Raw genomic sequence first — 66,151 nt, 5'->3', positions numbered from 1 at the left:
AGCATTTACTCTCCCTTTCAAGTGCCATGGCCAAAGCATGATGGGAAATATAAATCCCAGCCCAGTTTCACTTAACTTAAGTTTGTCTAAATTAAAAGAAGTGTTCATACAACTCAAAACAATGAAACACGTTTACACGTCATCAGATTGTATTTTACATTAACAGAACTTAAAATTAAATACATTTTTGATTATAAAGTCATGATAGTATATCGAATCAATAGGCATACTTTGTGTGTCATCCAAGCTCAATAAAATAACAATTACAAGTAAAAAGTCTAACAGCATTTCAGAACTTGATTTTTTATTTCACAACAATATATATATTTAAGTAATGACTAAAGGTCCCCTGAATTAGTTTTTAGAGTGTACGACTTACGGTTTGGTCTGCCTGATCACTTTTAGAGGAGAATGCGGATCCTTTGAAAATGTATCAATTATAATAGGTTTCAACAGTATGCTCTTGAACCCCTAATTATTGTGCGTCCCTACACATATGGAGTTCTTTCACAGATAATATCACAAATCCCTCATCTTCATGGCTTCAGGTCTCTTGCGTGCGATTCTGTTCCATTGATGTTTACAGCTTTTTGACAGAGATGGGGGCACATGTTAACTCTCTGAAATCAAGTATTCTTATTTTTTTACTAGTCAAAACCTATGCTGATTAGCACTTTGTAAATGTTCTGCATCTAACGAGAATAATTTACTATCACACCAAGCAGTATGATGTCGATAAGGATACTGACTCGGTTTGGGTAGTGAGAGGCCTCTATTTTCGGGGCTCGCATTGAGCTACGCTTGCGTGAACAGAAGGGGCTACTACATTTTTTGATTCATTTCCGTCTGAGGCCACTTCACATCCCCACCACTCAAATAGGAATGACCGTAGCATGCACATGATTTGATCCAACTGCGTGCAGTCAGTGAATGCCAGCTTGACTTATGTTCTCTTGAATTGTTCTGCTCAGCTATTTATATTTAACCTGCTTACAATTCATGCTTGTATATATGTGTGTATATATGCGTCTGTACATATTTGTACCGCTTCCAATTACATCTGGTAATCTGAATCTCATTGATGGACAAGAACAGTGTGCGTAATGCAACTCTTGACTGTTAACACTGCAGTGCTTTCACAAATTTTCACACTCTTGAGTATTTTTATTAGTAAGTATTTTGAAATCAGCCCTCTCAACGTACTACAATAAGTCCGCGGCCATTTGTTTTGTATGCCGTTTGTGCTTTGCCGAAACTTTGACTTTACAAGCATGTTTACACATTGATTACAGATCATCTATGCTGCATAATATAATTCTGAAAGAAATGTTTCAAAAACACCAGCTGAGTCAAATTCTCTGGGTTACAAGTTCTACCTGCTGTTCTATTGTTTTGTAATTAAAAATAAATCAGTATTTGTGTTTATTAAACATTCCCTTACAAATTCAACAGCATTTTGGTGAAAGCACCCGTGCTAGTCAAGATTCCTCTGTGACATGAATTGATTTGAGAGGCATTATGATAACTCTTGTTGCTATATAATCTTGATTTTGTGCAGATTTGCCTGTGCATGCCTTAATGAATTGCTTTGGAACAATAATATGTGATGTACACTGTATCTGAACCGAAGCGTTTGATAGATCTTGCAGTATTGATCCTTATTCTACTCTGTATACTGGAACTGATTATGCATCAATGAGTCCAGTGAATAAACTGTCCCTCATTATGCCACTCCTCTGTCTTTATAAACCCATTTGAGACTCAGTGTGCCTTCTGTTGGATCACATCCCTCTCCACTGTCTTTGCACCCTCTATACTGCATATATGTCTCCAGGACGTTACAGTTTCCAGGGCAACGGTTGGTAGGCGAGGAGGACAGTGAGGGACTGGGGTGCAGCAGGATATAGGGAGAAAGAGAGTGTGCGCTCGGTCTTCACTGGTGTGTTTAAAAATCTATCTCATTTGAATTTTATAGCAGCATGCATTATTAAAAGGCTCTGGAGGAGTGGAGACGGTGTGTGTGTGAGCGAGTCAGGTTGATGGGAGCTGCGGAGACGGATTGGTTTAAAGTTGAGGCTTTGAAATGGAGACAGTGAAAAAGGTTTATTTTTGTGCATCAGACAGTAAGAGGAGGGGCCGATCAATGCACGCTTTCTGAAAAGAAGAAATGGCACAGACACTAAAGATGCATTGCCTAAGGACATTTTAGCCAACATGCTTGCATATGTAATGATGTTTTGTGTAACATAGTGAGCTTAATCAGAAAATCAGGTAATATGTTGAAAAGTGAATCATAATGCAGTCAAACAGATGGGAGGGTGGGCCAGGGGCAGCAAAAAAAGAGAGAGAAGAGTTTCTGCAACAATTACAGCTGAAACATCATTATTTTTGAAGATATATAGACCAAATTGTTAGAAATCAGAATGTGGTTCAAGGGAAATACACTAGACTGATAACTCATTTTCAGATTAATGAAAAGAAGTGAAAACAATATAGGAAAGTTGGATGGATGAAGTGGCAGTAAGGTAACTTTATTTAAAGGTAGGGTAGGCAATTTTTTATAAACACTTTTTGTTATACTGGTTGAAACTCTCTTCACATCCTGATAGCAATCAATGATAGAAGTGGTCTAAATATTAAAACATGTACATATATCTTCTGTGGAAGTCGCAGGACCAAAAAATGTTTGTCCAATCATTGCATTCGGTCTGATTATGGCTGCACGATTTATCGCACGATGCGAAAAATAACATTAGAATTGCGCTTAAACGCGATTCTTAGCGCGATTATGAAATCGCAAAGGCTGTGATTATTTTTTTACGCACATCTTGTCAATGAAGTATGGCTCCAACTGCTAATCCATCGGAAAGCACTGTGAGTTTGAGTCGCTTATAATGTACATTTGAAAAAGCAACACGCGTCATAGATCTTTCCAGACATGAGAAGCACTTATTAACATCTTGTCCAACAAAAGACAACATTTAATAACATGTTTTTTTCATAATGACAGTTAATCATACTTCTGTCAGATGATGTGGCTTCTTACACAAAATAAGGCAGTCGTGTGTTTATTAGTCATGTTTAATCAATCAAAGCATTTCAATCTTCTGTTTATTCTGCTACAGTGATATGATGCCCATAGGGATTTCCTGGAGTGTGATAAAATTTGCGATATATCGTGCAGCCCTAGGTCCGATGTCTTACCTGTCTGTCAACGTATGTATTTCCATACCTCTGAGCACCTGCTCGCGCAGACATCACATGTCATCCGTGCGATCCATAAGGCTGTGCGGAGTTGTAGACAGACAGTCACCGAGTGACACAAACAAACAGCAACCGCCTTTTACAGTTCCTCCTGAACCAAAGAGATGCTCTACATGGAATTGTTCACGTCCTCAGACATTTCTGTGTCAACACTATCAATGCCGAAATGAATCTGCAGCAGTCAGGAGATACAAGTAAGCACTCTGTAAGTTGTTTACATTAATTATTATTGTAATGTGCTTTGAGACATGAGGTAATTTAACGCTGTATCTCGTCTCGTGATGCTTTGCAGAATCTGCTGTGTGTGTTTATGTGTTTTGGAGGAGGCGTGGCTTTGGACGGTGGGATCTTTCAAAGCTAGCTTGCTATTGCTAGCATCTCCGAAATTGCCTACCCTACCTTTAAATTTTTTTGTACATTGGTCTGATTCACATATTACATACTTGTCCAATCTGTCATATGTGCATGAAATTCAGTACCATTCAAAAGTTTGGGGTCAGTAAGATTTTTGGGAAAGAAATTAATACACTCTAAAAAATGCTGGGTTAAAAACAACCCAAGTTGGGTTGAAAATGGACAAACCCAGCAATTGGGTTGTTTTAACCCAGCGGTAGGGTTAAATGTTTGCCCAACCTGCTGGGTAGTTTTACTTAACTCAACTATATTGTTTAAAAATGACTGATTGTTTAATTAAAATGAACCCAAAATATGTTGAAAATGAACATTTATTAATGTTCAATGAATAATTATTAAACAAACATTTATTAAACTGCTTATTAATAAATTTATATTAATAAACTATTAAATTTATATTAATAAAATATTAAAGCTTATTAATAAACATTCACCTTTTGTCTATTACTGTTGTCTCTAATTGCATCTGGTTTTTAATTTCCCAACTATTTTGGGTTCATTTTAAGCTAGCTATATAGCAATTTTAAACAATAGTTGGTTTAAATAAAACTAACCAGCAGGTTGGGCAAACATTTAACCCAACCGCTGGGTTAAAACAACCCAATCGCTGGGTTTGTCCATTTTCAACCCAACTTGGGTTGTTTTTAACCCAGCATTTTTTAGAGTGTACTTTTATTCAGTAAGCAAGGGTGCAGTAAATTGACCAAAAGCGACAGTAAAGACATTTATATTGTTACAAAACATTTATAAAACAATAATTGCTGTTCTTTTGAACTTTCTCAAAGAATCCTGAAAAAATGTATCACTGTTTCCACAAAATAAGCAGCACAACTGTTTTCAACATTGATAATAATAATAAATGTTTAATATTGATTTCTGGAGGATCATGTGACACTGAAGACTCACTGAAGAAATTCAGCTTTGACATCACAGGAATAAATTACATTTTAAAATATATTAAAATAGAAAACAGTTATTTTAAATTGTAGTTATATTTCACTGTTTTTAATTTTTTTTATAAGATTAAATTCAGCCTTGGTGACTTCTTTCAAGAACATTACAAACACTTAATGAATGACCCCAATCTTTTGAATGATATGTGAATTACCAGCAATTTCATTATTTCACCTGACAGAGCCTACATATACAGCTTGAGATTGGCTAAATGGATCTCTGCTGCTAAGACTTAAATTACCATTTTTAATTTGAATATACCCAATGCAGATAAACTAGTGCCTTACTTCCAAATACGTCGTCATAGATGGACTGAACAGACTGAGAGAGAGCAGTGAAGGTTAAATGTCACAAAAGAAAAGAGAGAAGTGGAGACGACAAGATGGAGTGCACACTTAACCTTGTGGGATTTAATTACCCAATCTAATCAAATAACGAAATCTGCTAAATCTGATCTAAGTGGGAGAGGTTGTATCTCTGTCTGTTTGGCAAGCTTTAGGCCTTTTGTTTGACTGTGATGGTAATAGCACTTGAGAACTTGGTAAGGATGGAAGTAATCCACAGACTCCCAACTCTCATTAAACCTTCTGATGCATGTTCATTCAAGTGGAGGTCCTTGAAAGCCTCTTTCTTTTTAAACTATGATGTTACATGCAAACCACCGCTTTTACACAAGTCTATATGTAATTGCATTTAATATTATTACCTATTTAACATAAATTCAACACAACAGACAGAAGTGATGATTCACCAAGTCCCTTTTGCTATGGTCAGATGGTCAGAAGACTTTTTTAAAAGTATGAATATTAAATATTTTATATATAAATATTTGTATCAGATTCCATGACGCTCAAGGCCTGATGTCATTGTGAAGCTCAGGACCTCTTGAATAAAAACAAAAAAGACAGAGACTTGTGTGTCCTTGTGAGCCAGAGCCAGACGACAAACTCTTTCACAGGCAGACATGTTAGATAAGGTCTACTGGGCTCAGAGCTTAATTAATACCTCAGATGAAAAGATGTGATTACATGCAGGGCAATCAGCCATCTTATGATTAAAGGCTAAGCCATTAAATGGACAGAAACCTCAGGTCCTCTGAGACAGATGAAGTTTGCCTATAATTACACTAATGTGTTACTCGAAGGCTTAACTAAGTAAGCAATATTGCAATATTCATGAAAGTTTACAGTGTAGCTGCTCAGACATGAATATATTCAAATTTCAGCCCTGTAGCTTTTTGGGAAGGCTTCTCAAAAAAGTAAAAGCATGGGTGCTTATGTATTTAATTACCTTTTGCAACCTTGAAAAACGACAGCATTTTCAGAAGATTGGATGGGATTGTGTTAGCTGCTGCAAAACATGATATCACAAAACAGCGCCTCCCTATGGCTGCCTTCAGAACACTAATTTAGCGATTTTTTTTTTTGTTTTGTTTTTTTTGCTTGCACCTAGTCAATAGGTAACAATATAATTATTTAAGGGACTACAATAATACATACATTTAAGCATTATTATCTACTTGACTATTTTTTAATGATTGTTGTTAATTTAGTTTCTGGGGCCAGTTGCATAAACACAGTCACACAGAACTCGTCAGACAGTTAGTCAAGGGTCATTTAGTTTTAAACATCTATGAAAACAGGATAAAATATAGCTGCAAGCAGCTATGATCGAGCACAAGCCCGGGCGCCACAAGCACCCCAGTGACTTGTATGGAAGTAAAATAATGCCAAATGTTTTTGAAATAAAAAGCTTGTTGAATTGCACTATTTGAAAAAAAAATGCATTACATTAGCTGTACTTGCATTTAGATGCACTGTATTTTTAAGGCTTGCATTTTTATGGGCTGAAATTCAACATGGTCGTATATTTAGGCTGTGAATATTTCAATTAAAAATATTTCACACACATTTTCATTATTAAAAATTCAATAATTCATATTCACCTTTTAGATTTCACTTCCAAAATATTCATTCTGTTTAAAAATACAACCTATAAAATTCAACTAGCAATTTTCAGTCCATTTTATTTCGCTTTACAAATTCGCTTCCACAAATTCAGTGGCTCAAATTCGGCAGAAAATTCAACATTTCACATCCGGGAACTGCAGGAAGAGCAGTAGAGTGCCGATGCATCATCTCTATCTGCTGTTAGTCTGCTTCACCAGCAGGTGCCGCTAGCGGCTGTTTAAGACGAGATCACGGCTAGTAAGTCATCATTCATTCATAAAAACAGATTTACAGAAATGGAGCAAGCGGTAAGTGAATGTGTGATGATTATCAGGGCCAGTATAAATGCAGAAAAGCTGATAAAGACACAAAAACTGCATTTATGTTTAATTCAGTGTATTTACGCTTACTTTCCCAGTGTAGCTACAGCTTTCTGTACAGTGAACAAGATAACGTTATTGCCCGATGCTGGTGTACAGATCAAACGTTAAATCTGAGATATACATATATTTCTCTCTGTTGTTTAGTTTCCTTAACTTTATATCGCAGCGCTGTGTTGTAATACTAGGGCTTCCCTCATCCGTCATAGCTGCCATCAGGACATATAAACTCTTAACACAGCTTAATGGACTCGTACAGTGATATAAAAGACCAAACTCGCACCTCATTTGTGATGTAGGTTAGACTATATAGGCTCCAAGAAAGCAGATACTGGCATTAAGTTGATTTGACGCTGAACGTTTGATTATGATACTCGCAAATTTAGGGACCGTCTCTAAAGTTACGACATTCTGTATTCACGTTTCTACCTTCAATAGCATTTAAAGAGAATGACTTAGTCACAAAACCAACTGTAAATTGTTCATCTAGGTGTCAGGTATAATGCAAACCTTTTAGATTTTTGATGTTTATTAAAATAAAAGGTAACACTTTATATTAAATAGTTGATATGAACGAACAATGAACTGCACTTCTACAGCACTTACTAATCTTTGTTAATGTTAATTCCAGCATTTACTAATACATTATTAAAATCAAGAGTTGTATTTGTCAACTTTAGTTAATGCACAGTGAAGTAACATGAACAATGAACTGCTGTATTTTTATTAACGTTAACAAAGATTAACAAATACAACAACAAATGTGTTGCTCATGGATAGTTCACATTAGTTAATACATTATGAACCTTACTGTAAAGTGTTTCCAAATAATCTGTCAAGTAATATGTAAATATTGCTAGCTATGTATTTCACTACTGTATTGGATCATACAAAAAAATGCCATAATTTAAAGCTCAATAGCATTTGATGAGAATGATCAGTAGGGGTTCAATCTTCAGCTGGCTGGCGGTAGCAGCCACTGACAGGTCACGTGACCTGGTGGCAGCTGCCAGTCTGATTCTGGCAGGTCACATGACCTGCCATTGGCGCTGGTGGCAGCTGCCAGTCTGATTATGGGAGGTCTGTCAGAGGTTCTGGTGGCTGGCAGAGTATAACACGTTCCCTATATCTCTGTCGCTGCATGGAAATACATAATTGTATTATTAATAATATAACATTATGACTCTATTCTTTTGTATAATTCACGTTTTAGATGGGTTTATCTCAATTAAAGCAGTAAAATGACCGTGATCTCAACTGGTGGAAAATGACGCTCAGCCCAGCCAGCCACTGCTGAGACGCGAGTATAACGCGTTCTCTAATCAGTCTCGCTGCATGAAAATACATAATTTTATTATTATTAATATCATATTATGACTCTATTCTTTTGTATAATTCACGTTTTAGATGGGTTTATCTCAATTAAAGCAGTGAAATGACCGTGATCTCAACTGGTGGAAAATGACGCTCAGCCCAGCCAGCCACTGCTGAGACGCGAGTATAACGCGTTCTCTAATCACTTTCGCTGCATGGAAATACATAATTTTATTATTATTAATATCATATTATGACTCTATTCTTTTGTATAATTCACGTTTTAGATGGGTTTATCTCAATTAAAGCAGTGAAATGACCGTGATCTCAACTGGTGGAAAATGACGCTCAGCCCAGCCAGCCACTGCTGAGACGCGAGTATAACGCGTTCTCTAATCAGTCTCGCTGCATGAAAATACATAATTTTATTATTATTAATATCATATTATGACTCTATTCTTTTGTATGGTGGACGTTTTAGATGGGTTTATCTCAATTAAAGCAGTAAAATGACCGTGATCTCAACTGGTGGAAAATGACGCTCAGCCCAGCCAGCCACTGCTGAGACGCGAGTATAACGCGCTCTCTAATCACTCTCGCTGCATGGAAATACATAATTTTATTATTATTAATATCATATTATGACTCTATTCTTATGTATGGTTGACGTTTTAGATGGGTTTATCTCAATTAAAGCAGTGAAATGACCGTGATCTCAACTGGTGGAAAATGACGCATAGCCCAGCCAGCCACTGCTGAGACGCGAGTATAACGCGCTCTCTAATCACTTTCGCTGCATGAAAATACATAATTTTATTATTATTAATATCATATTATGACTCTATTCTTATGTATGGTTGACGTTTTAGATGGGTTTATCTCAATTAAAGCAGTGAAATGACCGTGATCTCAACTGGTGGAAAATGACGCATAGCCCAGCCAGCCACTGCTGAGACGCGAGTATAACGCGCTCTCTAATCACTCTCGCTGCATGGAAATACATAATTTTATTATTATTAATATCATATTATGACTCTATTCTTTTGTATGGTGGACGTTTTAGATGGGTAAATCTCAATTAAAGCAGTGAAATGACCGTGATCTCAACTGGTGGAAAATGACGCTCAGCCCAGCCAGCCACTGCTGAGACGCGAGTATAACGCGTTCTCTAATCACTCTCGCTGCATGGAAATACATAATTTTATTATTATTAATATCATATTATGACTCTATTCTTTTGTATGGTGGACGTTTTAGATGGGTTTATCTCAATTAAAGCAGTAAAATGACCGTGATCTCAACTGGTGGAAAATGACGCATAGCCCAGCCAGCCACTGCTGAGACGCGAGTATAACGCGCTCTCTAATCACTCTCGCTGCATGAAAATACATAATTTTATTATTATTAATATAATATTATGACTCTATTCTTTTGTATGGTGGACGTTTTAGATTATCTCAATTAAAGCAGTAAAATGACCGTGATCTCAACTGGTGGAAAATGACGCTCAGCCCAGCCAGCCACTGCTGAGACGCGAGTATAACGCGCTCTCTAATCACTCTCGCTGCATGGAAATACATAATTTTATTATTATTAATATCATATTATGACTCTATTCTTTTGTATGGTGGACGTTTTAGATGGGTTTATCTCAATTAAAGCAGTGAAATGACCGTGATCTCAACTGGTGGAAAATGACGCATAGCCCAGCCAGCCACTGCTGAGACGCGAGTATAACGCGTTCTCTAATCACTTTCGCTGCATGGAAATACATAATTTTATTATTATTAATATCATATTATGACTCTATTCTTTTGTATGGTGGACGTTTTAGATGGGTAAATCTCAATTAAAGCAGTGAAATGACCGTGATCTCAACTGGTGGAAAATGACGCTCAGCCCAGCCAGCCACTGCTGAGACGCGAGTATAACGCGCTCTCTAATCACTCTCCCTGCATGAAAATACATAATTTTATTATTATTAATATCATATTATGACTCTATTATTTTGTATGGTGGACGTTTTAGATGGGTTTATCTCAATTAAAGCAGTGAAATGACCGTGATTTCAACTGGTGGAAAATGACGCATAGCCCAGCAGCCACTGCTGAGACGCGAGTATAACGCGTTCTCTAATCACTTTCGCTGCATGAAAATACATAATTTTATCATTATTAATATAATATTATGACTCTATTCTTTTGTATGGTGGACGTTTTAGATGGGTTTATCTCAATTAAAGCAGTAAAATGACCGTGATCTCAACTGGTGGAAAATGAGGCATAGCCCAGCCAGCCACTGCTGAGACGCGAGTATAACGCGCTCTGTAATCACTCTCGCTGCATGAAAATACATAATTTTATCATTATTAATATCATATTATGACTATATTGTTTTGTATGGTGGACGTTTTAGATGGGTTGATCTCAATTAAAGCAGTAAAATGACCGTGATCTCAACTGGTTGCTATATGCTTCGCTGGACGCTCAACCATCCAGCCACTGTTGCCTGTCATTCCAAAGAAATCATTCTAATTTGTATGCATACTGCTAATAGTTGTGACGATTTTATGTTTTGTAATAACACGAGTTATGCAATAATATATAGCATAAAAATGGCAATTAAAACGTGAATTATTCTAATAATACGGCCCTTTCTCAACATTAATCCTAAATCTGGATACAATCATTTTAGCGGCTGTGGGGAAGTTTAGGTCTCATTTCTTGACTTCATTTTAAAAAGGTGTGTTTGATGTAAATATTTAGATACATTGACTTTGTTCATTTCTTTTAAGGTCACGGGCAGCATAAGCAACATGACCACCTGTAAATATGTTCACCTTCTGAGAAAACTTGTTTCACAAATATGTTTCACATATTTACAATATTTGGAGGGGATTTGCATGTTTAAAAAGTTGTTGTTGAGTGTTAGCTTGTAAGTAAGTGTAAGATAAAAAATTTGTGGAATGCAGCAACTTTGATTTACCTAATTATTCATGCCTCCTTTTTTAATGTTAAAAATAATAAAATACATGTTTACATTTTTTAATGCTAATGTAAACAACAGGCGTTTGGGCAACATTTATTTGTCCATTTCTCATTAATTATATATATATATATATATATATATATATATATATATGGGAGGATGTACAGTTTGTACAGTATAAATAAAAATCACGAGTCCCAGTGCATGTGTGTATGAAATATGATACTCAAAAGTATGTGCATGTTTTTGTTGTTGAGCATCATATTTATACATCAGGCTTTTATAGCTAAATTTTTTGAAAATCAATCATAATATAATGTTCCCCGAAAGCATGCTGTGTTATATTTGACACTTACATTAACACGAAAAAAGTAGTTTATTAGTAATAGTAATTTTTAGCATTAAAAATTGTGTATAAATATGAATAATCAAGTTGCTTCAGTACAGTACATTTTTGCCTTACACATAGGCCTACTTCATATGTAGGCTATGTACTGTCAATCAGAGGACAGAAAGCATTAAGTAGATTGTATATATATTTGAGGTAAACCCATCTGAAACGCCAACCATACAACAGAATATAGTCATAAGATTAGCTGTATTAATAATAATAAAATTATGTATTTCCATGCAGCGAGAGTGATTAGAGAGCGCGTTATACTCGCGTCTCAGCAGTGGCTGGCTGGGCTGAGCGTCATTTTCCACCAGTTGAGATCACGGTCATTTGACTGCTTTAATTGAGATAAACCCATCTAAAACGTCCACCATACAAAAGAATAGAGTCATAATATGATATTAATAATAATAAAATTATGTATTTTCATGCAGGGAGAGTGATTAGAGAGCGCGTTATACTCGCGTCTCAGCAGTGGCTGGCTGGGCTGAGCGTCATTTTCCACCAGTTGAGATCACGGTCATTTTACTGCTTTAATTGAGAAAAACCCATCTAAAACATCCACCATACAAAAGAATAGAGTCATAATATGATATTAATAATAATAAAATTATGTATTTTCATGCAGCGAAAGTGATTAGAGAACGCGTTATACTCGCGTCTCAGCAGTGGCTGGCTGGGCTGAGCGTCATTTTCCACCAGTTGAGATCACGGTCATTTTACTGCTTTAATTGAGATAATCTAAAACGTCCACCATACAAAAGAATAGAGTCATAATATGATATTAATAATAATAAAATTATGTATTTCCATGCAGCGAGAGTGATTAGAGAGCGCGTTATACTCGCGTCTCAGCAGTGGCTGGCTGGGCTGAGCGTCATTTTCCACCAGTTGAGATCGCGGTCATTTTACTGCTTTAATTGAGATAAACCCATCTAAAACGTGAATTATACAAAAGAATAGAGTCATAAGATTATATTAATAATAATACAATTATGTATTTCCATGCAACGATAGAAATAAGGAACGCGTTACACTCTGCCAGCCACCGCTGACAGACCTGCCAGAATCAAGACTGGCAGCTGCCACCTGCGCCACTGGCAGGTCACGTGACCTGCCAGAATCAGACTGGCAGCTGCCACCAGGTCATGTGACCTGTCAGTGGCTGCTGCCGCCAGCCAGTTGAAGATTGAACCCCCACTCAGAATGATTTACAATCACCAAAACTACCTGTGAAGTGTTCATCTATAGGTGCCAGGTCGAAGAGTGATGCACCCTTCTCTCTCTCTCTCTCTCTCTCTCTCTCTCTCTCTCACACACACACACACACACACACACACATATTCAAACACACTCAACTCAAAGTACATGCACATATACTTTTTCTTTTTTTTACACATTCATCACACAATTAGTTCTACTTAGTTAATTTTATTTCTAAATTTAATTTAAAATTTGTATAAGCAGGATAATCTATGATCAGGTAAAATAAAAAATGAACAAAGTAAAAAAAAATTGTGTGATGAACGTGTAAAAAAAAAGAAAAAAAAAAAAAGAAATAGTATATATGCATGTACTTTGAGTGGGGTGTGTTTGAATATGTATATGTGCATGTGTGTCTACAAGAGTTTGGTAGAAGGTAGAAACGTGAATACAGAATGTCGTAACTTTAGAGACGGTCCCTAAATTTGCGAATATCATAATCAAACGTTCAGCGTCAAATCAACTTTATGCCAGTATCTGCTTTCTTGGAGCCTATATAGTCTAACCTACATCACAAATGAGGTGCGAGTTTGGTCTTTTATATCACTGTACGAGTCCATTAAGCTGTGTTAAGAGTTTATATGTCCTGATGGCAGCTATGACGGATGAGGGAAGCCCTAGTATTACAACACAGCGCTGCGATACAAAGTTAAGGAAACTAAACAACAGAGAGAAATATATGTCTATCTCAGATTTAACGTTTGATCTGTACACCAGCATCGGGCAATAACGTTATCTTGTTCACTGGAGAGAAAGCTGTAGCTACACAGGGAAAGTAAGCGTAAAGACACTGAATTAAACATAAATGCAGTTTTTGTGTCTTTATCAGCTTTTCTGCATTTATACTGGCCCTGATAATCATCACACATTCACTTACCGCTTGCTCTAATTCTGTAAATCCGTTTTTATGAATGAATGACTTACTAGCGTTGCTTTGGTCTTCCTAAACAGCCGCTAGCGGCACCTGCTGGTGAAGCAGACTAACAGCAGATAGAGATGATGCATCGGCACTCTACTGCTCTTCCTGCAGTTCCCGGATGTGAAATGTTGAATTTTCTGCCGAATTTGAGCCACTTAATTTGTGGAAGCGAATTTGTAAAGTGAAATAAAATGGACTGAAAATTGCTAGTCGAATTTTATAGGTTGTATTTTTAAACAGAATAAATATCTTGGAAGTGAAATTTGAAATGTGAATATGAATTATTTAATTTTTAATAATGAAAATGTGTGTGAAATATTTTTAATTGAAATATTCACAGCTTAAATATACGACTGTGTTGAATTTCATCCCATAAAAATGCAAGCCTTAAAAATACAGTGCATCTAAATGCAAGTACAGCTAATGTAATGCATTTTTTTTTTCAGTTAGAGCAATTCAACAAGCTTTTTATTTCAAAAACATTTGGCATTAATTTACTTCCATAGACTTTAGGACTACTTCAAAGTTATCTGAATGTGCCACATCTTAGATTTTTATTAGCCTAATTATTAAATTAAACTAATTATTTAAAACTATGTTGTCAGTGCAGATGAACTGGTTGCCTTTATTTTGTTAAATTGATAGAAAAAGATAAGTCCTGGCAGATTTCTTATCCGTGAATGCAGGCAAAAGCACACAGGAATGAATGGGTTACACTATAAAGCATCAAGAGAGTAAAATAGACACATGCACACACATAAACCTACATCATACACATGTCATTTTACAAATATTTTTGTCCTCATAAACCATATTTACAAACACACACACACGTTTGGTTCACTATCCTTGTAGGGACTCTCCATAGACGTAATGGTTTTTATATTGTACAAACTGCATATACTCTTCCCTACACTAACCCCATAAACCCACCATCACAGAAAACCTTCAGCATTTTAACATTTTCAACAAAAAAAAAAACATAATTTAGTATGTTTATTAATCTGTTTCCCCACAATGTAGGTGATCTCAGGTTTTACTATGCACACACACACACACACACACACACACACACATGTTTGTTTTTGTGAATTGTGGGGACTTTCCATAGACTTCAATGCATTTTACACTGAACAAACTGTACATTCCGCTGGCTGGTCCCCACGATGTAGGTGAACTCAGGTTTATATTACATCATGGGGACATTTGGTCCCCACAATGTAATATAAACAAAAGCACACACACACACAGACACACACACACACACACACACACACACACACACACACACACACACACACACACACACACTAATGTCTAAATAATTATCCAAATGTAATACGTACTAAAAGTATTTCTGTCTGAAAATACTGCAGCAAGGGACTGCACAACCCTATTAAAAATAGATCTATACTGCCATTTAGTGGTTATGAATTTGATTTAGTTTCTTTTAGTCAATCAGAGAGCATTAATCTTCCTATTTTTTATCATATTTTTACATATAATTGAAAAATGAGAATAAAATGTGTTTTTTTCTAATATTTGTAGTATTGTTAGATGCAAATGGTGTTTAATTTAGAAGTGAATATTGTTTAATGATATTAATTGATCTCAAAATACAAAATACTGAAGAAAAAAAAAAGGATTGAACTGAAAACATAGTAGGCCTACATGCATTTTACATTCATACAGCCTCCATCAACAAGATGAGACACTTCCAGTTTCCCTTTTTTATCTTACTTTAATCCCTCAATAGTCACATCCATGTGATCAGCATCTTACATCGAACATACAGTTGAAGTTTAATCAAAATCAGACTGAAAATCAGATTATAACACTTCCTGTTTCCCCTTTCTTGCCATAAGTTAATTTCCTCAACATGGCCAAACCTTTCAAGATATCAAAAATCCACTAGCAATTTAACATCCTCATTGTCTTGGCTTCATGCTGACCGAGTTTGGTGGCGATCGGATAAATTTCCTACGAGGAGTTTTTCAAATTCCAAATTTCAAATTATGTATTTACACTAGGGAAGTATTCGATTTCAGATGCAGTGCATGTGTTTTTCAAACAATTCATAATAGCTGACTTCCTGTTGGGCTGGTGTATAATTATGAGCACAACAATTGTTCAGCTTGATGAGATCTATAAGTGTATGAAGTTTGGTTATGTGAAAAGGGTTGGAAAACAATAGGGTCGTGTGCCCCCTTGAGCTTGGGCCCTGATAAGCGTGAGGGAGTGCAGTACATGATTAGCAAACTGTACCTATAGTGGTTTAATGTTGTTGCTAGATAACGGTGTATTGATGAACATGTTTCAGATGATGTCCAGTCATAAGGGTCACTTGACACTAAACATACAAATATCTCAAAACAATAAATTGACTAATTACAATAATAATCTTCACTCATTGATTTCCTTTCAAATATACAAACAGATTAAATTAGTATTGCAAAATATTTTGAAGATTTAATATCATCCAGAAATGTAAATATGCCTGCTCGTGCACGCTACAGTACAGTAGGTGGCAGTAATACCCATCTAGAGTCTGCGTACAGCTGTTGAAACGACAGGAGAAGAAGCAAGTGTAGTGAGTTGCTTTTATTCGCGTGTTTTATCGAATTAGTTTTCTTTTTCTACTTCGGTAAAATGTCAAGACTAGATAAGTTACATTCTAACCTGATGAAGCGAATGTCAATTGTCATTCGTGAGATTTGGGTGGAGGTGGAAGCGACGGTGAAGGACTATCAGAAGGAAGCAGCCCAAACACGATCAGAAAATGCGAAGCTGAAACAACAGCTGAGGGATGTGCTGAGGAGGAATCAGGCACATTTAAACGGTAAATTCACGCTTAAACGCCCATGTTGGGTGCATTTTCCCATCAACTGCAGTTTAATAGTAAAACGGACTGACACAGAAGCGTAGACGTTATTTATTTTCCACCAAGTTTCTGTCTCACCTCACTGGACTAACGTTAGTTTTTTCTGTCGTGTCCAGCAATTGCAATCATACAGCATTATCATTGTCTGTTGAATTGATATTCAATTTATTTGTAGAAAGTTAATAACATTTTTATATTAAGAAAAAGAAAGAAAGATGAAGGAGAGAAAGAGGACAGTGGCTAGAGCTGCAGGGCCATTCGGAAAAATGGTGTGAAAACTTGAACAGTCCACCATAATAATTCATCGTTTTTACAGATTATTTTTTAATTTATTTATTAATTAAGTTATATAATGTCCTTTTGTGGACGTGGATTTATCAACACAGGTAAAAATATAAAAATTTGCAAACCATTATAATTCTATTTAGGCTTTTATTCAAATGTTTAATTATGATGATATTGTATTTTGATTGCTTGATACGACAAGACCAGTGAGGTGAGAGAGTGGAAAAGAAATTTCATCTATGTTTATTAATGAATAATGAATAGAGTAATGAAAAAACACAAATCAGGTATGTACAGGTATATGTTCTGAACATATGCACTACAGTTCAAATATTCAGGGTTATTCATTTAAAAAAAAAAAAAAATATTTTAAAAATAGAAATAGTTTTATTCAGTGACTATTAATACATTTGAAATGATGCAAAATATATATATTTCAAATAAATGCTGTTCTTTTAAACTTTATTCATCAAAAATCCTGAAAAACCTATCATTGTTTATACAAAAAAACTATAATGTTTCTTGAGCAACAAATCAGCATATTAGAATGATTACTGAAGCATCATGTGACGCTGAGTAATCATGCTGAATATTCAGCTTTGCCCTTACAGGAATAAATTACATTTTAAAATATATTAAAATATAAAACAGTTATTGTAAGCTGTAATAATACTTAACACGATTATATTTTTACTCTATTTTTAATCAAATAAAGACCGCTGTGGTGAGCATAAGAGACTTAAAGGGTTAGTTCATCCAAAAATGAAAATTCTGTCATTAATTACTCACCCTCATGTTGTTCCACACCCGTAAGACCTTTGTTCATCTTCAGAACACAAATTAAGATATTTTTGATGAAATCCGATGGCTCAGTGAGGCCTCCATTGACAGCAAGATAATTAACACTTTCAATGCCCAGAAAGATACTAAAAACATATTTAAAACAGTTCATGTGACTACAGTGGTTCAATCTTAATGTTATGAACCGACGAGAATACTTTTTGTGCACCAAAATAACGACTTTATTCAACAATATCTAGTGATGGGCGATTTCAAAACACTGCTTCATGAAGCTTCGAAGCTTTACAAATCTTTTGTTTTGAATCAGTAGTTCAGAGTGTGTGTCAAACTGCCAAAGTCACGTGAACTATTGAAATTTCGAAACACTTGTGACGTAATGAAGCCTCGTTTACTGAAATCACGTGACTTTGGCAGTTTGATATATGCTCCGAACCACTGATTCGAAACAAAAGATTTGTAAAGCTTCGAAGCTTCATGAAGCAATGTTTTGAACTCGCCCATCACTAGATATTGTTGAATAAAGTCGTTTTTTAGTTTTTTTTTGGTGCACAAAAAGTATTTTCATAACTTCATAACATTAAGGTTGAACCACTGTAGTCACATGAAATGTTTTAAATACGTCTTTAGCACCTTTCTGGGCATTGAAAGTGTTAATTGCTGGCAATGTAGGCCTCAATGAGTCATCGGATTTCATCAACAATATCTTAATTTGTGTTCTGAAGATGAACAAAGGTCTTATGGGTGTGGAACAACATGAGGGTGAGTAATAATGACACAATTTTAATTTTTGGGTGAACTAACGCTTTAAAAACATGGAAAAAATCTTATGACCCCAAACTTTTGATTTACCAAGAAAAATTCTTTGTGTGTGCAAGAACAATAAGGCAAAAAGGCTCTTTCTGATTCTGATTAAATGGTTGTATAGACAAGCCACACCTTGTTTTTTTTTTTTTTTTTGAGTCTTCTAAACTAATTTCTGATTTCCATTCAATTTCAAATAACAGTTATAATTTTGGTGAGATAAATGTATAACTTGTAAGTCTCTTGTAAGTCGCTTTGGATAAAAGCATCTGCCAAATGAATAAATGTAAATGTATAACAATTCATAAAATTTGGCAATGATGGAGAACAGCTTTGCTTTTAAATTGTTAAATTGACAACCAAATAAACAAATAAATTCAAATGATTTGGTACATGAACTGTGATCTCATTGAAACAATGAAAATATGATGACACAAAAGTGCTTGTTATCTTGATTAAAGGAACAATGTGTTACTTGAATGCTTGTTAAGTGAAATGTATTTCCTCGATAGCGCTTTTAACTCTGACACCAAGCCGAGAGTCAAACAGGTTTCAATATCAAACAGGTTTCAGTGGGATAAAACGTTCAGCCATTACAAATATTTAGTTCCATCCACACCCAAAAAGGTCACTCTGTATATCCTTAGGTTGCTTAGACCTGATATATACTTATGTCGCATTTGATGAATATAATGACTCTAGCTTCTTTTAAAATGACCAATACTGCAACTAATAATAATAAGTACTATCATCCTTTCTTGCTTTCACCATACAGGACAAGTCCACTATATCTCACCTGATGAAGTCTCACCTACAGAATTACCATCACGTGGGTACAGGTCCCCAGTCGAATCAGAAGACCTGGAGGATCAGCAAACGGAGGCCGATGACCAGAGTCAAGATTCACCAAGTGAACAGAAGCCACGCATACTAGATGTCACTTCAGTCTGTAAGACCGAGGCAGAGGACAGGGAGCTAGCGCATCAAAAAAATGCAGGCGAACAACGACTCTTTCCTCAGTTCGACAGCTCGAGTACAGATGAGACGTGGGATGTGACCTCGCCCACCGTTTCGACACCGAGGATCAAGATTGAGCCCGAGGACACCATCATCACAATAACATCTTCAGTTACTACTACCCCTGCCCATGCCGGTCCGTATCAGGACACAGAAGCCGCACACCAGCTGAGAACAGCCAGCGACGCGTTGAGAAGACCGCAGCGAAAGGATCGCCTTCGTACACGGTTCACCAGGAGAGCATCAGCAAAAGATCAGGATCAAGATGGGCAATACAAGTGTAATAAATGTGGAAGGCAGTTGAAGGACTTTGCAAAGCTGCAGCTCCACAAGAAATTGCACGATAGGTCCTTCATCTGTCACTGGTGCGGCAGAAACTTCTCCAAGTTTGACTACCTTCGGATGCATATGCGCACACACACCGGAGAACGGCCTTACCGCTGCAACTGGTGCTCAAAGACCTTCAGCCAGAGCGGGAACATGAGGAGACATGAGCGCACGTGCCAGAGATTCAATGAAGAACCAGCAGCGCATACGCTAGAAGACGACCAACAGCTGTCCGCCGAGTGACGAGTGCATCATTGTTGCCGGATCGCTGCAGGCACACCTCGAGAAAGAACCTGTTATTGTCATAGAGAGCTTGATTTCCATTAGATATATTGGGATATTTATTTTATCAAGTATGTTAGAAGCTTCCATGTTACATAAAAATACAGAAGGCCGATATGCTGTTTGACTAACATTTCTATGACCTTTCCAGTCAATATGTCTCCAGTGCTTCACTTTTCCCCTTTGAGGAAGACCACTTTGTGTTTTGTACCATGAGTTACCATACTTCCAGACTGATGTTGACTTTTATAAATACTCCACAGAGAGCAGTATCCTTCCTGAAATATTTTTAGGCAGTGCATAACTATACAAATGTATATGTATAACTAGAAAGGAATGACTTTTATTATTTTACCATTATTTTTCCAGGCCTAAACATCATGATTTTTAAATTCCAGGTTTTCGGTGACTGCGGGAATCACTGAGAGGACAAGTTAAATATAAAATAGTACATAAGGATATGAATCGGTGTGGTAGAATGAACCTTAACATTTACTTACTGCAGAATTGTCAGAAGAAAATCATGTGATTTGAAAAGATAATGATTGTCAAACAGGTGTAAATGAGGAACTTTGTCGTATGTAACAACAGACACTTGAATAAACTAGATGAAATTTAATTTGACATCAGTTATTGTATCCGAGGAAATTTTAATGTGGCCATTGTGAGGATACTGTGTGTGTGTGTGTGTGTGTGTGTGTGTGTGTGTGTGTGCATAACTAGGGATACACGATTAATGTTGCCTTATCATTTTACATTTTTTACATTCTTGTCATTTAACACACATTGTTTACCCAAACATGTCAGTTCCAGCACTGAATCACCAGTTACTAACACTGAATTAAATGCATTTATAATGATTATTTTACTGGTAGTATAATTATAATGTAATTATGTCATACTGCATTTAGCATTCTTAGTGTGTTAGAGTATTCAACTCTATTGTACTGTATTTGTATTGTTTATTCAGTTCATCTTTCATTGTCTTGTCTTTCTGTCCCTGTGTTGTAGGCTATACCCCAGATTTCTCCCAGGCTCAATGGGTCCATTAATGTAAATTTCCTGTAAACAGTTAATCATGTAGATACCATAGTTACTAGAGTAATTGCTACTATTGTAAAACTGTATTAAATTAATGTTGTTCAAACAGTGTAAGAAGCTTTCAGAATATGTCTGTTAATTAATTTTTGACTGCAGTAATGACTAATACAAAGTCACCACAGATTTATAGCAGTAACAATAATTCCAGTTACTACAGCCATGTTCAAAAGTTGAGTCTGCTGCCTCAGTTTTTATGATGAGTTTGCATATACTCCAGAATGTTATTGTTACAGCTTTGGTTGTTAGCAAATGCACGACGAGGAAGATGAAGGAATAACAGTCTTTAATAAATCCACAGGCAAGGAAATCCACAAATGGCAAACACGAAACACAATCATACAATGAACGATACCGGACAATACTGAACTGAAAACACAAGACTTAAAGGGTTAGTTCACCCAAAAATGAAAATTCTGTCATTTATTACTCACCCTCGTGTCGTTTCACACCCATAAGACCTTCGTTCATCTTCGGAACACAAATTAAGATATTTTAGTTGAAATCCCATGGCTCCGTGAGGCCTGCATAGGGAGCAATGACACTTCCTCTTTCAAGGTCCATAAACGTACTAAAAACATATTTAAATCAGTTCATGTGAGTACAGTGGTTCAATATTAATATTACAGGGAGTGCAGAATTATTAGGCAAGTTGATTTTCTGATCATATTTTTTTCCAAGTACATGTTACCAATTCCAATCCACATCAATCTAAAAACAATATTAATGGTTTTTATTAAGATTGATGTGGATTGGAATTGGTAAAATGTGCTTGGAAAAAAAATATGATCAGAAAATCAACTTGCCTAATAATTCTGCACTCCCTGTATAAAGCACCGAGAATATTTTTGGTACGCCAAAAAAAATAAATAAAATAACGACTTATTTAGTGATGGCCGATTTCAAAACACTGCTTCATGAAGCATCGGAGCATTATGAATCAGTGTATCGAATCTTCTGTTCGGAGCGCCAGAGTCACGTGATTTCAGCCATTGGCAGTTTGAAACGAGGTCTGAATCATGATTCGATACACTGATTCATTTATGCTCCTAATCTTCAAGAAGCAGTGTTTTGAAATCGGCCATTACTAAATAAGTTGTTTTGTTTTTGGCACACCAAAAATATTCTCGTCTCTTTATAATATTAATATTGAACCACTGTACTCACATAAACCGATTTAAATATGTTTTTAGTACCTTTATGGATCTTGAGAGAGGAAGTGTCATTGCTCCCTATGGAGGCCTCATGGAGCCATCAGATTTCAACTAAAATATCTTAATTTGTGTTCCAAAGATTAACGAAGGTCTTACGGGTGTGGAACAACATGAGAGTGAGTAATAAATGACAGAATTTTCATTTTTGGGTGAACTAACCCTTTAAATACACAGACAAACGAGGTGGGTAATTGAACACAGCTGGTAGAGATAATGAAGTTGATCAGTAACTAAGGTGACAAGACTAGTGGTGGGAAATGGTGCAACACGGAAGTCCAAACAGGGTGAAGAGTGATCAGATGAATTGCACCTTAATCAACCATTTATTGGATCATCAGGAACTTCAAGGAGAGAGGTTTAATTGTTGTGAAGAAGGCTTCAGGGCACCCAAGAATGTCCAGCAAGCAACAGGACTGTCTCCTAGCCTCAGGATTGGGGCACCACCAGTGCAGAGCTTGCTCAGGAATGGCAGTAGGCAGGTATGAGTGCATCTGCATGCACAGTGAGGTAAAGACTTGGAGGATGGCCTGGTGTCAAGAAGGGCCTCAAAGAAGCCACTTCTCTTCAGGAAAAACACCAGGACAGACTGATCTTCTGCAAAAGGTACAGGGATTGGACTGCTGAGGACTGGGGTAAAGTCATTTTCTCTGATGAATCCCCTTTCTGATTCCACCTTGTTTGGGGCATCCAGAAAAAAGCTTGTTTGGAGAAGAAAAGGTGAGCGCTACCATCAGTCCTGTGTCATGCCAACAGTAAAGCATCCTGAGATCATTGATGTGTGCTTCTTAGCCAAGGGAGTGGGCTCACTCAAAATTTTTTGCCTAAGAACACAAGCCATGAATAAAGAATGGTACAAAAACATCCTCAGAGAGCAACTTTTCCCAACCATCCAAGAACAGTGACGAACAATGCCTTTTCCAGCATGATGGAGCACCTTGCCATAAGGCAAAAGTGTTAACTAAGTGGCTCGGGGAACAAAACATCAAAATTTTGGGTCAATAGCCAGGAAACTCCCCAGACATTAATCCCATTGAGAACTTGTGGTGAATCCTCAAGAGGTGGGTGGACAAACAAACCCCCCCCACAAATTCTGACAAACTCCAAGCATTGATTATGCAAGAATGGGCTGCCATCAGTCAGGATGTGGCCCAGAAGTTAATTGACAGCATGCCAGGGTGAATTGCAGAGGTCTTGAAAAAGAAGGGTCAACACTGCAAATATTGACTCTTTGCATAAACTTGATGTAATTGTCAATAAACACTTTGACACTTATGAAATGCTTGGAATTATACTTCAGTAGGCTATACCATAGTAAAATCTGACAAAAAGATCTAAAAACACTAAAGCATAAGACTTTGTGAAAATTAATATTTGTGTCATCCTCAAAACTTTTGGCCACGGCTGTACGGTCTTTAAGTGGAAACTGGTTATCATGATGGTTTATTTTTGCAGAGCTGTCATCAGTGTGTGTCAGCCCATACACATTGTCTCAGGTTGGGCCTTGTGATGATGGGACCCCACTAAGCCTCTCTATGTTATACAGATTTTTTTCTTTAAAAAAAAAAAAAAAGTCTGCTAAATTATATTTGTGAAGGTCATTTTTGGGGCACAATCTGTGGAGGTTTGTTTTGCGCAGTGGCAACACCAGCACAGCTATCTATATTATCTAAAATACTTTAAAGAAAACACTAATGTTTACTGTAGATGTATTTAAAAAGGAAGAAAAATACATAATGACTTGTCATTACTGCCACCAAAACCAATCGTTATGTTAAAATAATAGCTTTAAAATCGTAGTGTTGCTATTGACGGGGGTTTTCAAACTTTTTGATGCCAAGGACCTAAATATATTTCCTTTGTGAGGGACCCCTATATATGTATAAATAAATGTATACAGTAAGTCATTAGAAAAATGCAATAATGTCAAATTCTCTTACTTATTTTATTATATAATAAAATATAATAACCTATTTTGAAACTGATGCAAAAACTTGAGAAAATGAGATCCAGGCAGTCCAGCAATGATTTTGTCAGAGATTAAATTTGAATAAAGAATAAAAAATGCATTAATTAAAAAAATATAGAGACAAATTCATTAAGTAATTAATAGTTAATAAAATCTAGACTATTGTAAAATCCAGAGTATTGTATCTACAGTGGCATGTAAAAGTATGTGAACATCTTGCAGAATCTGTGAAAATGAGAATTATTTTAATAAAATAAGAGGGATAGTAAAAAATGCATGTTATTTTTTGTTTAGTACTGCCCTGAGTAAGATATTTTACATAAAAGATGTTTGCATTTAGTTCACAAGACAAAACAATAGCTGAATTTATTAAAATAACCCCATTCATAAGTATGTGAACCATTGATTCTCAATACTGTGTTTCCTTCTGAAGCATCAGTGAATGTTTGAACCTTTTTTAATAGTTGAGTTTGAGTCCCTCAATTGTCCTCAGTATGAAAAGATGAATCTCAAAATCATACAGCCACTGCTGTAAAGGGTTCAAATATGCAAAAATGCTTAAACTGATTAATCTGCAGGACCTAGAGGATTTTTCTGAAGAACAGAGCTCAGTTTAACTGCTCAGGACAAACAAGAGACTCATGAACAACCATCACAAAACAAACATACAGTCGTGGATCAACAGGTAACCACACACAGTATTGATAATCAATGGTTCACATACTTATGAATGGGGTTATTTTAATACATTCAGCTATTGTTTTGTCTTGTGAACTAAATGCAAACATCTTTTATGTAAAATATCTTACTCAGGACAGTACTAAACAAAAAAAAATAACATGTACTTTTTATTATCCCTCTTATTTTATTAAAATAATTCTCATTTTCACAAATTCTGCACGGGGTTCACATACTTTTTCATGCCACTGTATGAAATCACAAGTAATACTGATAAATCATAAGCCATAAATAATTAACATAAAATATGAATAAAATGCATGAATATGAATATTGACCATTTTGGATCCACCAATAACAACATTTCTCTCTGAACTCTTTCGTGCACCCCTTTGAGGTCCTCAGACACAGTTCCAAAAACACTGACCTCCTCACAACGTGATTTGTCACCAAGTTCATCTACAGACTCTTCTTGTACTCTCAATACTTAGCTGTTTGAAAACCGTGCTTATTCTTGTATATAAAAAGAACAACGTTTACTACGGTTTTGTGTTGACTTCCTTTCGGCCAGGTTTGCTCCCTTTCCCTCCATTAATAATTTGCACTGTGGCTTTTTTCTCTGCAGGATCAGATGAACGGTAACGTTAGGATTTCTCCTGTGCAGTAGGTGGCAGTCAGTTGTTTCCTGCTACCTTTCTTCGGAGGCGAAAGGCAAACTGTTCAGGCTACGGGGATAGTTAGCCGTTTCACTGTTTTTTCTTTGCTGCTGAATTGCAAAGATAAAACAATCATAATGACGAAGCTGCAGCTTCTGCACCGCGCGCTGAACGAGCGTCTGATGGCTGCGGTGGAGCAGATCATGGAGATGGTCGGCGGTACGGTGCTGGAGTACGAGGAAGAGACGATCCGGGCACGGAAAGAAAATGAGGTTCTGAGACGGAGGCTCCGATGGATGGAGGGGGCAAATCCAGCGGACTGGCCAGGTAGGACGACAGGCCGGGATTAATGCAGTTCTGTAGTTTTAATGTAGATGTGACACGGAAACAAGTACGTGGTTGCTAGTTGCTACATAGTTTGGTGCTCTTCAGCCTATGTACTACCGTGGACTTTATTTTGGTGAGAGCATCTGCGTGCATTCAACTTGTAATCTTACAGCAATGCATGATCATTATTCACGAAGTGTAAATATTTGCCACCAGAACCATAAAAGATTGCTTTCAGCTGCATTAGGCAGAAGTAAACGTTTTTTTTTTGGATGTTGTTTTCGCTCCAAAATGTTCAGGGGGCCCTGCAGAACAGAGCTGCCCCCTCTAGAGACCACAGGAAAACATCTCCAGTCTCAAAAAAAAAAAAAAAAAAAAAAAATATTTATTATATAATACTATTTACTAAAATTTCCTTTTGGTTTAAATCAGCACATTTCACCTACAGCTACTTAGCTTCATACGTTGAAAACAGAAATCGCACTTGATCTCATCAAATGGTCGCTGTTTGGTTTCTTTAAATTCTCAGGCCCATCAGAACCCATTACGCTTTCCACCCCAGACGAGTCCAATCCATCTCGGCAAGATGAGTCTGCCGTCAACTCTGGATTGGGACAAGAGTCAGAAGCACTTGTAATCAAAACAGAGACTACTGATCACCCCCTGTACAGCGGCACCACATTACCTCAAAGTGTTGATCAGGGATCTGACGTTGCTGGGACAAGCACTGGTATTGCCTATAGCTTTGCTGGTGGTATGACCTGGGACTCTTCCCAAAGTTACATGGCCCCTCTGGACTTTGATCCAACTTCAGGTAACAGCAGGGTCAGGCACTGGAGAGGGCGGAACAGAAGGCAGAGGATGTCCTTTGCCTGTCCAGACTGTGGTAAGGTCTTTGGAAGGGAACAGAGGCTGATGATTCATATGCGCATCCATTCAACTGAGAGGCCGTATAAGTACCGCCGGCGCAAGGCGTTCTTCTACGGCGACAATAAGAAGAAGAGGAAACTGCATGGCCTCTCTCAGGTAAACATTAGCATGGTTAAAATCAATGTGACCTCAAAATGGTCCCTTTTAATGCACATTTTTGGACTTATTGTGGTGCATGTTATACAGAAGCATTCTGTTATGAAATCAAGCCCCACGCTTCATTTTTACACATTGAATATATGGATTTACTTTGAAGTATATCATTTTAAGTAGTAAAATATCTTGCAAATGGCATTTGGCATTGACTTTAAAGGGTTAGTTCACCCAAAAATGAAATTTCTGTCATTAATTACTCACCCTCATGTCATTCCACACCCATTCATTCATCTTCAGAACACAAATTAAGATATTTTTGATGAAATCCGAGTGTTTTTTTTGGTCCTTCATAGAAAGCAATGTAATTGCTACACTCAAGGTCCAGAAAAGTAGTAAAAACTTTGTTAAAATAGTGACTGCAGTGGTTCAACCTTAATGTTATGAATTGACGAGAATACTTTTTGTGTGCAAAAACAAAAATAACCACTTTATTTAACAACTTTCTTCTCTCCCCTGTCTGTCTCCTATGCTGTTTACTTTGTATAGATAGTGCAGTGCTTCCGTGTTTATGTCTGAACGCCGACTCATTATTGACAGAGGCTGTTCACGTGAGCAGCACAATGCATGCGTGTGATGCTGACGCAGGAGCCGGCCAATAATTAGTCGGCGTTCTGACACAGAACCTGGAAGCGCTGAACATAAACAGCGTAGGAGAATGACACAGAAGAGAAAATATTGTTAATTAAAGTCATTATTTTGTTTTGTTTAGCGCACAAAAAGTATTCTCGTCACTTCATAAAATTAAGTTTGAACCACTGCAGTCACTTCGACTGTTTTAACAATGTCTTGAGTACCTTTTTGGACTGTGAAATCAGTGGTTAAATTGCAGTCTATGGATGAGTCAGATACCTCTCGGATTTCATCAAAAATATCTTGATTTGTGTTCTGAAGATTAATGAAGGTCTTACGGGTGTGGAACGACATGAGGGTGAGTAATTAATGACAGAATTTAGATTTTTGGGTGAACTAACAGGACCATATCGGATATACTATCTTATAAGCATTTTATTATTAGATATCTATATCAGCCGACATATTTAATTGTACATGCTCATTTCCCCTATAATTACATTTACTTATTTATCTTTTAATTCTCACATAAAGTTCATCTTTAAACAAACTAATTTCATAACACCGTTAAATGTAATTTTAGCAAATACAAAAATGAATCTCCACTTTTAATGCTGTGCGTTATTAAATTAATTTAGTTCATTTTAGTTTTTAGTGTTTTATCTTGAAATAATTTTTTGACAAAAATAGTATGTAATTTTAATATCAGATTTTATTTAATATAGAATTTTAAAATATCTTAATATACAGGAAACCAATTTTTTTTTTAATGTTCTGTAATTGTAAAATGAAGCGGTACTAATATGGTAGATTAGTCATATGCCATAATGTTTTCTCTCATACGCAGCTATCAAGAGAAATTGTGGATGATCTGTCGGATTGCTCTGAGCAGACCAACAGGAGTAGCGCATCACCCGAACGACTTGCAATTACTTCACGAGACCAAGAAGAAGAGCCAGGTGGCCTGTCTACTGAGAGTGACCACACTAGCAGTGAAAAAGAACCAGAAAACAGAACTACCGCCCATCAACACAAGAAAAAAAAAGGAGAAAAACCGATGCCGTGTCATTGCCCTCATTGCCCTGATCGGGAGTTCGCTCGGCCCTGTCAGCTAGCCATGCACATGAAGACCCACACGGCTCTCGTGAACCATCCCAGCCAAGCACAAACAGAAACTGATGAGATGATGGATGCGAAGATGAAATCACACAAGGTATTGCACTTTATGTTCTTTAGTGTAAGATATAGAGTGTGTAGATATGAATACATAGAGATTTTCTTTCCTTCACACATAAGCCATATCAAGGATGCAAACAAATATGAGAGGAAAATGAATCAGCCATTGAAAAAGCCATCAGTCTATCACTATTCTGAATATTTAGGGTAATGTGTGATTACAGCTTTGGGCTTTGTAAACCTTGTGTGACTGATCACTGACATTTAAAACTGCTGTAAAATGTGTTATTTGATACAATGAGAACTACAATAAAACTCCCATCACACACCGCACATTTCGAAGTAGTGGTTGACCAAAATGGTTTTTCAATGACCGATGCTGATACCTAGAAAGTAGGGTGGCTGATATTCAGTGATAGAAAATGTGCACAAACTTGCTGAATTAAAAAGAAAACTTGTTTTACACAGCATTTACTTAAAATGCACATATACACACACAAATTTAAAAATTGGTTGTTGACTATACATTGACAAAGCAGGTAGTATTTGTGGGGAAATAAGCACTTCGGCATTGGTTAATGGCCGATGCCTGTTATCTCAAAATAGCTAAATACTGGCTGATAGATTTGACTGGTCAATATATCCATTTCTGCTATTATGAAGTGAGGAGTTCATCGATTTTTCTTGTCTGAAATTGGCAACAAAGTGTATGCAAAAATGACCTCTCCATAGTAGTTCAATGAATCCTAAGATAGTAAGCACTTATCCTAGGATGAACTGAACACATTTGTACAGCTACAGCCAATCAACGAAGAGAACAAGAAAGCAACTACTGAAGCGGATGCAGTTTAAACGGTGAGTCTGAGGCCAAAAACGACAGTTATGAAAACAAGAGCTGGTATGTGGCTCGAAACACATGCTGTTCATTCAGACACATCTGCGTCTGCTATGTTACCTGAGAAGATGTTATTTGATCTTGGATAGCACCAACATTTTTTTTTTATAAGTTGAATGCAGCCTTTGTGCATAAGATTAACCTGGGAATATCAGCTATAGCTAGGTAATCTATGTTCGTTTTCAGTCAGATCATGTTGAGCTGAATTGAACAAGGAAAATGTAATTATATAATTTTTATCAGCTGCTGCTACTTCATTGCTAGTAGTCTACCACATAAAAAAGATGGAAATACTGAGGGAGGTTTTTATATACTGAAGTTAAATTATCAGTACAGGCTAGCCTGTATTTGCAGTTTGTAGAAATAAACAGGTAAGGACCCTCACCTAGGCTCTCAGAAAACACAGGTTCCTCCAGTAATGGCAGATATTTTTTTTTTTTTTATAATAACAAGTTCATAACTTTAATTTAGGTCATTGCATAACTTGATTACATCATACTATGCTTAAAAGACCATTAATGAGAAAATGGTTATGAATTGTTAATGAAAAAAATGTTTTACAGTTTTTGAAAACCCTGGTTTTAAAGCATTAAAACTAGTATTACCAGCTGAAGAAAATACTGTTGCAAAGTTTTATCATTAAATTCTTGTTGTTACTATTAAGTCAATTATTATTAAATGTTTGCATTGTTTATTTTATAGGTCTGCTTTCACTCCTGTCATTAAAGCAATATCTACAGCTGAATGCATATGTTTTATGATATACGTATCACAGCAAAGCTTATGTTTTTCTCATTGCTTCACAGGTGGCATTTTTATCAAAACGCTGTTTTAGCAAGGTTTGGGACTACTTCTCAAAAGATGCATATGGTGAAGTCTTCTGCCATCAGTGTTCAGCCAGAGTTAGCCAGGGGTCCAGCAAGGCTTCTCAGAAGAACACCTCTAATTTGTGGTCTCATCTAAGAATAAACCATCAACATGCCTATTTAGAGGCGAAAGGGTATAGCCGACCAGTCAATTTTCTGATCAATTCAACTCCGATTAAATTAGAGCATTTTGAGCCAGAAGAACGCTTTACAGAAGGAGAAAGTGGGATAATGAAGGTCTTGATACCAGAAGAACGCTTTACAGAAGGAGAAAGTGGGATAATGAAGGTCTTGATACCAGAAGAACGCTTTGCAGAAGGAGAAAGTGGGATAATGAAGGTCTTGAAACCAGAAGAACCGTCCAATGGAAATTTGTAAATATGAATATACAAAACAGAAAATCCACAACCTTTTTTATGTTTATATGTATATAAAAATAAAAAATTACAACTGTCTTTTCTTTTTTTCCCTTTTTTTACAAATGTACAATTTGTGTATATATATACAGTGCAGTTATAATGCAGTGGTTTTAATAAAATTTGTTCGAAATGAATTGTTTTTCAGTCATTTGAGTCATTTCTGTGGGTGGTTTACTATACTCATTTATTTTTCATTGAAATGCCATGCATGACATCTTGGGGGAAAATGTACTGTAGATTTGAAATGCTCCTTGTAGTCCTACAGTCCTACAGAGTTTGATACTTTCAAGTTCATTGTTGAAGACGATGTAGAAATATGCTGTTAACCTTGTATGACTTCTGTTAAAACATATAGACATTTATTAATTTACTTTTACATCCAGGCCATATTACACTTGGAGCTCACTGCATATGTTCTTGCTTCTCTCATTGTCAATTGGACTTGCATTTCTTTCAGAAGCAAAGAAAAAATGCTGCAGAGAAGACGGCCAAAGTTGCTGGCAAACGTGAGTTCCGTTGTCGAAAGTGTGACAGAGTCTTCGCTTATAAAGCCAGGTTGCGTTTCCACATGAAGTCCCATAAGACTGAAAAGGCTTTATTATGCAAATCTCTTAAGATGGCAGTCCAGACTGAGGTACCTGCTCACACAATGGATAATATTCATCTGGATATATGTATATCATTTCAATGAATGTTTTCCTAAGTTTTGATATTTATATTTCTCATAGCCACGTAAAGAAGAAACTATGGAGGTAGTACCCGAAACTACAGAAGTACAGAATTTGCAAGAGCTAAAGAAAACATATGCCTGCCCACATTGTGATAAAGTGTTTATCCGTGAAGGATGGCTGGAGCCGCACATTCGCACTCAACACAGGAAAGTTGACAACTGCAGGACAAGATCGCAATTGCCTTACTCCCAGGTTGGTTTTCAGATTTGTAAATATCTAGATGTTACTATATACTTTCTAAGACAGTTTTATAACTTTTATTTCTGTATAATAACCCACACTTCTTTGTACTCATTTATAAGCAATTGCGTAAGCACAGAATTGAGAAACGGAGAGTCACTGAGGAGTCTAAACAAAAAAATGAAGAATCAAAAAAGGTCATATCTAAACCAAGTCAATCAAGTGATGAGTCGCATCTAGTTGTTGCTGGTTATACACAGGTTGGTTTTCAGATTTGTGATTGAATATGAAGATGTTCTTACATACTTTCTAAGACACTGATCATTTTTGAACTTTTATTACTGTATAATAACCCACATTTTTTTATTGATTGATAAGCATTTACGTAAGCGCAAAACTGAGAATCAGGGAGTCACTGAGGAGTCTAAACAAAAAAATGAAGAATCAAAAAGGGTCAGAGATAAACCAAGTCAATCAAGAGACGAGTCCAATCTAGTTGTTGCTGGTTGTACCCAGGTTGGTTTTCAGATTTGTAATTGAATATGAAGATGTTACTATAAACTTGCTGAGACACTAATCATTTTTGAACTTTTATTTCTGTATAATATTAATAACTCGCACTCCTTTTTTATTGATTGGTAAGCAATTGCGTAAGCGCGCAACTGAGAAACAGGGAGTCGCTGAGGAGTCTAAACAAAAAAATGAAGAATCAAAAAAGGTCAACGATACACCAAGTCCATCAACTGATGAATCCAACCTGGTTGCTGATGTGCCAAAAAACACTACAGATGAGGCAGAACAAAGCGCAGATCTTCCTACAAGGGGCCCAGAAGAATCTAAGTGTGCTCCTGAGCAATCAAAGGAGGACGCTTCAGACTCTTTCCGAGACACATCATTTACTACAAAACTGAAGAGGATGTTTCCCTGCAAAGTATGTGGCAAAGAGTTTGTTCGGGAAAAGAAGTTAAAGAAGCACTCAAGGAAACACATAGGACGTAGGTTGCAGGATGAAAAGAAAAGGAAAAGAGAGCAAGCTCTAAGGGAAGATGAGATTTTGGAACATGCAGGAATGATAAGGGAGGAGAAGGACGACAATGACAAGACGTCAACAAGTAATCACAACCTAAATACGGTATGTGTCTTTTACAAAAACCTGAAGAATGATCCAAATCCGTTTTTAAATGTCATAGTTTTAAATCCCTCAAGCATATCAGATATGCATTTTTTGTCTAATGCCTAAGGATCCTTAAAATCTTTAGCAATCAATGGAATCGGAAGACATTCAGAACATTCAGGAACCTAATAAGCACCTGCAAGGCTGATAATGTCTTTCTGAAGGAACTCTTATTTTCCTATTTTAGAAATAATAGATTACCCCCTGCACAAATATGTATTGAAATGATTTTTTTTTTTTTTTCGTACCCCTTCAACAGACACCTCAAGGATCCCCAAACAAAGAGTTGTTACGGAAAGCCAAAACCAGAGGTCAAGGGCCACTACCCTGCCCATTTTGTGGCAAAGTTTTTGCTTGGGAAATGCGGCTAATGATGCATATGCAGATTCATTGTGGTGAGAAACCATACTCCTATCGGCAGCGCCAGACACGTTTTTATGGTGACCTGAAAAGGGGCCAACTCCAGAAAATCCATAATCAGGAGGTAGGAGAGACTATGCGATTAATCATTTTGACTGCTAGAGGAATTGTTTGTGCAATGAATCCTAAGTCATGTTGACCCAAAGGGCTGATGTTCAAGTCATTATGAGAGTGGTTGATTGTCCGTTTCCCCCAATACAGCCTCCGGGGAACAACAGTGACAAGTCTGAAGAATCTGTGGGTGAAGAAATGGTGAATGAGGACGGATCTGCACATCTGAGCAGCGATACAACCCATGCAGCGTCTGGAGCTCTCACAAGCAGTTCTAAGGCCACTGTACTGGAGGACTGCACTGACGGCTTTGGCCTTCTACCTCAGACCGTGATTGAGCAGCCAATCACCTGCAATAAGAGTAATCAAAGTACCAAACCAGAGTTATTCAGTGACGTCTTGAGCCACTTCAATTTGCAGCCAAGGATTGTTCTACAGCCAATTACGTCTGAATGCAAGTACTGGAGCTCAGTATCTGGAGGCTTAAAGTCAGGTCGTTCTGAAAGAAGTGGCTGTGATCATAAACAAACCTCAGTATTGGCAGATGATGTGGAAAATGAAATGGTAGATGCTGCTGAAGATGAAATTGTTGGTTCCAATCTTTGCATAATGCCAGTGGAAAGCTCTGGAGATGGCATCCAGAACAAGTCTGAAATATGCCACAGTGTTGTTCCTGAGACTGAAATAGTCTCTGTAGAGGTTGGATCTCCACAATGTTATTCTCAATCAGAAGTAGAGCTTGATAAGTTTTGGGGCCCACCAGCTGATGAATCCTCTGAGTTAAATAACAAAGAGAGTCAGCAAAAAGAGGACCATGACTGTTATTTTCTTGGCGTTTCAGAGAAAACAGCCATAGATAAGTTACCGCTGATATTAATTGATGATGAACTAGAGCAGTTAAATGCAAGAACTGCTGCTGAACATTCTCCGTCTGAATGTGGAAGAACGAAGTGTGATTCGAAGTGTGATTGTAATAGCATTTCTGCTATGAAATTAACTGTCATGCCACAGACTAGCGGTTTAGAGTCTTTGTTCAAGGAAACTAGTTCTGGTTCCATGCAGAAGAAAACTGACTCAGAATTAGTTTGTGTCGTCCTCTCAGATGTTGAAGACAATGTTGATGAAGATGTGTTGAATCCAAAGAAAACTGCCTCAGTGCCTAGAATTCAAACCGAACAGTTAGATGTGTGCAACAAACCTGGTGAAAATCCTTCCAGCGACTCCAGTTTTTCAGCTCCAGATGCAACTGAATCCATCATCAAGACCGAGTCCACATATATTCATGCCAAATCTGTTGACTGTGCCTCAAAACATACTAATGTTGAGGTTGCAACAAGTGAAAGAAATGATCAGAGTATCTCAAATGATCCACTCACCACAGACCAGATTGCTTCTATCACCATCAATCAAACAGAGGACAACCCCATGAGTTCGATGGAGGAGATGTCATGTCAAACATCTGATATGGTATTTGTTAATCAGGCATCTCAGACAGAAGTTAATGCTGATATGAAACCACTAGACATGGAGATTGTCGATGATGATGAGAGAAAAAATATGAATCTGGGTGTGAACAGCCAGGTATGCAATAGCAGCAGATTGGAAAGTACAATAGAGACTCAGAAGTAAATCCACTCTTAATCAATCTGTGGAAATGTAAATGGATATGTAAATACATGAACAGAGAAATCTTACTTTCTATTTAATTATACTGTTTTCTTTAAAATGTTCCTTAATGTCAGATGTCAGAATCTGGTCTGGATGATTCAACTGACAACTCTGAAATCTCAGGGAAGAATGAACCTTCTGTACAAAATGTGAAAACCAATGCGTTATTTGTGGAAAGTTCTGAAGAATTCGCAGTGCTCTCAAACACTTCCACAACCCGTCAAACCTCTGACAGTAGTGGTAAGACTGCACAAAAGAAGTAAAGGAAGCACTACATTGTCGGTTTTGTGGGAAGGCATGAAGAAAGATAGAACTGTGATCACACAAGAGAAGCTGAAGTGGTAAAAGCTTTAAGTCTTGACAAAGACTAAAGGAAAGTTATTGAATACTTTCACCATTAAAAAGAAAACCAAGCAGATTTGTGATCAGGAACACTCAAGCCCTTCTAATCTTGCCTCTTGCCAGAGTGCTGCCCCAAAAACAATTATCCAAAAGTGGAGGGGCCTCTTGTCTCTAAAATTGACAGCAGCACAGCTCAAAATGATCTTACAAGGAAGGGTACCAGATCAGCCATCAAATAAGACTACCAGATCAGCCGTCTAAAAGAAGAGTCAAAGAAAAATTGTCCCAAGTTCTCATTCACAGGTTGTTTTTTTTTATTGAATAGTATCTTGTTGTTGTTGCTTTTGATTTTCTGCAATATATTTTGCATGTAACAAAAATTAAAAGTCTTTTAGTGTTAATATGCAAAGACTGACCATACAATGCATTTTGAATTAGGGGTGTAACGTACCTCAGTTTTGAAGTCATGGTTCGAAAACTAAACTTTTATTATTATTATTATTATTATTATTATTATTATTATTAAACAGTGGTTTATTGAACAAATTGTGTCTTTCTTTAAATTCATTCAATTATAATTAAAATTTTCTTTAGGATAAAAACATCTATCTCTGCTAATGCTGTAAACTATATAGGGAGCCCTTACTTGCATATTACTATAATATCAAAGGTTACAATTAACAACAGCCCAAACTATTAAATTCAGTTGCCATTTATTTATTTTTATATATAATAATTTACACTCAAATAATAAAAAAATGCACATAATGCAGTTTTTGCAAAAACTTATCTAATTGTAAAATTGTTTGTCCAATTCAGTGACTGTCATATCTTGTTTTAAACATACACTGCCCTCCAAAAGTTTGGAAAAAACCCCTGGTAAAGTGTGGTCTTGGACGATATCAGCATAAATCCTTTCATCATTTTCTGGTGCAAACATATTCAAGTAACTTAACATTATCATTGAAGACCAACAATAATAATTTTCATTTTGATTACATAATAATGGCAATATATACATGTCAAAGTCAGACATGCCCCTTTGCCAGCTGTGATGCCTGGTTACTGGTTTAAACTTGGCCCAGGTTTGTGAAACATTTTGGGTCAGCATACCTTAATAGCTTCAACCATTGATTGCCAGTTAAGTTTAGAATACAATGAACCAAATAGAACCCAGTTTAGGTCAGATAGCTGCTAATGGCAGATATTTTGAGGAATCGAAAATTTAATATTTTTCTATGTATAAACTTTATGTAATAAAATATGTTTTTGCAGTTTGTGTTCTTCCTTATCAGTGCAAAAGTATCACAATTTAAAAAGGATTCATGCCAATTAGGGCTGGGTGATATATCGCATGCGATTGTCACGCGCATTTCGTCAGTAAAGCTGGTTCCCCGATTACCGCTAAATCGCCATCCCCTGCTTTCAAATGGAGCGGCATTTAATAGACAGAGCCGTAGTTCACTGACAAGCTACGCAATATTTCCGTTCATTATCGCAGATGAATCGCCTTCGATAATGAACGCGATATTGCGTAGCTTGTCAGTGATCTACGGCTCTGTCTATTAAATGCCGCTCCATTTGAAAGAGTGTGGAGTGTGGATCGCCTGTGACTGACTGTATTCGTCGTCTTGCTGTATGCACCGAACCGTGACGTCCGTACCGTACGGTTTGGGACGAATACATGTACTGTTACACCCCTAATTTTAAATTACTTTATTCAATTTCTGAATGCATTTATTAATTATTGCTTCTTTGCATCAACAGGGTCCTGAAGGCCAAAGCAATTCCATGGAAGACTTGTTGAAGATACATCACTGCTATTACTGTAAGCAACCACATTATAGAATGATGGATCATCTTCAGTCAGTTCATCCTAATGAGCCAGAGGTGGCAAACGCTCTCACCTTTGACAAGAGCTCACAAGAAAGGAAACATCTCTTGAACCTCCTTCAAACTAAGGGAAATGTTTTACACAGCACAAGTGTGGTTCAAAGTAGTAAACAAGATTTAAAAACATTTATGAGCTTTGCACCAGACTGCTCATTTGATGATAGTGTTTATTGCATCTACTGTTTAGGGTTATTTAACAAGAAGTATTTTGCTACGCATTTAGAGCAGTGCAAGGGCAAATCAACTGACAGCGCTGAGGCTAGCTGTGGTGAAATTCTTCTCAATGCTGGGCCTGTTCTTCCAACTCCCACACTTACTTCCCCCTGGAGTCCGGAAGAGATTGATGCAAATCTAGAACCATCGGGTTTTCATTGGCTAAATACCACCTATGGAACAGAGCAGCTAAATTTGGATAATGAACAAGGAAGTTCTTCCCATCAAGATGTCACATGCAGTGTAGGGCAACCAGATGTCTCAAGTCCAAATGAGGGGGTTAGAAATAAAGGGCACACAGAGGGTGATAATTTACAATTCAGACATTCTCTTAAAAATGAAGTCCGCTATGATTCTATGTCGGGTAGTTTTCCGTATCAAAGCACTGGTCAAGAATCAACAGACTGTAAGAAGGAAGAAATAAGTCTCCCAAAGTGTGATGCTGATCAAGAAAGGACAGTGACGGCAACATCAGACACCTGCTCCATCAAAGCTCACCCAGAATACAACATTCTCAGAAATATGTTTGATGATTTCAGTCCACCTCACAGCAACCGAACTGTGTCTAATGACAGTGTGAAAGCCAAAACCCATGGAAAAGGAAGGAAGAGGATGAGGAAGAGGCGCTCACGTATCCAAAATGAGGTAAATACCATTGTTGAATGTCACATTCTGAAATTTGTTCTTCAGGACTCCCTATTATTAGATTATTTACATTTAAAGGATATTATAAATATATTTAAAGCTGTTTTTTGGTTTAATACTGGAATGTAAAAACTTCCAGGGGCCCGTTGCACTAGCTGGATGTAAAAAAGTTGGGTTCAAGCTCTACTCTGGACTCTGCTACATTCAGCCTTACCATAAATATTTGCTCCTGTTGCACCAACTAAAACTACATCCAGGCAGAACTACACCCAGCATAGACAATGTGTCCACACTGACACATTCTACTGCAATGCTAGCCAAGATGCAATATACGCTATAGTTACAAACTTAAATTTGCTAACAATGAAGAACTGAATTTTCTCATGACATCAAAACAAAATATAGCTGCGAGCAGCGATGGCGGGCCCAAGCCCGGTGGCACCGCCACCCCGGTGGCTTCAGGGCAACTGTGCACAGCGGGCAATAGGCACTTAAAACGGTTAAACATCAAAGGACTATGTCAAATTCACTCCACATTTACTGCACTACAAGGTGCCGCTATAGAGCCCCTCCTCCCTGCCCATTTTCAAAGGATTACATGTGCCAAGTTTTAACATTATTCTGATGAATTTTGAAGCAAATCAGGTAAAAATAAGAGGGTGATCTCAATGTATGCTGAAAGTGACACATTTTCTGCTTCCAGTTGGTGGCGCTATGACTTTGAATCACAATTCTCAAATCCATGTGATCAGCCTTGTACAACGAAGACTGAGCCAAAGTTTCATCAAAATCAATTAATGTATGCAGAAGTTATAACACTTTGTTTCCCTTTTCTTGCCATAAATTCGTTGCCTCGCCACGGCCAAACCGTTTGAGATATCCAAAATCCGTTTGCAATTAAACAACTTCAATGTGTTCGCAACAAGTTAAAAAAAGCTTGGTGTAAATTGGATAAACCCTGTAGGAGTAGTAGTATAAAATTCATAGCCTGTTTTTTCAAAAAATTAACATTCAAACCAAAATAGCTGACTTCCTGTTGGTCGGAGCTAATGAATGTAAATTAGAAAATTGTCCGGCTTGATGAGAATAATATGTGTACCGAGTTTGGTGACTGTAGGAAAAACGAACCCCCACTTTTGTCAAAAGGTGGCGCTACTGAGCCCCTCCACCACGCCCATTTCTATGGCTTTGTCCATGTCTACTGGTTGACAATATTGATGTGTGTGTCGAGTTTCATGCAATTTGAAGCATGTTAAGAGCCTCAAAAACACTCAAGAATATTATTACAGTTTGACCTGTTGCCATGGCAACAATATTTCAAATATCAAAAATCCTGTCATAGGTCTACATCTGCTGTGTATTGACATTACACTGATGAAGTTTGAAGCAAATCAGGTAAAAATAAGAGGGTGATCTCAAAACATTTCAAAAAGTGATACACTTCCTGCTGCCAGTTGGTGGCGCTATAACTTTGACTCACAATAGTCACATCCATGTGATCAGACTCCTATAACGAACACACTCGTGAAGTTTCATAAAGATCAATATATGTATTAAGACGTTATAACACATTTCCTGTTTCCTTTTTCTCGCCATAAATTCGTTGCCTCGCCACGGCCAAACCGTTCGAGATATCAAAAATCCCCTGGCAATTTTTAATCATCAGTGTCTTGACTTCATGCTGACCGAGTTTGGTGGCGATCGGATTAATCGTCTAGGAGGAGTATATCAAATTCCAGAGCATGCGTTTTTCAAACAACCCTTAATAGCTGACTTCCTGTTGGCGTGGCGATTAACTTAGAGCGCGAAAGTTGTTCGGCCCGATGAGGTCTATATGTGTACCGAGTTTCATACTAATACGTGCAAGCATGTTTAATATATGGACCAAATTTTCAGACTTTTTTCAAGGGGGCGCTGTCGAGCCCCCCTGCCACGCCCGGGTACCAGCCTCTCCGGCGTCCTAATGGCCGCGGATTCCAATGTGTGTGCCAATTTTCAAGAGTTTTTGAGCATGTTAAGGCCCCCAAAAAGCCCCGGAAGACGGAAGAAAAAAAAAAAAAAAAAAAAAAAAAAAAAAAAAATAATAATAATCCTTAGAAGAACAAGAGGGCCCTGCGCGAATTTTCGCTTGGGCCCTAATGAAGCCACTGCGCCATCTAATTCCAATGAGTAAACGTTACCTAATGAGTCAGTGTTTATCCGAAGTCTCTCTGTATATTCTTACAAGGCAGATACATGTAAATGGTTATTAAATGTCCTAAGCACATAAAAAGTTATTTATACGTCGGGAAATGTCCCTGCTAAAACTGAGCGAGCTGCATACAGGATCAAGGCAAATGTCGAAGTGCTCATTCTGAAATCTGAATACAGATTTATCCTTTTTTTAAGGTATGCACATACAACTTAATTTATCTTATCAATTAAGTTGTTTAATTATGTTATGTGTCAGATAATATTGTTTTTATTAGTAGCCTACAGTAACTTAAAGGATAAGTTAACTTTCAAATGAAGATTACCCAAAGCTTTACTCACCCTCAAGCCACCCTATGTGTATACATTTTTTCTTCTTTCTGATGAACACAATCAGAGTTATATTAATAAATATCCTGAATCCTGACGCATCCAAGCATTATAATGGCAGTTAATGGGGCCAAGTTGTAAGTTGAACACGGAAGGACGTAGCATTAGCACTTTGAACTGCGAGAGGCATTACACTTTTTTCGTGACTTGAATACGGAAGGCGGTCTGGCGGAAGCTAGATATTTTACTTTATAATTTGTTAAATATGGATATTTTTCTTACACAAATGCATTGCTTCGCTTCAGAAGGCCTTTATTAACCCCCGGAGTTGTGTGGAATATGTTTATGATGGATGGATGGATGCACTTTCTTGAGTTTAATACTTGTTGGTCCTGTTCACTGCCATTATAAAGCTTGGATGCATCAGGATATTTCTTAATATAACTCTGATTGTGTTCATCACCAGAAATAAGAAAGATATATTCATCTAGGATGGCCTGAAGGTGAGAAAATCCTGTGGTAATTTTCATTTTAAAGTGAACTAATCCTTTATGATTTGCTTGCTTATAATGCTGTAAATTGCTGTGAACTGTCAGTCAGTCCCTACTGAGATTACCTTAACTCTACTTCCTCTTGTCTGAATGTAAATTTATTGTGAATGAAATGTCTATAGCAGTACTTTCGATGAACTAAGTCTAAGCAGTGGTGTTCTGTTTTTTTCCTCTCATTTGTATAGTCACTGATTATGGATGATGACTTGCTAGGTGAAGGAGAGATGCCTAGTTCAAAAATACATGTCTGCCAGCACTGCAGGGCAACTTTATGCAACTCCTACACACTGCGCAGACATGAATACACTCACACAGGTCAGTGTGCAAAACATTGCAACTCAATGCAAGCTAGTCACAGACAAGAGCCAGGATAATTATTTATGCTCATTCTCATGCCTCTGTTTTTTAATTTCCACACAGGTGAGAGGCCATTCTGGTGTCATCACTGTAATGTGGGATTCATCCAGAAGAATCGCCTTTTAAAGCACACATTTGCATACCATGGTGAATTTATTAGTTGTTGTTTTGTTTACTATATTTTATTTTACTTGCATCAGGGTTTCTGAAAAGGTCTTAAAAAGTCTTAATTTGCCCTTACACAAGTCAAGGCCTTAAAAAAGATCTAGAAAGTCTTAAATTCGTAAAGTTTTGGCTGTAAATGTTGCATGCATTGCAAAAGTATTTTTGATCTCATTTCCAATACAAATATCTAAACATCTTTAAATCAAGATACATTTGCTTGAGATGCAAATGTAAAATGAAATCTTGAAAAATTGAACAAAATTAAGTGAGTTTATGCTTAAAACAAAAACAAGTATCTGTCAATGAGTTATGAAAACTTCCTTTTAAATTACATTGATTTTTTTTTCTTGTTTTTCTTGTTTTAATCATAAACTCACTTCATTTTGATGAATTTCACAGAAAACAAGAATTCATATGTTATGTTATTTTTGTATATCCAGTAAATACACCTTGATTTAAGAATCTTTTATCAATCTAACATACAGGGGGTACGGAAAGTATTCAGACCCCTTAAATTTTTCAGTCTTTGTTATATTGCAGCCATTTGCTAAAATCATTTAAGTTCATTTTTTTTCCTCATTAATGTACACACAGCACCCCATATTGACAGAAAAACACAGAATTGTTGACATTTTTGCAGATTTATTAAAAAAGAAAAACTGAAATATCACATGGTCCTAAGTATTCAGACTCTTTGCTGTGACACTCATATATTTAACTCAGGTGCTGTTCATTTCTTCTGATCATCCTTGAGATGGTTCTACACCTTCATTTGAGTCCAGCTGTGTTTGTTTATACTGATTGGACTTGATTAGGAAAGCCACACACCTGTCTATATAAGACCTTACAGCTCACAGTGCATGTCAGAGCAAATGAGAATCATGAGGTCCGAATACTTTCCGTACCCACTGTATAAACGAGCGCAGATCTGAGTGCACAAATCATCTTACGACAGGGTTCAAGTGTGATTTATAAAACATTTATATATTGCCAATCCCATTGTATGAATGATCGGATGCTAATAAATGTGGCGGCTGAAAACAATTATTTAAATATCACACCCATATAAATGTATGTTTTAGAAGCCTCGCCCCTAGAGTTTGCAACATGGAGAAAGGTAACCTGGCCAAGAAGAGGAAGTAATCTCATGAAAGAGAAATTGATCTTACACCAAAAACGCCTCAAAATTGCTAAAACTTCTGCATTCGACTTGAAACGTGATGTGAGATTTGATTGTAGCCACCGCTCACATCCGTATTGATAAATGGCAAGTTTTTCATAGAAACCTGGAAATAAGGGCCATTGTGTTTCTCCCTATACATTTAAATTTAGAGAACATATTGACATATTGTGTTCCCTTCAATTTATTCCTTACTTTTTATTTACTTTTGTCTTTAAAAAAAAGTCTTAAATTTACCTTCATAAAACCTGCAGAAACCCATGTAATTCATCAAAATGAGAGGTTTGTGTGAGCTGTTCATGGTTTTTTTTTTTTTTTTCATGTCTTCAAGGGGACACGTCAATTAACACAGACCAGGAAAAACCGAAAAGGCCGAAGAGAAGAATACAAAGTGGAGAGACATCAGTGAAGGATAAAGCTAGCCTTGAGGTAAAGTGATTTTTTTCCCCCAAAAAAACAAGAAGCTTTATTCTTATAAGAGAACAGAGTTGACATTATTTTTTTTTATTGACAGCCATCAGCAAAGAGCCCTGTTAATGATGAAACTGAGGAAAATGTTGCAGCCACAAAGCAAGGTACTTGTTCATAAATCCCAAAAAAGCATCAAAAGACCCAACCATAGCAGGGTTCCCACGGGTCATTATAAAGAAATTGAATCTCCTGATTTTAAGGCCATTAAAATGTCTTAAAAATTTCATCTAATATATCATCTAATTGTTAATGACAAGATTCCAGAAAATATAGACATTATTTCTGTAAATATCGTATACCCCTAGAGTACAGTACTAATTATTGTATCTTCAGGTCTTAAAAAGATCTTAAAAAGCCTTGAATTTGCAAGTATTTTTTGCTCATTCTTTAAAGCTTATAACTTTTTTTTTATATATATATATATAACGCTTTTGTTTCAGACACAGAGGTGAGAGAGTTCCACTGGGAAGAAGCAGGACACAGCAAAGTCAAAGACACAAATTGCTAGAAGTTATCGTTTACATCTTAGTGTTGTTTTTTTATAAGTTACAACATATGTTTTATTTGTTTTGTAAATATGTTTTACAGTGTTTTACGAAGTTGACTGAATCTGATAATGTTAAATACTTTTATGGAATGGTTCATTTTGGCCTGTTATATTATACAGATCATAGCATAAGTTTATTAACTCCAGATTGAGAATAAAAACAAAGGATAGAGAAAACTAAGGGTGTATTGGTGTATTTTTTGTTTGTGTGTGTGTGTGTCACACTAGATAAGACCCTTATTCCTCGTCTGGTGTCGTTTAAAGCCCTTTGAAGCTGCACTGAACTGTAATTTTGACCTTCAACCGTTTGGAGACCATTAAAGTCCACTATAAGGAAAAAAAATCCTGGAATGTTTTCATCAAAAACAATTTCTTTTCGACCGAAGAAAGAAAGACATGAACATCTTGGATGACATGGGGGTGAGTAAATTATCAGGAAATTTAATTTAAAAGTGGACTAATCCTTTAACGTTGTAACAAGGACAATCAACCCATTCTCAGCGGCAAGAAGCCTCCAAGTGACATTTATTTCACACCTCTTAATAATGTTCTTGGTCTTTCACAGCCATCTGTTGTTTACTGGAAAACCCCTGACTTAGATGCTTCTACAAAAGCAGTTTTTTTTTTCTGTGTAATCACAGTCATGTAGGCAATGAGGCCTCAAAACACTTCTGGCTTTTCTAGTAAGCAAACTAATTCTACAATTGTTTTCTATAGGATATATAAAATATTTCATCACTCCCGGTCAGTAGTGGTGAGAATTTACCAACAGTGGCCCGAGAAGGGACAAACCACAAACCAGCAACAGGGTGTTAGGCGCCCAAGGCTCATCGATGCACAAGGGCAATGAAGGCTGCTGGGAAACCCTAAGTCCAGCCATTCATGTGGACATATCTTTGACATGTGCCACCTGCCTAAACATTGTTGCAGACCAGGAACACCCCTTCATGACAACGGTGTTTCCTGGTGGAAGTGGCCTCCAGAATAATACAGCAGAATAATGCTCCCTACCAAACTGCACACATTGTTTGAGGAACATAATGAAGAGTTTAAGGTGTTGCCCAGGCCAGATACCACAGGACACCTGTATAGTCTATGCCTTGGTATGTCAGCGCTGGCAGAAAGCGGAGGACCAACAGCATATTAGACAGGCGGTCATGTTTTTGCTCATCGGTGTAAATAATATGAATGATGACGTTATTTGGCCTATAGCTGTACAGTAAAAGCTGTACTGCCTCCTCCTGTCCTGTGAAGGGTGCTAGAGACACTTCAGTTAGCACAGCAACCTTATGTGTTGGTGGTTTGATTTTAAAGGGGGAACTTTCACGCGCTCGTCTCTGCTGTTATCGCTACCTGTATTGTCTGTATTTATCATTTAAATACAGCTATCTTAATATAGTAAAATGACTAAACTTGATCGTCTGAATACTTTCATGACCGAGCGCTTGATGGCTGCTGTGAAGGAGATCATCTTCACTGTCGGCAGAACGGTTCGGGAGTATGAGGAGGAAACGGAGCGAATCAGGAGCGAAAACGAGCGACTGAAAGAAATGTTACGAGACTCTGGGTGCTTCAGTGAACGCGCAAATGCTGGTAAGACGATTAAACTCCATAAAATGTCACGGTGAATGTTTTTCCCTCTATGTTTAAAAGAGTTAATGACCATTGATCTATCATAACATTTTAACTGGATCTGGAGTGTGGCTTTCATCAGAAAATCCTGGATTTGTTGTCATTTTGTGTGCGTGTTTTGGTTGCGGTCACGAGTCGTAGCCACGAGATTATTCATAAATGAAACTATTCTTGATTACATGTAATTCGAGGATGTGTGAATAATATTATGAAGGATATAGTATGTATGTATATAGGCCTAATCGTTTTTTTTTTAACTTAACTTATGCTAGTGTAATACTGAATGTTGACAACTTATCTTTTATTAAACATTCGAATTTAAAATGTATCTTTATATCTTTCCGAAAAACGGACCAAAAATGTTAGTCAATCACTGTGCACTTGCCCTACATTGTTTTCTTTTTCGATAACCCATGACATACAGATGTGTCACAATATGGAAGAAGAGATATCTTAATATGTTTATTATGGCTATTATATTAAAAAGGTGAAGACTGGAGTGCACCTTTTTTAATTGGAAATCAACACAGGAACAACATCTGTGCATCTTTAAAGGCACAATATGTAAATTTTCGCCGCTAGAGGTCGCTTATTCAAAACAAAGGATGATGCCTTGATTTTGTGGAATAGGTTGTTTCCAATCACGTGGTTCTGGTGACGCTTGAAATACCGGTGGAGGGCAAGCAGTGAAAATTAGAATGGAAGAGATGGAGCAAAGTCCTTTCTGTGCTGGTTTAGAAAGGTATAAACAGAAAATCACAACATATGTTGGACGTGATCTTTATGTTATGAAGATGAGCTACTTTCCCACTGAATTGAAAGACTTTCCTGCCATCGAGGAGATAGATATAGAGAATGCAAAGCTGGCGTCACGCCGCGTTCAGTTCTAGTCTGGGTTTGTTTACATAGCGCTGCCTTTCTACTAGTTAAGTTATGGCAGTATTTTTGATTTTCTGTCACGATTGTGAAAAATGTCGCCATTGTAGGTCATTTATGCTGAATCGAGAATTGCAACAGGAGCTCACATCATCGTTCAAAGAAAAAACTGGACAGTGTAATACAATCGTTGCCTTTTAATACGTGTAAAAACACACTAAGGGAAGCAGGTTGAGGAGGTGACGGGAAGACGGCGTATATCAAATCTAATAATGTCACTGATTTAACCCACTCGCTATCACTCAGTAAAATAATCACATAGTTGAATGTTTTTGAAAGTGTTGTCTTTGTTGCTGAATCGACTTCTGTCAGCTTGTTAAACAATTATTTATTTATTTGGACATTTTCTACCATATGATGGCTGAAGCAGCAGCATGTGACACTGTTCTCATGGTAACCAGATCAACATTGTGAACAGAATACTACAAAACTGAAGTGAAAACACCAAATTATAATTAAATAAGATACAATATCTTCTCCTCCCTGCAAACAATACCATAAAGAATGTGGATATTTAACCAAGTCAAAAACAAATAAGGTAAGCAGGTATCCATTTCAGTATCAGCAGATGCAAAACGCTAATGAAGGCGACAACCTTTAAAGTTAGAAAACTGTATAAGTTATAAAAAACGGTATAAGTTGTGTAAACGATATAAACACCTTCTGGGTTCTCTATTTTATCGATTTGAGCAACCGCAAACGACCCAAACATACGAATTTTGAGTTTGATAGGATTCCTATATAGAAAATACACTCCCTGCCCTCCAGACTCATTCGCGCTGCTGCTGTGACGTCATGTGCAAACAACCTATTGACCCTTCGCTAAGACACGCCTGAAAACCGCCACAGGCCAATAGTGGTTTAGCAACCGTAACTAGGCGCGGGAGGTCTGTCAAGTTTTCGAGCGAGGGAAACATGCCGAAGCGTTGTGCGTAGGGATTCTGTAAATCTGATACCCGGTATCCTAAAAGTTTGGATGGGGTGGTGGAATTTTTTTTCCTTCCTGAAACCTAAAACCCAAGGGGAGAAATGCCGGTGTTCTGACAATTTGTGCTACCCTGTCAGATTTTGCTACCTCCCATTGAAACAGTAGGTAACGTTAGCAAAATCTGACAGCGAAACGGATTGTGCGTCCAGCGCAATATTAACGTGGTTTATGGCTTTATTAACATCTACACCTACCCCAACCCTAAACCTACCCTTATAATAATCCAAGTACAGTAGTGGTAGCACAATATGATATAGCGTTAATCATTAGAACAAGTATAAATCGATAGCGAAAAATGTTACCCATCAGATTGTGCTTTATCAATGTCTACTACACCTACCCCAACCCTAAACCTACCCTTACAATAATGCACATACAGTAATTTTGTGTTATTTATCATGACAACAATTATGTAATATTGATGTGCGCACATGCAGTAAGCCCGGGTAGGACAATCTGACGGGTATATTAGCTAGCTAGCTAACTCAGCACATCATTGCTTGGAAATAATGACGGTTCTTTGTTCATAATACATATATTTGAATGTAAAATAAAACGATTAAAGGCAAGACTGAGTAGCCTGGCACACTAAAAATATAAGCGGGAGAATGTTATCACTGCAAAGTAGTCAGGCTAACGTCTTGTGTTTATTCCACAAGACTTATGGATAAGCTGTTTGATTTATAATTATTAGGTTATTTTCACAAATTTCACTTAAACTGCTGTGAATGAACAAAGCTGTTCCTCAATTTGTGTGTTTCCCATTTGAATGGTCAGTGTATGAGGCAGCTGCTGCTTGCGCTTGGAGCTTTAGCTTCAATTTTGATCAAATTATTTTCTAATCGGTTGCATATTATGTCGTGGATAAATCCCTCGAATGCATACTGCAGTCCCTTTTGTCTTGCTCTGTTCGCCAAAAATGACTAATTATCTCCTTGGAAATGTCTGACACCGGTGCATATATACTGTAGTAGACTTGCCAGGCACGAAAGCTTGACAGGCGTAGCAACAGTAACTAAGGAGGGCGGGGCTTAGTGAAGGGTCCATCATGGGAGGTGTTGTCTTCAGGTCTACAGCTGGTGGAAAAGAATTGGAATGTGACTCGGGCTCAAATCATGTTCATGAATGAGATTATTAACATTAATGTAAAATGAAGCAGAGCAGGGTCGAGTGCTGTGAGAGTTGAACGAGGCCGCTGGAGCAATTGCTAATGAGAGACGAGCGCAACACATGGCTTGAGAGCCGGGGAACTTTTATTATCATATTAGGTAAATTTGCGTGTTGAAAGTTGTTACAATGCTACTCTGTGTTTGCCCGGTGGCTTCTATGAGACACTTAATGCAGTAAGGTAGATTGATATTAGGCATGGTAAAACATGGTACTCACCATAAATCAAGAAAAAGAGATTTAATCAATAAGACTTACTGTGTTGAGCTTCATAACATTGATTAGTTTTCTGTCAATGAATGTATCCAAACAGTTGCTCACCTGTCTAATAAAACACATAATATATTAAAGCGTCTTTGGTGTTTGCATGGTTTCTACAAAATAAAACCGGAAACCGAGGGTCCGTGTCCTGGTTAAAATAGCTTATTCCTCTGAATTTAAACATTCTTGGAAACATTTAGGATAATGTAAGTACACAAGTCAACAAAATATATAACATTGTTCTAGTGGTTTTTGGATATTTTAATCTTACACATTGTGCCTTTAAGTCATCAAGGTGTGTTTAATACAATATCCATCAGTTATTGGAGCTGTAGTCACATTACAGGTTCACATGGATCTTTTTCATTTTATGTTTCTTTAAGCTCCTGTGCAGTCTTATCAGCCCATCTCCCCTGTGCAACCTGGATGGATCTGCAGCCAGAATGAGGAGCCACAAACCTTTGATGAGATCCAACAGGACCGATGCCAGAGACACGGCGAACAACATCCGCTCATAAAACCGGAAAAGCCTGAGTACTCTGCTGACGCTTACCAGGAATCTGAAGCTTTGCCATCAGAAGCCAACAACAACGAGGGCTCACACATGTGCGCTGATCACACCGAACAGAACACAAATCCTGTTGAGGATGAGATGACAAACTGTCATTTCCCAACTAAAATCAAAGTTGAATTCATGAATTCTAACTTGTGTTCAGGCGATGCAATGGGGAGCACTGAAGATGTATATCACAGCTGGTCCCCACGCAGTCCAGACTTGCCTTTAGGGACATCGGACCCCTACAGATCACAACTCCCAAACCAGCCGACATACACTAGCAGTGAAGCTCCTCCCACAGTATCCCAGCACAGCAGTTCATCTTATGATGCCAATCACGTTTCATACCACAACATATTATGCACCAACAGGTCCTACTGTAGCAGTAAATGCTGTGAAATGCAAAAGAGGACAATAGCCAAATCAAGCCCTGTATGGAAGTATTTCTCTCTAAAAGAAGGAGACTGTAGCAAAGCAGTGTGCATTATGTGTAGGGCCGTCATATCTCGTGGTCGCAAAGAGTACACAACATCTGCCCTTCTAAAGCACCTTCGGATGAAACATGGTAAATGTTGACGTTATCATGACATTATCATTTGTTCTCTGATTTTTATATATACATATATATTTGCTGTAGCATTTTCTGCTCAGTCTGTTCAACTCAGTCTGTTCAAATGTGAGGAAAGCAAAACATCATCTTTGTGTTATTCCTGCAGGAAATGTACTAATCTTTGGCAGTGCTGAGAAGAGACGAATGAAAGAAATTACGAGAAAAACTGTGTGAAAACCACTAAACCGTTCTCAGTCAGTATGGACACTGGCTATTGCGCTGGCGAAGCGCTGAGTGAACCACAGTGGTTGTGTAACATTCAGTCTTTTGGTCTGTTTTTAAAGTAATTGTTTCATCAAAATCAACATCATATGGAGTGGGTTAAGATAAATTATGTATGCATATGCAGTTGGTCATCTAAGCCTTTTGATTATGGTTACAGACAAAGCGTAAAATCCTATAGGCTTGGAAAAACTGTAACAATCTTCAACCTGTTAGTAACTGGTGAATGGATGTTTGGTTTCATCATTGTATTAAAAAAACAAAACAATGGGATGTTATTGAACTTCTAGCTAAGGCATGATTCATATTAAGGAAAACTGTAATAAAGATAATTTTACTAAATATTTTACCACCCCATTGAAATGTAAGATGTTTGAAGTTTTGAACTGATTTCGTCTTTTATACTAATTTTTACAATAAATTACTTCTGTTTTTACAACATTTTGAGAATACTGTTTGTTGTTTTTTCAGTGTGTTCCTCCTGAAAATAATGCTTGTTCAGCTGAGATTACAAATCTTGGATTTATAGAAATAAGAACATGAATAAAGTAGATTTATGTATGATTAATCAAATCGCAAGCATTATTACAATCAAGTTCTTGTAATAATGACTTAGTTTCTGATTATTATGAGATGTGAAGTCAATATTATGAGAAAGTTTCTCATTATGAGGTGGTCATTAGTAAAAAAAAAAAGTTTCTCATTATGAGTCATAATTATTTGGTTTTTCCACTAAAACAGCTTGATTATGAGAAAGTTTCTCATTATATGCTTAGTCATTATTATGAGAATGTTTATTATTATTATGACTTACAAAACCATATTTTCATAATTGCAGAAATGGGCAAAAAAAAAAAAAAAAAAAAACATAATAATGAGAAACTTTCTCAAAGGAATGACAGCTTCCCATTCTCATAACAAAAAAACGTTATCATAATAATGACTCAGGGTGTTTACAGGACAACAAAGTACTGTTTAAAATCAAAAAGTTTTTCCTTTGTCACCGTTTTCACAAAAATGTGCTTTTCTGTAGTAAACACAGAGACGATAATGCTATTGTTTTCAAAAACTTGTACTTTGAAACCCGTTTGTGTTCCCTTTCGATACTTCACTCGTACTGCGTATGGGGAAAGGTCTCCCTTTTTCCCCGCTGCTGAAGCCTTTTTCAATAACGCAGTGTAACTGCACCGTCATTGGTTCACTCATAGACAAGTTGTTGAACCAATGGCGGCGCGGCATAGCTGCGCGGCCTATGGCGACAAAGCGCGCGAATATTCCCGCCGAAATGGGCGGGGTATAGGGCTATATAAGCAGGCGTTTCGCCATAGGATTTCAGTGTTTTCTCCTTCAGCGACGACATCTACTTCTCTTCGCTGATCTCCGCCTGAAGCCGAAGAAGCTCGCCGCCTTCTGCTCTCGCCGCCGTCTGAAGAGGCTCCCGCAGCGGACTCGCCTGGACTCGCCGGTGGAAGAAAGCGCCGGCGCCCTCGCGGACTGCAGCTTCTAGCGCCGTCGCCGAGCCGCCGCCTCCCGCTTCCCGCTTCCGGCCGCTTCCTGTGCGTCCCCTGCCGCCATCCGGCGCGCCGCCTGAGAGCTTCATCCGCGGCTTAAACGCCGCTCTAAAAGAGCGATTTCCAGCGGTTTTCACCGCTTTAAGAGCTTCCGCGGCCCTCGCCGCTCTAAAAGAGCCACCCAATTGCCGTTTTCACGGCAGCGGCGTCTCACGATGCCCCGCCACTCATGTGGTACTTGCAGGGCCCCCTGCACGACGACGATGGACACAGCGAGTGTGTCGCTTGCCTGGGCAAGCCCCACGCAGACGGCGCGCTCGCTGGAGACTCATGCCCGCACTGCGAGTGTATGAGTCTCGCTTCCCTGCGCTCGCGGGTCGCCTTCTTCACTGAGGGCGATCTCGCCGCTCGCGCCCTCCCGTCTCCTTCCTCCCGCGGTCCGGCGAGGAAAAGACAGCGGGGTAGAGCGACTCAGCGCCAGGAGTTGAGCGAGCTCACGCCGGCCCAGCCCCCGCGTGCCTCGCCCTCTCCTCCCAGGGAACTCTCTCCAGTTCTGTCCTCTCGCCCTGAGCAGCGTCCCTCCGCAGAAGCGAGTGACCTCGTCTCATTCGGGGAACAGACGACGAACAAGACGACTCCATGTCTCTTGCGGCTTCCGAAGCGGAAGGATGGGCTGGCGAGCCGGAAGACCCCGCTCCACCGCCTCCCTTGGAACCCATCGAGCATGGCCAGGGCATGGATGCCGAGCTCTTCCGCATCCTGTCTAGAGCCGTTGAAGAGCTGGACCTCGAGTGGGCCCCTCCAGAGGAGCCGTCTCGCAGCCGCCTGGACGAATGGTTTCTGCCAGGCCGCCGCCAAGCACCTCGCCAGCGTTCAGCGCCCTTCTTTCCTGAGGTCCACGAAGAGCTGACGAAGCCGTGGCGCGCGCTCCTTACTCTGCCCGCCTCCACACTACGCACCGCTCCGCCCTCACCGCCGTCGACGGCGCCGAGGAGAAGGGATACGAGCGCTTGCCACCCCTAGATGAAGCGGTGGCTGCTCACCTCTGTCCTCCCGCGGCTGTGGGTTGGAAGACGAAGAGGGCCCTTCCTTCCAAGCCCTGTCGGACCACCTCTACTCTGGCTGGACGGGCTTACACCTCGGCGGGCCAAGCTGCCTCTGCGCTCCACACCATGGCCATATTTCAAGCATTCCAGGCCAAACTCCTCCGCTCTCTGGATGAGTCTGGAATCGACGCGCCAGCCTTCAAAGATCTCCGCAGCGCCACGGATCTTGCCCTGCGAGCTACGAAGGCTACGGCCCAGGCCATCGGTCGTTCCATGGCCAGCCTGGTCGTGTTGGAGCGCCACCTGTGGCTCAACCTAACGGAGATCAAAGACCTAGACAAGACGGCCTTCTTAGACGCCCCGGTCTCGCCTTCTGGCCTGCAGTGGATGGCTTCACTGAGCGCTTTACTGCCGCGCAGAAATCGTCTCAGGCTATGAGGCATTTCTTGCCTAAGCGCTCCAGCTCCGCTTCTGCGTCTAGCCGCCCCAGGACTGCGCCGGCTCAGCAGAACAAACCAGCCCCACCTGCAACACAGGCAGCGCCGCCCCAGGAGCATCGCCAGCGCTCGCGCCTGCGAAGCGCCCTCCCTTCCCCGAGGCGCCAGGGACCCCGGCCCAGGATTGTGCTGGACCCGGTGCCTCCGAAGTCGTCCTGATTCGTCGGACAGGAAGAGGATGGGGGACCGTCCCGTTACGACCGGACCACCCCAAAAGCTCCCACGGGTAATTTCCCCTCCGCCTCGTTTATTTCCGGGCGTGGGAAACATACTCCAAGTGACAGCTGGGCCCACACCTGTTGCGCCCACCTAAACGCCGTTTTCACGGCGGACAAATTTTTACCTCATCACAAAAAGAGCAAATTTCCTCTTCCACCCCTCGCGGTGTACGACCCTCTCAACGGCGGTCTGTCACCCAACATTATTCAACCCCTAGCCACTCGGGCCGAGGCCTGGCAGGCCATCCCCGATGTGTCAGAATGGGTCATGGGGATCGTAAACCAGGGCTACTCGCTCCAGTTTGCACGACGGCCCCCCGCTTCGCCGGGGTGCTTCAAACATCGGTCAATCCGGACGACGCTCATGTCCTCCGGGCCGAAGTCATGTCGTTGCTGGAAAAAGGAGCTGTGGAAATGGTTCCTCCGTCAGAGAGCGAGACAGGCTTTTACAGCCGCTACTTTCTGGTCCCCAAAAAGGATGGCGGTCTCAGACCCATCCTAGACCTCAGGCTTTTGAATCACTCCCTCATGAGACGGAAGTTCAAAATGCTGACGCTGAAGCAGATCCTCGCGCACATTTGCCCCGAGGACTGGTTCTGCTCGCTGGACCTGAAGGATGCGTATTTTCACATCCAGATAGCCCCCCGTCACAGACGATTCTTGAGATTCGCATACGAAGGGGTGGCATACCAATATACGGTCCTGCCCTTCGGGCTGTCTCTGGCTCCCCGCACTTTCACCAAGTGCATGGACGCGGCGCTTTCCCCTCTGAGACAGATGGGAATCCGGGTTCTGAATTACCTCGACGACTGGCTCATCTTAGCCCGTTCGCGAGACGAGCTGGAACGCCACAGATCCGTGCTCCTCAGCCATCTACAATGCCTGGGTCTCAGGGTCAACTTAGCCAAGAGCTCGCTATGCCCCACTCAACGAATTTCGTTTCTGGGAGCAGTTTTCGACTCGGTCCGTATGACGGCAGTAGTCTCGCCAGAGCGCGCCCTGGCAATTCAGCAGCTCACGGCATCTGTCACGAACAAAGCCTATCTCCCTCTGAAGTTTTTCCAGAGGCTGCTAGGGCTGATGGCTTCCGCCTCCCCGGTGCTGCAGCTAGGCCTTCTTCGGATGCGGCCTCTTCAGTACTGGTTGAAGTTCCGGGTTCCTCCCAGCGCATGGCGGCACGGCCGCCTATGTCTCAAGGTCAATCGGGCCTGTCTTCTAGCCCTGAAACCTTGGATGGATCCAGTATGGTTCCAACGCGGAGTCCCCTTACAGGCGGTCTCACGGAGGACGGTGCTCTCAACAGACGCCTCCAACTTGGGCTGGGGCGCTGTGTGCGAGGGCAGACCGGCCTTCGGCTCGTGGAGCCACGAGGAAAGCCATCTACACATCAACTGTCTAGAGATGCTAGCAGTGATGAAAGCCCTTCAGTTCTTTCAGGCTTACTTGACGGGACGTCATGTTCTAGTTCGGTCAGACAGTATGACGGTGGTGTCATACCTGAACCACCAAGGCGGTCTTTCGTCCAGCCGCTTATGCGCTCTGGCGAAACGACTGCTGGAATGGGCTCTTCCGAGGCTTCAGTCGCTCAGAGCGACTCATGTTCCTGGCAGGAACAATCTGGGTGCGGACATGTTGTCACGGAGCAACATCCCCCTCCGACGAGTGGATGCTCCACCCCCAAGTGGTCCTCACGATCTGGGAGTTCTTCGGGAAGGCAGAGGTAGACCTCTTCGCCTCAGAAGACAACTCTCATTGCCCAACATTTTTCTCGAAGGAAGTAGATGCTCTGGCCCACACATGGCCCAGCACGCTCCTTTATGCTTTCCCTCCGATCGCACTGATCCCCCAGGTCATCAGGCGTATCAGAGAAGACCAGCACAGAGTCCTTCTGGTGGCCCCGCTCTGGAGGAACCAGGTTTGGTCCTCAGAGCTATTCAGGCTCTCTCTAAGAGCCCCGTGGCCGATTCCCCTGAGACGGGACCTCCTCTCTCAGGCAAACAGAACAATCTGGCACCCACAGCCGCAGCTCTGGGCTCTGCACCTCTGGTCCCTCGATGGGAGCCGACTAGCCTCCCCGAGGACGTCCTAAATACCATTTCTCAGGCTAGAGCCCCATCTACGAGGCGCCTCTACGACCAGAAGTGGTCAGTCTTTGTTGATTGGTGTTCAACACGCAACATAGACCCTGTGGAGAGTGACGTATCTTCCATACTGTCTTTCCTCCAAGAACGCTTGGAAATGGGGCGCTCCCCTTCCACGCTTAAGGTTTACGTAGCAGCCATTGCAGCGTTCCACGCTCCTATTGCTGGCCAATCGGTGGGACGAAACGGGCTCGTGATCCGTTTTTTGAGAGGTGCTAGGCGTTTGAATCCTCCTCGCCCTCTCACTATTCCCTCCTGGGACCTCTCGTTGGTCCTCAGGGCCTTGAAAGGAGCCCCATTTGAACCAATGGGTTCAGCCGACCTCAGGCCCCTAACACTAAAAACCGCTCTGCTACTAGCACTAGCATCGGTAAAGCGTGTTGGCGATTTGCAGGCCCTCTCTGTGAACCCTGCATGCCTCGAATTCGGGCCTGGTGACTCTAAGGTCGTTCTGAAACCTAGGCATGGCTACGTCCCTAAAGTGCTCTCAACTCCGTTTAGAGCTCAGGTCATCTCGCTCTCTGCTCTTCCTCCCTCGGCGGACGAACCAGAGCTGCAGCTACTCTGCCCAGTCAGGGCATTGAGGACCTACATAGACCGATCACAGTCTTTCAGACTGTCGGATCAGCTCTTTGTTTGTTTTGGCGGCCGCACCAAAGGGTCTCCGGTCTCGAAACAACGCATTTCCCGTTGGATAGTGGATGCTATTAACCTGTGCTACTCCTCACTGGGCACCAATTGCCCCATAGGAGTCAGGGCCCACTCCACTAGAGGAATGGCTTCCTCGTGGGCTTGGTCCAACGGAGTTTCCATCCAAGACATCTGTGAGGCGGCCGGCTGGTCTTCGCCGTCCACCTTTGTCAGGTTCTATCACCTCGATGTCCCGACCTTACAAGCTCGGGTCCTGTCGGTGTGATTAGCGGCTTCCAACAGGTCCCGCTTCACGCCACCATAGGAAGTATCTTCCTTCAGTGTAACCATGGGTTCGGTTAGGCTTTGCCTCCGCTTGTCCTTTTTGCCCCCCTCTGGGTGGCCAAATGCAAGCTATATCGTTCCCAGCCGTGGCACGGCGTGGTTGAATTCGTTCCCCATACGCAGTACGAGTGAAGTATCGAAAGGGGAACGTACTCGGTTACTAACGTAACCTCGGTTCCCTGAGATACGGAACGAGTACTGCGTCACTTGCCGTGCCACGAGGCTGCGGCTCAGGGTCGTCGCTTCAGTCGATTGACACTGAAATCCTATGGCGAAACGCCTGCTTATATAGCCCTATACCCCGCCCATTTCGGCGGGAATATTCGCGCGCTTTGTCGCCATAGGCCGCGCAGCTATGCCGCGCCGCCATTGGTTCAACAACTTGTCTATGAGTGAACCAATGACGGTGCAGTTACACTGCGTTATTGAAAAAGGCTTCAGCAGCGGGGAAAAAGGGAGACCTTTCCCCATACGCAGTACTCGTTCCGTATCTCAGGGAACCGAGGTTACGTTAGTAACCGAGTACGTTTTAAGGCCCCCAAAACCCTGTCCTTGAAATGAACAGCCAAAATGTATGAAGTTTTCTTTTTTTAGTTGAAAATGAAGTATAAATGAGAAACTTTCTCATAATAATGACTTGTTTTTCAAAATCTTGAGAAACATTATCATTATGACTTGAACTCTCATAATGACTAATTTTCTATAATATCGAGAAACCTCATAATGACTTTGTTTTTCAAAATAATGAAACTTTCTCATAATATTGACTTTGTTTTTCAAAATCTTGAGAAACGTTATCATAATGACTTGAACTCTCATAATGACTCATTTTCTATAATATCGAGAAACCTTCTCATAATAATGACTTTGTTTTTCAAAATAACGAAACTTTCTCATAATAATGACTTAGTTTCTTGTAATAATGACTTAGTTTCGCATAACACGAAGCTTTCTCATAATAATGAGATAAAAATAAGATGATAAAAAAGAGAATGTTTCTCATTATTATGAGGTGTTAAGTAATGGGGAAGTTTCACATCATTTTGAGACAAGTCATCATCATGTGAGAGTTTCTCATTCTGACTTACAAAATCATATTTTTTACTCAACTGAGGCAGCACCGGGCTTTCATACATATAATTATAAAGGTTTCCACCTTCAGACCAACTTAACAAAAATGTACCATGGAAACTATAGCCCTGATATTTCAATAAACCATCATGGTCACTACGGTCAGTTACAAATAAAATATGGCTTTCTTGCACGTTCTGAAATGTTACTCGATTTAAGGAAAATCTCGGATTTGTTTATGATTATGATTTTACGCTAGTAACTAGTATTTTGTAGGAAATTATGGTACCATCTTCAGCCCTTTCTGTACTTACCACTCCTCTCCGTTGGTAGGCGCTGAATCGGTTTATTTCTGTGATTAAAGAGGAACATATACGTGGTCATATGACAACAGAGAAGCGTGTTTACATTCTATCTTACTTTCCGCCGAGAATAAAATAACTGCATTTACTGCGAACCGACAGCAACATGACGAAGCTGCAGGTCATCAACACGTTTCTGACGGAGCGCTTGATGGCGGCGCTCAATGAGATCATGGACATGGTCGGCGGGACTGTCCTGCAGTATGAGAAAGAGCTGGACAGCGTGCAGAAGGACAACGAGTATCTGAGACGGAGACTGAAGGAGATTGAGAAAATCGTCGAGTCAATCGGTACATAGTCCTTTCATTAAAAAAAAAAAAAAAAAGTGTTCTGCCGAGGGCAGCGGTTTATTTACCTTCCTTAAAAAATTACCATGGAAACCATAGTTTCCTCCAAAATACCATAGCAACAGTAAAAATGTAAGCCACTCATATCATTAAAAAGTGAAAACACAATAAAACACAAACTCTGAAAGCTTCCTGTACAGTTTGAAAGAGATCTCATATAAATGCATTATAGTTTTACTGTAGTAATTTTGCGGAAACGATGTTTACAATGTTATGGTAAGGTTTTGTAAGGACCGTTATTTACTGTTGTTTGTTGTAAGGACATCTGTAAACCAGTAAACAAACACATATTTAATGTAAATACTATTTATAATGTTGTATAACAATATGTATAAACCAATACTCAAGTCAGATTAATCACGTACATCCATTTTACGCACAGTCCATATAAATGACCAGCTTGGACACAACTTATCGTTCATTTGTATAAATATTTCTTTTATATAAACAAATATAAGTACTCAAAACTATGAAATAACACAGAGGAAAGTATGGCAATTGTGTAGTGATTCAAAATAAAAAAACAAAACCAAAACAATTTTTACTTTTTTAAGGTTGCCTTGTCTAGATTTCTGTTCTACACATTTACCTGTTGACTGCTTTCCGTCACTATATACTTCAACTTATCCATTAAAAATGATCATTTACATGTTTAAATGATTGTAATGTTTATTTATTTATTTATTTATTTTAATGTAGGGAACCATTAGACTTTTCAGGATTCTCCTGGATAGCCAGTATTGTCAAGGTAGTGCCTTAAAATGAGCAAAATATTGTACTAAATATTGTGGATAAAAATATTGTATAAAAAAATATTGTATCATAGCCAACTAAAATAATAATATATCAGATTTTGCTCATGATAATATTAAATTTGACACTCAGTGCTTATATTTAAAGAAAAAGACTCATTTTGTAGAATCCTTATTTTTTTATTCATGTAAATAAGGACCCAAAACCACTCATGTCTAGAAATATTTAACTTTAAGGACCTGTTATGAAAATATTTGTACATGAAACCATTTGCACGTGAAGGAAACAAATTTCTCAGTGTATCTACAATTGGAAAATATTAAAAATGTATAATCTGTAAGACATATTAAAGCTTTTAAATCAAAAAGCTTTAATATGTCATTCACTTAACCGATCGAGGTCCTCGAAAAGATTTTTTCTTTGATTTTCCAGAGGGGAAACAAATTTTAAATCACTAGGCATCATACATTTTCCTACTTTGTATATGATTTCAGAGAGAAAAACTGGGCTGAGGATCACACACTGACACAACCAGACTTTCAACAAAGTCGCACAGAAACATGTGCCTTGTTGCTAGGAGATGCATGACAAATGAAAACAATATGTGTTCTAAAATCAGATCAAAATATCAAACATGTTTGATATCATCCGACTGGATGGAATCAGAGTCTGTGAACATCAAAACTACGTGATTTTCCGTGAACTCGGTCAACTCTGACTGACCTAAATGAGTTAGTGTCTTAGATACTATGTTTCCACCTGATCTTCTCAGACCCTTCATCTTTTACAGGTCCAGCCGTCTCAAATCCTGCACCATCATCTCCACCTCCGCATCTAAACTGGACTTCTAGCGTTGAAACGGAAACTTTGCCAACAGAGATCTATCAGAACCAGAACCAGGTACAAAACGAACAGCCCACCAGCACGAAAGTGGAAGAGTTCTCCAGCCATTCGCTTCTGGTGACCGAATCAGACATCAGTTTACCTTGTCCCCCAATACCAAACACACTGGCTCAAACAGATGAAGACTTTGAAACATCCACTTTAAATGAATTTCCTTGTGGTGTAAAAACTGAGCCTTTTGAAAGCCTCAATTCACAATCCACCCGTGCTAACGCATCCGTCTACAGTCCGTTACCTCATTACTCTGCTACTACTGATAATACTCACAAATCTGATCTTAAAGTTTTCAATACATCGAATTCCTCTGAACTAGAATCAGCTAAATGTGTGAAGCTAAAGCCTAAAACCTTGCAAAAGTCCATCATTAAAATAACCCCAAATGCGTCAAAGACCACTTGTCCTGAATCAGGCATAGCTCATCTCAACTACAACAGCGCTCATCAAAACACAGACTTAGGATCAGTCAGGAACGACACTATCAACAGCAACGGTCATCTCGGTATAGCTAACGTTGCGGTCAATCCCCTACGTCACGCAGCGTTCAGCAGAGAAATCAGGCAGTGTAGGGCAAGAGGACATGGAAGAGGCAAAGGTTCTGGGACGCATGTTTGCCCGCAGTGTGGAAAACTATTCCCTCATCACTCACGCCTAAAGGTGCACATGCTCATTCATACAGGGGAGAAGCCGTACGCTTGCGCCCAGTGCGGGAAACGCTTCAACAACGACGGGACTCTGAGGAACCACAGCCGAGTGCATCTGCAGCTACGTCTGTTTGACTGTCCGGTGTGCGCGCGTAGCTTTAAGGATGCCTACACCTGTCGAAATCACATGCGTGTTCATAATAGGTGAGGCATTGGTGCTTTATTTGCCTCAGCAGGCAAAAGAAAAAGAACTGAAACTATATGAAAGACTCATGGGATGGAATCTCTGTTCGTCGTGACGTGCAGTCACAGTTTTCCTGCTCCTGATCACTGAACATCAGAGTCGAACCAGCTGTTCTAGATAATAGAGACAATTAAAATGTGCCGTGCTGGGAGACCCCAATGGACAGGATTGAGTAGAATATAAGTCACATGATGATGTCCTTGGAAAACCTTTTGAGTACAGTGATTGATTGATGGTGTTGTTGAAATTTATTTCATGTTCCTGTTGTGTGATCTGCCATCAGACTAGTAGGATGCAACAAACAAGTGCCAGTATTGTCAGCTGTTTTCTGCTTCTTTTAATATGGTAAATTAAATGGTTTGATTTATAGATTTTGAGTGTTCGGATTCCTCAATTATCAGCAGAGTGAGGTCTAAAAAATGTTTTAGATGTTTGTGTAAAATTATTTGAACAAAGGCCCAACCCTATATTGTTTCAACTGTACTTAAAGGGATAGTCCACCCAAAAATTAAAATGCTGTCATCATTTACTCACCCTCATGTTGTTCCAAACCTGCTTGACTTTCTTTATTTTGTAGAACATAGATGATATTTTGAAGAATGTTGGTAATCAAAACGTTTTGGTTCCCAATGACTTCCATTGCATAGACAAAAAAATAAAATAGAAGTCAATGGGAACCAAAGCTGTTCGATTACCAACATTCGTCAAAATATCATCTATTATACAACATGGGTGTGTAAATGATGACAATTTTAATTTTTGGGTGGACCATCCATTTAAAGACCTGAACAGGTTTATCAAGATCTTCAGGGTCACTTGAACATTTTAGGCAGGGTTTAACCAAACTCTATGGGAAGGTGGTCATTATATATGCTTAAAAAAAAAAGGAATGGTCCCATTAGTTCCCACCAGGTGGAGATGTTGAGCATTTTTAGAACGTGACACAAAACATTTCAAGTGTAGGGTGTTACTTTGTAACTATACACTCAGGAAAAAATGTACAAAGGCTGTCACTGGGAGGTACCCTTTCAAAAGGTACACATTTGTACCTAAAGACTGCATATTAGTACCTAAATGGTACACATTAAAACCTTTTTAAAGGGTACTACCATCCCAGTGACAGCTTTTGTACCTTTTTTTTCCAACACTTGGATGAAACTACATTTTTAAATGACAAGTTTAATCTATTACCAAAGTTTCTCAACCTTTTAGATTCCATTGACTTATATAACAATATCTGAATAAATTACAGAAACTAGTAATGTCCATAAATTCAAATAACTAATTATAGATAAAATGAAAATAATTAAGTTTAAAAAATATATTTTTTAAGCGATGAGTATTCTTCAGGGATTACATGCCTTTTCCTGTTTGTAATTAACGAAATCACTTTTACAATTAGGTAGCCTCTTACCCAGGTTTTCTGAGACCATGGGAGCCTTGGATCTTCAAAGGAAATGGATGTTGAGGGTGGATTTGTTTTAGTTGACTATTTTAATGGGGTTTTTTGTGTTATTTTAAATTGTTTTATTTCATCCTTATCCCGGAAGTTCATCCTGAGTCTAGCAGAAAGTTCATAGAATGAACACGGATGGTGACTATGAATGTCAAGTATGATTTTTAAAGGGATAGTTCACCCAAAAATGAAAATTTGATGTTTATCTGCTTACCCCCAGGGCATCCAAGATGTAGATGACTTTTTTTCTTCAGTCGAACGCAAATTATGATTTTTAACTGCAACCGCTGCCGTCTGTCAGTCAAATAATAGCAGTGATTGGGAACTTGAACAATAAGAGTCGAAAAAACTTCCATAGACAAATCCAAATTAAACCCTGTGGCTCGTGACGACACATTGATGTCCTAAGACACGAAACGATCGGTTTGTGCGAGAAACCGAACAGTATTTATACAATTTTTTACCTCTAATACACCACTATGTCCAACTTCGTTCAGCTTCCGGTTAGTGAGGTCTGATCGTGCTCTGACAACGGAAGTGATGTCTCGCGCTCATTGAAGTATATGGGCGAGACATCACTTCCGTCTTCAGAACACGTTTTTTGACCTCACTAACCGGAAGCTGAACGAAGTTGGACATAGTGGTGTATTAGAGGTAAAAATTATATAAATAATGTTTGGTTTCTCACACAAACCGATCGTTTTGTCTCTTAGGACATTAATGTGTCGTCACGAGCCGCAGGTTTTAATTTTGATTTGTCTAAGCAAGTTTTATTTACTGTTATAGTTGAAGTTCCCATCTACTGCTATTATTTGACTGAAAGACGGCAGCGGTTGCAGTTAAAAATCATAATTTAGTTTCGACTGAAGAAAAAAAGTCACCTACATCTTGGATGCACTGGGGGTAAGCAGATAAACATCAAATTTTCATTTTTGGGTGAACTATCCCTTTAAGGTAATAGTTTCAGTGAATGCTTTAAATTTTGGTCTGCTCTTCACTCAAAGCAATCATATGGCATAAAAAGACTTGCAAAATAGCATATAAGATATATAGGATACTTCTGTGGTGCTTGTTTGTCATTTTTAGAGCTCCACAGCCCCTGATCTCCATCTACATATATGGTCAAGATCAGATTAAAGATTCTGCTAAATATAACATATACATAAAAAACTAGTAAATAATAAAGGAATGCTAATATTGAGGTGAACTAACTCTTTATATGTAAAACGTTCTCTTTTTACAATCAAGATGACTTAAGGGATAATGTTAATTTAATGTTAATTTTAAAGTATCCATAATGATAGTTTAAAGGCTCAGTGCTTTAAATAAGCCAAAACAGCTACTTTAGTTCACCCACTCAACACCCCCTTTTTTCCTTTTAAGGACCAGAGTTTCCACTGTTTTGAAAAACCTGTACGGTATGACAAAGCCTAATTTTAAAAGTGTCATTTTGGGCATTGCAATGAATATACATTTTTCTAGTTATGCTAAGCTCTAATATACCTTATCAGGTAGAAATCGTTTTTAAACCCCCCTTTTTTCTAATTGAACACCTGATTGATGCCTGATTCTACTCATCAGCTTCCTCTAAAATGTGTACTGTTGGTATCAGTGGCCTGGGCCAGATACAGTGACACTGACACTTTTACCTCAGTGTGGTGTGCTGTTAAGTGGCCGTCTAATTACCATTTACTCATTGAACACATAATCAACCAGATGCATCTTGAAGAACCACAGAATCAGTGCAGTGGTTTTTCACAGAAGGAAAAGCTGATATTATCTTGGTTTGGAATCCCATTTAGTGAATATACAGTGGGTACGGAAAGTATTCAGACCCCCTTAAATTTTTCACTCATTGTTATATTGCAGCCATTTGCTAAAATCATTTAAGTTCATTTTTTTCCTCATTAATGTACACAAAGCACCCCATATTGACAGAAAAACACAGAATTGTTGATATTTTTACAGATTTATTAAAAAAGAAAAACTGAAATATCACATGGTCCTAAGTATTCCGACGCTTTGCTCAGTATTTAGTAGAAGCACCCTTTTGATCTAATACAGCCATGAGTCTTTTTGGGAAAGATGCAACAGATTTTTCACACCAGGATTTGGGGATCCTCTGCCATTCCTCCTTGCAGATCCTCTCCAGTTCTGTCAGGTTGGATGGTAAACGTTGGTGGACAGCCATTTTTAGGTCTCTCCAGAGATGCTCAATTGGGTTTAAGTCAGGGCTCTGGCTGGGCCATTCAAGAACAGTCACGGAGTTGTTGTGAAGCCACTCCTTCGTTATTTTAGCTGTGTGCTTAGGGTCATTGTCTTGTTGGAAGGTAAACCTTCGGCCCAGTTTGAGGTCCTGAGCACTCTGGAGAAGGTTTTCGTCCAGGATATCCCTGTACTTGGCCGCATTCATCTTTCCCTCGATTGCAACCAGTCGTCCTGTCCCTGCAGCTGAAAAACACCCCCACAGCATGATGCTGCCACCACCAGGCTTCACTGTTGGGACTGTATTGGACAGGTGATGAGCAGTGCCTGGTTTTCTCCACACATACCGCTTAGAATTAAGGCCAAAAAGTTATCTTAGTCTCATCAGACCAGAGAATCTTATTTCTCATCATCTTGGCAAACTCCATGCGTGCTTTCATGTGTCTTGCACTGAGGAGAGGCTTCCGTCGGGCCACTCTGCCATAAAGCCCCGACTGGTGGAGGGCTGCAGTGAACTCTCTCCCATCTCCCGACTGCATCTCTGGAGCTCAGCCACAGTGATCTTTGGGTTCTTCTTTACCTCTCTCACCAAGGCTCTTCTCCCCCGATAGCTCAGTTTGGCCGGACGGCAAGCTCTAGGAAGGGTTCTGGTCGTCCCAAACGTCTTCCATTTAAGGATTATGGAGGCCACTGTGCTCTTAGGAACCTTAAGTGCAGCAGATTTTTTTTGTAACCTTGGGCAGATCTCTGCCTTGCCACAATTCAGTCTCTGAGCTCTTCAGGCAGTTCCTTTGACCTCATGATTCCCATTTGCTCTGACATGCACTGTGAGCTGTAAGGTCTTATATAGACAGGTGTGTGGCTTTCCTAATCAAGTCCAGTCAGTATAATCAAACACAGCTGGACTCAAATGAAGGTGTAGAACCATCAGAAGGATGATCAGAAGAAATGGACAGCACCTGAGTTAAATATATGAGTGTCACAGCAAAGAGTCTGAATACTTAGGACCATGTGATATTTCAGTTTTTCTTTTATAATAAATCTGCAAAAATGTCAACAATTCTGTGTTTTTCTGTCAATATGGGGTGCTGTGTGTACATTAATGAGGAAAAAAATG

The 66,151-nt window shown here is 39.0% G+C and overlaps 5 protein-coding genes across 5 annotated transcripts; all 5 read left to right on the top strand.

The window, feature by feature from the left end:
* Nucleotides 1–16,412: 16,412 nt before the first annotated feature.
* zgc:66443 (uncharacterized protein LOC406856 homolog) lies at nt 16,413–21,375 on the top strand. Its single transcript, XM_067373391.1, has 2 exons — nt 16,413–16,678; nt 19,383–21,375. The coding sequence occupies exons 1-2, from the start codon at nt 16,489–16,491 to the stop codon at nt 20,192–20,194; spliced, it is 1,002 nt and encodes a 333-aa protein (XP_067229492.1). The 5' UTR covers nt 16,413–16,488; the 3' UTR covers nt 20,195–21,375.
* A 4,524-nt stretch (nt 21,376–25,899) lies between these two features.
* zgc:66474 (uncharacterized protein LOC327500 homolog) lies at nt 25,900–37,745 on the top strand. Its single transcript, XM_067381734.1, has 11 exons — nt 25,900–26,172; nt 26,702–27,198; nt 28,676–29,041; nt 31,642–31,818; nt 31,913–32,107; nt 32,218–32,355; nt 32,474–32,611; nt 32,739–33,227; nt 33,529–33,753; nt 33,891–36,053; nt 37,518–37,745. Exons 1-10 carry the CDS (start codon nt 25,983–25,985, stop codon nt 35,367–35,369), a joined length of 3,894 nt encoding a protein of 1,297 aa, XP_067237835.1. The 5' UTR covers nt 25,900–25,982; the 3' UTR covers nt 35,370–36,053; nt 37,518–37,745.
* Nucleotides 37,746–38,427: 682 nt separating this feature from the next.
* LOC137017454 (zinc finger protein 281) lies at nt 38,428–44,519 on the top strand. Its single transcript, XM_067381737.1, has 7 exons — nt 38,428–38,501; nt 41,488–41,524; nt 41,758–41,887; nt 41,993–42,076; nt 43,606–43,703; nt 43,789–43,849; nt 44,186–44,519. Exons 3-7 carry the CDS (start codon nt 41,767–41,769, stop codon nt 44,251–44,253), a joined length of 432 nt encoding a protein of 143 aa, XP_067237838.1. The 5' UTR covers nt 38,428–38,501; nt 41,488–41,524; nt 41,758–41,766; the 3' UTR covers nt 44,254–44,519.
* Nucleotides 44,520–44,526: 7 nt separating this feature from the next.
* On the top strand, nt 44,527–51,095 carry si:dkey-93n13.2 (uncharacterized). The gene is made up of 3 exons (XM_067381736.1): nt 44,527–45,885; nt 49,660–50,397; nt 50,549–51,095. Exons 1-3 carry the CDS (start codon nt 45,696–45,698, stop codon nt 50,614–50,616), a joined length of 996 nt encoding a protein of 331 aa, XP_067237837.1. The 5' UTR covers nt 44,527–45,695; the 3' UTR covers nt 50,617–51,095.
* Nucleotides 51,096–58,514: 7,419 nt separating this feature from the next.
* Nucleotides 58,515–61,715, top strand: LOC137017452 (protein krueppel). Its single transcript, XM_067381735.1, has 2 exons — nt 58,515–58,775; nt 60,376–61,715. The coding sequence occupies exons 1-2, from the start codon at nt 58,592–58,594 to the stop codon at nt 61,335–61,337; spliced, it is 1,146 nt and encodes a 381-aa protein (XP_067237836.1). The 5' UTR covers nt 58,515–58,591; the 3' UTR covers nt 61,338–61,715.
* The last annotated feature ends 4,436 nt before the right edge of the window (nt 61,716–66,151 follow it).

The sequence above is a fragment of the Chanodichthys erythropterus genome, chromosome 3 (genome assembly GCF_024489055.1).
Source record: "Chanodichthys erythropterus isolate Z2021 chromosome 3, ASM2448905v1, whole genome shotgun sequence".
In the NCBI taxonomy this organism is placed as follows: Eukaryota; Metazoa; Chordata; class Actinopteri; order Cypriniformes; family Xenocyprididae; genus Chanodichthys; species Chanodichthys erythropterus.
This window is presented reverse-complemented; position numbering and strand designations above follow the sequence as displayed.

What these genes read in the sequence shown, in the direction of transcription:
- LOC137017452 (XM_067381735.1), top strand. Translation starts at nt 58,592, where the DNA reads ATGACGAAGCTGCAGGTCATCAACACGTTTCTGACGGAGCGCTTGATG. An exon ending in GAAAATCGTCGAGTCAATCG is followed by an intron (nt 58,776 to 60,375) that starts GTACATAGTCCT and finishes CATCTTTTACAG; the next exon opens with GTCCAGCCGTCTCAAATCCT.
- LOC137017454 (XM_067381737.1), top strand. Translation starts at nt 41,767, where the DNA reads ATGGATGATGACTTGCTAGGTGAAGGAGAGATGCCTAGTTCAAAAATA. An exon ending in ACATGAATACACTCACACAG is followed by an intron (nt 41,888 to 41,992) that starts GTCAGTGTGCAA and finishes ATTTCCACACAG; the next exon opens with GTGAGAGGCCATTCTGGTGT. An exon ending in TGTTGCAGCCACAAAGCAAG is followed by an intron (nt 43,850 to 44,185) that starts GTACTTGTTCAT and finishes CTTTTGTTTCAG; the next exon opens with ACACAGAGGTGAGAGAGTTC.
- zgc:66443 (XM_067373391.1), top strand. Translation starts at nt 16,489, where the DNA reads ATGTCAAGACTAGATAAGTTACATTCTAACCTGATGAAGCGAATGTCA. An exon ending in GAATCAGGCACATTTAAACG is followed by an intron (nt 16,679 to 19,382) that starts GTAAATTCACGC and finishes TTCACCATACAG; the next exon opens with GACAAGTCCACTATATCTCA.
- si:dkey-93n13.2 (XM_067381736.1), top strand. Translation starts at nt 45,696, where the DNA reads ATGACTAAACTTGATCGTCTGAATACTTTCATGACCGAGCGCTTGATG. An exon ending in CAGTGAACGCGCAAATGCTG is followed by an intron (nt 45,886 to 49,659) that starts GTAAGACGATTA and finishes TGTTTCTTTAAG; the next exon opens with CTCCTGTGCAGTCTTATCAG. An exon ending in GCACCTTCGGATGAAACATG is followed by an intron (nt 50,398 to 50,548) that starts GTAAATGTTGAC and finishes TTATTCCTGCAG; the next exon opens with GAAATGTACTAATCTTTGGC.
- zgc:66474 (XM_067381734.1), top strand. Translation starts at nt 25,983, where the DNA reads ATGACGAAGCTGCAGCTTCTGCACCGCGCGCTGAACGAGCGTCTGATG. An exon ending in AGATGGCAGTCCAGACTGAG is followed by an intron (nt 31,819 to 31,912) that starts GTACCTGCTCAC and finishes TATTTCTCATAG; the next exon opens with CCACGTAAAGAAGAAACTAT. An exon ending in GTAATCACAACCTAAATACG is followed by an intron (nt 33,228 to 33,528) that starts GTATGTGTCTTT and finishes CCCCTTCAACAG; the next exon opens with ACACCTCAAGGATCCCCAAA.